We start from the raw sequence: 71,590 nt of genomic DNA on the forward strand, positions 1-71,590 counted from the left end.
CCTTTCTCCCCCAACACCCTGCAAAATGTTGTTAAATAAAATTTAAATAAGATGATTTGCTTTCAAAATAGTTAAGTAGTAAAGTCAGTTTTGACCTCGAAGACGAAACCTCCTCACAGGTCTCTGATTCTCATCCAGTCCAGAGAGCTGCGGCCGAGCGTCAGCTTTTATTTTATTTCCTGAAATGACAGATCTCTCAGTTTAGAATAAAGACTCCGTGGACCGTCGTGCTCGCAGCGTCTCCTCGTGACAGATGTAGTGTTGGCGAAGAGCGGACGTTTACAAAGCCTCGTGCTGTATGACTTAGCAGTAATTGGATCGCCGCTACCATTGTGCTTCAAGTGGCCATTGATTACAATACCAGTCGTTTATCTTGTGGCAGCATAAAGCGCGGTGAGCCTTCACCCTGCAGCCCCCTGCTCGGGCTCAAGAAAGGAGGAGAGAATATACCCACAGGATGCAGCGCGGGGATAAGCCCGGCCTGTATCCATCACACACACACACACACTGTCGTAACCCCGCGGCCGCTCGCTGTGTGTGTCAGCTTTACTTTCTGTGTAGTGTGGCTTTGCTGTGGCAGATGGTGGAGTATTGACTGACAGGTCACGAGGGCAGCAGTGAATCGCTGCCTCTCTCTCTCTGTCTGAGAAACTTAGAATCAGCCGTTTCATCGCAGCTGCACGTTGAATCATTCCTCTGAGTTGGGAGTAAAGTGTACCGTGCGTGTGTGTGTGTGTGTGTGTGTGTGTGTGTGCGTGTGCGTGTTCCTGTATCCAGGGCAGGAATCTAAACATCCATGGATGCTTGGAGATATTTCCAGCTGAGCTACGGTTTAATAAAGACGAATGGATGAAAATGTTTCATATAAAACATCAATATTAAATGTCAGTATGGACTGAAGGCTGGAGAGATGGAAAATATTGACATCAATTTATCACAGTTTATTTAAAATTTGTCTTTTCAAATAATTTTTATTGAAAAATGAAGAAAACGTGACATTCTGGTTCTTCAACAAACAGAAAACAGACTTCTGACCATGAACCTGTTTCACATTCTACCTCAACCTTGTTTATTTGTCATCTTTAATTATTTCTTTTGTGAACATCTTTTTCTAAATTTCTTTCTTTACTTTAAAAAACTGTGGAAAATCCTTATAATAAATTCAATAAAACATTTTAAGATAACTGTTGAGGCTCTGATGCATAACGAGCAGTTAATTTACATGTTGTTCCCATTGTTCTCCTCTCTTTATGTTTATGAAAAAAAATAATCTTTTGTATAATAAAGGGCTTTGAAAGGTGTCCTCTTGCAAATCAGTTTCCCTCCAGGGATCACGACGTTAATCAGTCGGTCCTCTTGACACCGAATTCATAAAGAAATCTGGGTGAAAATCTGTGAAAATTAATCTGCATCCTTTTAAAATTCATGAAGCGTAAAATCCCAAAACAAAGAGGCTCAGGAGCATCGACCACAGGAGCTGGGAAACGGGATGTTTGGGTTCTGCTGGTTATTTCTCTCCTGGACTCCGTCATTTACTTTTGTATCATCATCAAGTTCTTGCAGTTTAATTTAAACCGAACAGACAAGTTTAACAAGATGAAGGAGACTCACAGACACATTTTCATTTATTTAATCATCTTTTCATTTGGTTCTGTTGAGGTGTTCTTTATTATTGACGGATCGTTACCTAAGCAGGAGAAAGTGGAACATTTTTCTTTATTAGATAATAAAACATGTTAGTTGATGTTTGACACATTGTGCAGATTCCAGTGAAACAGAGAGAAGATGTTGTAACATTTGTTTTTCTTGCTCCGCCCTCAGACTGACCTTCCTCAGGAGCGGAAGCCCCGGGCCGTGCGTCCAGCGGGACGCCTCTGCACCGAGCTCCACCGCCACCTCACCACCGCCAAGGACGCGGAGGACGCGCCGGCCCCCGACACAGAGGAGGACGAAGAGGAAGAGGAGGACGAGGACAGTGAGTCGGAGGAGGATGAAGAGGAGGAAGGGGAGGAGGAGGAGGAGTCTTCCAGCAGCGAGGTGGAGGGCACGGCGGTTGCAGCCTCCGTCCCAGCCGAGCCCTTGAAGCCTCAGTTCAGCTCAGAGAAAGAACTGCGCTCGGTGGTGGAGCTGATCACGTACATGCACACCTACTGCCTGCCCACGCGGAAGCAGCAGGGCTGGGAGCGCAAGGACGTACCGAGGTCCCGGGCCCGACCCGAGGCCTCACGCCCGGCCGCCACAAACTCTGTCAGCAGAGTTGTCTTGGTGTCCGCTCCGGGGCCGAGTGGGGGCTTGGCTGGGACGGGCAGCGGCGCCCCCAGGAGGCTCCCCTTTGCGAGGAAGAGGGAGATGAAGGCTAACTCCCTTCTCCGTGAGCTCCTGCAGCAGAGCAGCTCTTACGATGTGAGCAAGCCTTACAGACTGCACAGCCCCCCCTACTCCCACTGCCCGATCCGACCCGCTCCCTTTGCCCCGGCTAAATCACACCCTGCCCCGTCCCAGAACTACACTGCCCCGAAACCAGAGCTACGTAAAGACTACTCCTCCCCCGAGAGGAGACACCGCTCGTGTGAGGCGCCTCAAACACCAGAGGAGGCCGCGGAGGACAGCGGCTCCTTCTCGGTGCGGCGTTCCCGGCGCCTGGCCTCTTTCCCCAGCCGCTTCGCCAAGAGGCTGCGGCCAGGACGAGCGCGGGAAGGAGAGGGGAGGGACAGGCATGAGAGGGAGGAGGAAGGAGCAGGGTTCAAACTCCTGCCGACCCAAGCAGGAGGTGGAACCACGACGGAGGCACGGCCAGAACCGCTCACGTCCAGCGTTGGTGCGATGGACCCGACCAATCCCTGTTTCCACAACGGTGAGTTGGACGGGGAAGATTAAGGCCTGGCTTTCATTGTCAATTTTTAAAAGCCGCTTAAGGCCGAATGTATTAGGATGACTGTATTTATAATCCATCTCTTTTATTATCAGGCCACAGTGTCAGAAAATTGATCCGTCTACTAAATCTGAGTCCCGGCCCATTGTTCATTTGTCGTCCTCTTTGTGAACAAGATGCAGGATTTACTTTGTGTCCTTGAGAATTTGAAATGTCGTAATTCAAGTCTCAGCATCATTAGATTTCAATCGTAATCCATATAAATCAGATCAGAAATGTGACTTCTGATTGTTAAGATCTGATCTGCGCCACACAGGACGTGAGCTGAGACATTCAGTTGTAGTGTGAATGTCGCCTGTGATGCCAAAAAAACACATCTTCTACACATTTATTTTATTTATTTACATCCATGGTTGTGAACTGGACTTTTATTCTGGTTTGCAGAAAAGCGAGCCTGTCTCTGTCTGCCTCTGAATCCCAAATCCACAGGGTGAGTATCTGTGTGCAGTTCTGTAGCAGAGAGAGTTTGGTTGAAGCACTTTGCATGAGCAGAATATTTCATGTTAACAAAGCAGGAGCAGTCGAAGCTGTTTTGCACAATAAAAGACCAGCAGTGTTTTTTGGGAAAATTGAAAGGAAACGCATGAGTTTACCGAGCTGACGCTTTCAGAGCTGCACGTGCAATCACGACAAAATGATCCAAGAGCAAAGGATTGTGAATGTGTGAATTGTTTATCTCTGGACACGGAGTGAGACACTGATTCCATTAAGGAGCAGAGGATTGGTTCAGTTTTTACTAATCTAATGTCTCTGAATATGCAAATGAGTGAGTTAATCACCTTTTAATGTAATGCCTCAAATTAAGCACAAATTGATTTCATCCTATTAGGTTATTTATGTCATTGTCTCAGTTATATAACCAAATGCTTCATAATCTGGTAGTCGTCCATAATTCATGAATCTTCACTTCAGTGTATGAAGGGGAATTAAATTGTTGGCAGGAGGTTGGAGGTCACTCTGAAATTAAGTCTCTTAAGATTATTATACTCTTATTATATTTGCAGTTTAAGATAAACCAGGATCCAATCCAATGTTTGGATCCAGAGATCCCTAATGAAGCGGGACCCCTGGCTGACCTCCTCCGATTTGTATCTGTACCAGACAGAACGCCCGTGCTGCTCTTTCTAAATTAACCTCCACACCCACCCACCCTCAGACCTCCAGCGCCAGCCAGTCACAAAGCTCAATTGTGATCGTGTACAAACTCCTGGCGTTCGTCCATCTTCTAAATGAATTTGTCTTTCGGAGCGCACACCAAAAAAAAAGAAAAAAAAAAAGTTGTTTTTAAGGGTAAGTGATATCCCGCCTGAAGCCAATCCGCTCGCCGCAGCTCCTGCTGCCTTCCATGGCGACTGCAGAGACAGAAACAGACAGAAATAGAAAGATAGAAGGAAGAATAGAGGAGAGGACGGCGGCGTACATATGGTTTCTGTGATAAGAAACCAGCAGCGCCGGGAAACGCCAGAGTTTACAGAGAGAAACATTCAAATTCAGCCGACATCAATAAAACTGCACAGTTTTCATTTCACGGAGGAACAAACGCCTTTACGGGATCTTATTGGATTAATGTTGATTTATTAACGTTGTAGTCTAATTCTTCTCCTTTCCTCTCCACTGACAGAGAGTCCCAGTTCAGCACCAAGCCTTTTGAGCAGACGCTCAGTGTGGATCTATGTGGAACGGCAGGTAAATACATATCTACTGTATTAGTTTTGTATATACGCTGATGTCACTGGTTTCACCTTCAATGTGTCGAGAACAGTGTGACTGAGTCGTATTTTGTTTGAGATTAGAAGCACAGATGCTTCAAGTGTCTTAAAGAAATAACTTGATATTTTAGGAAATATGCTCATTTTTCTGAAAGAAAACTCTCAGATCTGTGAATATGAGAGTAGCAGCCACTTAGCTGAGCATAAAGACTTAGAAGTTTATGGGGTAAACATTTCTGCAAAGCAAAATATCCATTTTCTGAATATTTGTAAAAGTAAAGTAACTGAATGACGACCATCGCAGCAAAAATACACAAAATCTGTATCATTATCAGGATCTGCATAAAGATCTCTGCATTATTTCTTTAGAAAGTTCTTCCTTGGCCCACATCCCGACCTTTCCCTTAGTTTCAAGAAAATCGGTTCAGTAGTTTTTGCGTAATTCTGCAAATCATGTTTTGGTCTAATAGGTTTTACGATGTGACTATTTCCTGGAAGGGTGTGGTTTATAACCTGCGAATGTGTGTTGCTTGTCCTCAGGTCTCACCCCTCCCACCACCCCGCCTCACAAACCAGTGGAGGACGAGCTCTTCAAGCCGGCAGAGGGAGGAAAGGTTAGCGTGGGATCGGGTGGCGGCAGCAGTGACGACGGTGGAGGCGGCGGCAGTGACTCTGTTCATCCGGCATCGAACGCCAACGTTGCCACGAAGGGCTCGTCTTGGCTGAGCCGCGCCCACCACCAGAGGAAGCTTCCGGAGCAGACGGAGCTGTACGCCCAGCTGCGGCGCATGGGCCAGGCGGGCGACAGCGACACCACCCGCGACTTTGGTGACCACGACTACTGCGCGCTGAGCCTCGGGGAGAGCCGCAAGCGCAGCGCCGCCATGCTCGGCACCATGTTGCAGGCACAGGGAGGGAGCGATGGACCCAAAGCAGCTGACGATCAGGTAGCGGCTGGGAAGGAGAAGGGGGAGGGGCTGGTGATGTCACAGGACGCAGAGCCGAAGGAGCAGCGGACGACCTTGGTTATATCGTGCTCGCCGCCGCCGGAGTCCCAGTCGGCGTCTCGCTCATCATCGCCCATCCCCCCGTGTCCTGACTCCCCCGCCAGCAAGACAGACTCCAGGTGAGACAGAGACGGGGACAGGTATGAAGGGGGGGGGTCAGACAGAAATGTCGAGAAGACGGAAAGAACGAATGTGAAAAGAGTAAGAGAGAGAACAACGTGACTGAAGAGACGTTCATACACTCTGTCCAAGTCTGAGTCCTTAGTTCTCAGCATATTGTGACACATATGGCAAACCAGCTGCTCCACTACTCCACAATCTGAATCCACTGCTCAGCTTCCAACGATATTACTAGAGTTTCTTAAACTATCTGTCATCAGATCCCCCAACGAGGCAAAGATACTGAGAGAGACGTAATTTCTCATTAACTGTGAGGGTCTGTAGCTTGGACTAAAATACGTGGACAGAAAAGTTTAGTAATGTTGAACGTATCACAAATCGCACAACAGTCACTGCACTTCCTTTGGCCTTTAACAACACAGATGACAAGTGTGAAGCTGATAAGTGAACGAATCTCAGAATATGCGAGCTACATACAGACAAACAGAGATTTCTGATAGATATATGGAGTTTTAGCACTTATGTTCCACACGTTGACAAATTTTTTAACTCGCCGACAAAAGCACCTGAACGGAGTCAAATCGAAAACTCGCCATCACTTTGTGTGGACTCTATAAAGACGTGATTCGAGAGGTTTTACCGACACGTTCCCTCCTCTGAGTCGACTTCTATCAGGCTAAGCATCGAGATGAATCTGCAACGGGAGCAGACACACGAGTCCTGGTCCTGGTGAAAGATCATGTAGTGTGTGACCCCCTGTCACCAGTCAGTCGTGTTATATGACCCACACAACAACTACAAGACTCCTGCAGGTCATGTAGTCTGAACCCAGAAGTCACAGATTTCAACAGTCACTGACTTCTAGAACCGTAAAGTTCAACATGAGTCTCTCAGAGAAAAAGGTCAGAGCTCGTATTATTTCTGCTCATGACAACGACCGACATGAAGGGAGTGAATGAAGGAGCGAGAACAGAGCGATGCTGCAGTCGCTTGGAGGAAGGTCTCCTTTTTCCTGCAGCAGTTCACCTGTTTCCACATGTCTGACATTTCAGTTTCACCTTGTGTTCGTCCTTATCTCACTCACCGTCCTCCCCCTCTCCCTCCTCCTCTCTTTCTCGTCCTCCTTCAGTGAGAACTCCGAGATCTGTCCCGACGACAAGCAGAGGAACAAAGCCAAGTCTGACGAGGTACATTGACACTGTGGTCTCCTCCTACTAGAACTGAAGAAATGTTTTGTCCCACGTCAAAAAGACAAACTTGACCTAAAGCACAAGTTTTATGTCCACAAAACATGAAATTCGAACGTACACAAACTGATGAGGCTTCAGCTGCAGCATCGCAGTGACAGCTTGTAAATGAACACAGGGGCGTCTGAAGTGTGTCAAGTGTTGAGCCTCAGGATGCTCCACACTTTCTGCTTCAGCTCTCACGTCGATCTGTATTCTGAATTGTCCTTTGTCCTGACTGTTGCCATGGTTTCCCTGTTGCCAGGACAACTGCCAGGTGTTTTACATCCACAACCTGCCAAGCAGCGTGACCCAGAACATTCTGAGGAAACGCTTCCAGGTTTTCGGCAAACCGGAGGACTGCAAAGTCATCATCTGCAACGAGTAAGTGACCTGAGCTAAAATCCTGCGATGTGAGCAGATGGAGGAACTTAGTTTTTTAGGTGGGGGCGTGCACCATGGGTCACAGTGTGTGTGTCTGTGCGTCCAAGTTGCACAGTTTAAAATATAACATTGTTCATCAAATGGAAGTATTGTTTTTGGACAATTCATTCTAGACTGAGATGCAATTGCGAGAAAAACTCAGTTGCACTGTTTGGAAAATGAAATTTTGTTAAAAGACGACTCCAAACTTTTTTAAGTCTTCAGAAACACTGGAAATCGCAAACGTTTGACAATTTGTTGGAACTGAACGTTTAAATGTGCTTTAGTGTCCATTCCGGACAACAAAAGTTTTTTTATAACGTCTGAATCTGGGATTTGTTTTGAGCACTGGACTTTTTTAACACTTAGAAGAACACTTGTTGATCTCTTCTGATGTACAGCATGTTTATTTGATTTTTTATTTTGTATCATTAAAGTAAAGCACGTCTCTGTCTCTGTCTGGTTCACAGGGAGCGCTGTGGGGTGATTAAGATTCGCCAAGGAGGGGGTCAAAGACACTGGAGAGAACAGGAAACAGTTTTCCAAAACGGACCTGCGGGCCTGAGGAGGCTGTCGAGGAAACGCTACATAGACCTTGGTAATAATACACACACACACACACGCACAACTAAACACCACAACTCAATACCTAAACCTAATTCAAACGCTAAAACCACTTGGTTTAAGCGTTTAAACCCTCAAAAGTAAAAACTAACTTACGACAATGAAGGATTACTTTACAAAACGTGAAGTAGCACAGCTCAATTCAATTTGTCTCACAAAACACTGAGCTGGAGGCTTCGCAAAGTTGCAATTAAATAATGACGCAGTTTTTCACGTCACAGTTCACTAGAGTTCAACTCTATGCAGAAGCACCTTGTAAATTTACTTTGCCTCCTTATTGGGTTGAAGCCGAGTCCATCTGAAATGTCTTGTGACGAGTGTTTTCTACTTTTGGACTCTTTATTTCTTGCCTTTGACGATGACCCTGTCTTGTCTCGCAGATGAGGCCGGTCCGGGCCCCGTCAAGAGCAAGTACGATGCACTGGACTTTGACACTCTGCTGAAGGAAGCCCAGAAGTCCCTCCACCGCTGACAGCACAGCGCCCTTGACTGGCCAGCCTTAGTAAAGCGCAGCAACATCCCTGCGACTACACTGCTCTGCCCTCAGAAAGGCCTCTGGGTACCTCCATGCAAGGCAACCTCGCAAAATGTTTACATTTTTACCATTGGAATAAAGTAAGGACCTTGTTGTTTTTTTAAGTTTCTTTCACCGGAGGATACTGCTTAAAAACGAGGACGCCACCGGGAGTCCGGACGGGTGAAGAGACAATGGAGGGAATAAGACTTTTAACAGCACTGGTACAACAACCACAAACAGTAACGATACAGTTGTCTGCTGAACAACAACAACAAAGCTGCTTCCTGTCTGTGTTGGTGACATCATCGCCCTGCCTTGGAAGCGCGGGTGTGAGAGACCTCTGTAGCAAATCCTTGCTAACCCTGCATTGCGTTGGTCGTCGTGGTGTGTGTGTTTCTGCGTGTGCGTGTTCTTTGTTCAGTTTGTTTTGTAAAAAAAAAGGAAAGTTAAAAAAACTCCCGTTTTCCAACCAGGGGTGTGGTGAATCCGCCGCGTTCACCGTGAAGTCTAACACAAAAAAAAAAAAAATTTACCCTGCTTTGTTTTAGCGAAAAATTGTGGATGTTATAAATTTTAAAGATCTATTGTGTGTGTGTTTATGACAAAGAATATAACAAAAAACATTTAACGTAATCATTTGATGACTGATAAAAGTTTACAAATCTAAAAGTGAAGAAGAAAAAAAATCACCTTTTTTTCTTTTTTGTAACTGTAGTGCTTCCTTGATTTGATCTATGCACTGTAAGGAGGGAACTGTCTCCGCTGGCCTCCACTTCCCCTGGGACTCGAATCTCCAGCTCTGTCATGCTCAATATGTTCCGGCGTCTGCTACTGGCTGCTGCAGGTTCCGTGGGATTGGCGCTTCGGTTATTAAGACCCTGACTTGGGTTGTGGGGGGGGGATTTACCTTGTGAGCGTCTCCGGCCAATTGAAACCACAACTGTTCCTTGGAAAGTTCTTACCTTTAAACGTGATATGTTAAAATAGGCTGATTTGACATCATAACTATTATAAAGTTTAGTCATTTTTAAAAAAAAGCTTATAAAAGATAATTCTCAGGCTATTGCAGAAAAAATTCGTAGGTTTTAGGCGAGTTTACGAGATTCAGGGTTAGGTTTGGAGTCAGTTGAGTTAATGGATAACATCAGTAAACACCAACGCATTTCCTTAAAACGTTGGTGTTTTCTTGTTTTGGTCCAGTGACGGTCACACATCCATCCTAGAAGTTAAATCGTTGTTGTCGCCATTCCTCGATTGCTTCGAAAATACAGTAAAGTGACCAGAAGCAAATTTGTCCATGTCTCCAGAGAAGATTTGACAAAACAATAGTTTGTGCTTCAGCGGCCGACACCGGGTAAATCTCTTCCCCACCTCGACGGGTCTTGATGCGTCTCTGATGTGGTCCCACTGAACATATGTCCCCCCCCCCCCAACCAATGCAACAGTTACTGTTTACATTTGGACTGCAGCAAGCAGAACGACAATGGGGAAACAGGGTTGGTAGCCATCTGCGCTTTCATACCACACCCGATATGAATTCATCGCATCCGCACTTTGACCAGAACCAGTCCGGGTTTTTCCGTCGCATAGGGAAACCATCAGTCGTTACAAGACCTGTAAATAGATGTTCTATTTGGATTGTCCAGGATTCCCCTGGTTTCTCTGCGACATTGGCACTTGTAACGACATTTCAAACAGCACAGACCAATTTGCTGCATTTAATCCAAATGGAATGTATTTAACAATCTGAATGTATTCATCGCGTTTTCCCCCATTTCTGCTTGCCCAAAGATTGTGGAGCTTTTTGGTGCTTTACAAAAAAGGGTTAGCCTCGCTCGCTCGTCCGGTCGGTCGACCGCATGCGACCCGATTCCAGCTGGTAGTGCAGTCTGGGTACAGCGCTTACTTTACAGTCCTCGTGCAGCCAGTAGCAGCCATCGTCCAAAAGCGAGATAAAGCCTCCGAGCCTGCCAATCCGGTGGCACCGAACCGCCACATCTGCAACACAGCCAGGGAACGAGTGAGGTGTGGGCTAGAAAGTAACAAAAAGAGCAATCGGACAATGCGATGTCTCGTCCGGGAGGTACTGTATCAGCTGAGCATCTCTACCTCACATCCATCCATCCCTGTCTTCGTATTTCTAGATGCTCTTCCTCCTCCTCCTCCTCCTCCTCCTCTTTTTATAGGTCTGTCCCTCTCTGTTTTGTTTTACGTCCGGTGTGTTCTCTGTGTGAGGTTTTCCCCAGCGATGGGCGGTTATAGGTAGTGTGGGGGTTTGTGTTTTTGGTTCTTTTTATATATACTTTACGACTCCCTCTACCACTGAGTCCGTTGTAAGAGGAATAATCTCTTGTCTTTCTACTACTCTATCCTTCGCTTGCCTCATAACGGTTTTAAGCGTGTCCGTTTCTTGGAGTCTCAATAGTGTGTCCTTGTGAGTGTTGTCTTTGTCTCGTGTTTTGAGTCGGACACTGCTGACGCTTGCGGGTTGGTGAGGAAGGGTCGGGAGGGGGTTGAACGGCGGCTCGGTGGTCGGTGGTGCACCATCCATCCCGACTTTCCCCCGTTCCTCCTCTCCTCGGCTGAGGATTTCAATAAGACTCAGCCCCGACTCTTCCTCCGTCTCTATCTCTAACTCTGTCGCTTTCTGACCCCGTGGGTTCAACTCCTCGCTTCGAGGTCGACTCCAAACCCTGGTGAACTCCTCCTTTTTAACAAATAACCGTTCTCTCCCCCCCCCCCCGTCCTCCTACCTTGTTCTTTCTCTATCTAATCAACTCCTCGGTAACACACACAAAAAATTGAATGTTTACATCACTCGATTCTCCTTTGACTTTATTAGGAACGCACACTAAGTACAAAGGCGCCTTATTCAGTGTTTTTAAAAGATATATATATATATATATATATATATAACAGCAAGTGAAGTGGCCTAGAAGGATGGACCCTCTCCAGGCTCACAGATGTCCCAAACTACAAAAAACAATTTAGTGCTATACATACTGATTAAGAAACAAGGTTCTGGAAAAAAAAAAAAGAGGAAAAGAAATATTTAATTCTAACAAAACTAATCGCAAACAACTGAATGAGTATTTGTGCTTAGTATGTATACTACTAAAAAGTGAGAGAATGTGCTGGTTTACATGTTAAAAAAAATATATTATGAATATATAATGTGTATATAGCACTATGCCTCATTGTAAACATGAAATATATTGTGTGTTTTTTTGTTTTAAAGGTGGCGGGTCACAGTTTATTGCTAATCAGTCGGGAGGCGGTCGGGTCGCTGAGTTTATGTTGCAGGGAGGAAATGAAGGGAAAAATAAATTGACATTGACTTCACCCAAAGTCCGACACTGTTGTAAAACGAAAGACAAAAAAATACGAGAATCCCTTTAGACTATCACACTAGAAGGTTCTGTTTCTTTGCTGTTATGAACTGACGGAATATTTTTTGATTAATTTTTTTCTGTTTTGTTTTTTTGAAAAAAAAAAAAGAAGCAATTTGAGATGCAATACATAATAATCTTATCTTTAAGACAGCCTTTCTGAAACACTGAGGTAATAATGTACAGTGTGTGGTCGGCTGTTGAGCCACAACATGGGCAATCTTTTAGCTGCAGATTCAGTAGGTTACTGTGCTGGATGTTGACTGCTGTGAAACTAGAAAAATCATGAAAACAAATCGCAGGAAGAATGTGGTCGGTCGTCTCGTAAACACGTAACACGTATACAAAACAAGCCGTAATAATATACTCTTGCACAAATAATGTCCCAAGTAGTAAAACATTGCCACAATATTTTCTTCGTATTGAAAGGAAGCTGTTGTAACTATGTTATTACCACGTTTTGATGGTGCACAGGTTTGTTAGAATCTGAGTTGCATTGGACACTTGTATTACCGTTAATAATTATACATGTATAACTCTGGTAGAGGAATGTGGGAGGGAAGGAAAAAAAGAAAGCTGTCGCTGGTTTGACCCCGTTTTTAAAATGGGTTGATGCAGACGAGGTCGACACTGTAGAAATCCCAATGTCACTGCCGAACTTTGACCCCATCGCAAAACAGAGGAAGCATTTGGTTTAGACACAGAATCGTATAACGGTCCAGTTCGCAGAGAGGGACACTAAAGTGAAACCAGACAATTGTCTTTGAAACTGAAATGTAAGTAGAGAGCTTACTCTCACCAAAGCCCTTTCAAGATCTGTGAATGATTCCCAATTATTGCAATGTAGAAGAATTTGAAAAAGAAAAACCCTACCACCAAGTTTCGTGGAAATGTGATCAGTAGATTTTGCGTAATCCTGCTTCCAAATCACAACAAACCAACCAACAGGGACAGAAACACGACCTCCTTAGAGAAAGTTAAAGGGTTTGAACAAGAGGGGAAATGGACGTTCTGCTGTATTACGTTTCTCACTGAAGACCAAAAACGTTACTTTGAAATACCGTTTACGAACCTTTTCACATTACGAGAGTTTTATGTCGCAAAGCTAGTTTCCGTTGAACCTGTTGCGTCGTAGGAGAAACGTAAAGTGTCTCCATCTAATCCAAAAGTCAGACTTCCGTGTATGTGAGGAACCTTGAGCCATGAGCACGTTGTGGGATTTCTACAGTGGCCGCCCGCCGCTGTGCCTGTGACGAGTTGTTAGAGGTGAACAACATCACATCGACTCCATTTCTCATCATGGCGAGCCTTAAATATCAATCGGGGGGGAAACAAAGCTACAACTAGCTCTTACTATTTCTGTTTCAACTCCTTTCCAATCCAATGTGGTTTATTATTAAATAATTACTGACGTAATTAAAACTTTTTTCAATAGCCATATTATAAAAAGGTATATACATATATATGAATATATATATTTGTGTGTTTGTGTAGATATCTAGAAGATTATATACTTTCTTATAGAAAACTTTGATGTTGACCATTCTCCTCAGTGTTTTGAGAACACGTTGACACATTTCAACATAATGCCGCTGGGTCTCGGTCACAGGTCGACGGGCAACGAATCCAAATAGAAAAATAAAAACCTTATAAAAAAAAAAAAAACCTTCCAAAGGGAATTCCCCTCATCAGAATGCAATACCTTTCTTTCCACGATTCATTTGAGACAAATGGAAAAATGGCAAGAAAACCCATAAAACTTGACAGGCAAGTTGACCAAAAAAAAAAAAAAACAGAGAACACTTCAAGGATAAAGCTCGTGGCGGCTCGCGGGAAACGGGTCGTTTTCCGCGGCCGTGTCAGATTCAGTTTTATACACGTCATGTTTCCGACTCCATGGCCCCACTTCCTTGTTTTTTTTACGTCACTTAACGTTTCTTTTGAGTTCAGGAAAACAATGTATCTGTCAAGCTACGCCATCGAATCGGCCCCAACCAGGACAGGAGCGCTTGCAATACCGGCTCGAGCCCGGCCTCGTGTTTGATCTGCAAGTGGTTGTGTCGCATTTCAGCATCAACAGTTCATTAAAGGTTAATCTGTGAAAACTTGACGGCAACAGTGATGTCAAATAGGGACTTATAGTAGGGACTGTCAAAATCTGCTAAATGTGAGTGGGTGTTTTTTTTTTTGGGTGGAAGAAAATACTTTGACAAAAGGGCATACATTGTTTTTGTTATTACTATTGATTTCATTGTCTATTTACATCTAATGACTATCAAATTCACAAATGATTTTTTTTAACTTAGTTTTTGGTAAAAAACAAAAAGGTAAATACTGCTAGTGAGATTTTATATTTTTACATATGTTGGTTTTATTTTGCGTTTCTTCTTTTTTTATTTATACGCCACTTAGTTTGGATATCTTTAAATGGTGTTTTTGTTTCTTTTCTTTTCTTCATTTTGTGTGATTTCATGTGTCTTGAGAATGTGGAGACAAAGGCATTTCAGTATTTTTGAATTGTTAAAATCTAGTTTCATAGAAGCGGAAGTATCTGATGTTATAAATTATATTTTAATTCATGTAAATAGTTTAAAACAGAAGACTTTGGCTTCCTTTTAAACTGAATACATTTCTCTTCAGAGATTGTTTACATTATGAAACTGTAGAGATGTGCTCCTCATATACTGTAAAAAGTACATATATTCATTGATTTGCCTCCAAAAAATAAAATCCTAATGAACAGCACCTCGGAGCTCGTGTGATTTCTGACTTTACAAGAAAAGGATGAATGTTTGGATTTAGCTTTAGCTCGCTGTTGATCAATGATGTCTCAGAACATAAGAAATCTTACGTTACATGTTGGGGTTTGTTCCCAACTGGTTTTTAACTATTCTTCTCAGATTGCAAATGTTGTTTGGGTTCAGAGTATATATTCTTATGTCCCTTTAGGCCAGTGGCTGGTGGAATGTTTTCAGGTTGTCCATCCATCCGTACGTCCAGTATCTCAACAATGCCTTGAGGGAACAAATGTCAAAAGTCAAGGTCACGGTGGCCTCGCAAAGCAAATGATTTGCCTTGTGAACGCGATATATCTTTAACATCTTGAGGGAATCCTCTCAAATTTGGCACATTGATTCATTTGGACACAAGAATTACCCAAATTCATTGTGGTAGCCAAAGGTCAAAAGTTGAAGTCACAGTGGCCTCACAAAGCAAATTTGTTACCTTGTGAACGTGATATCTCTGTACCGTCTAAAGGGAATCCTTTCACATTTGGAACAATCATTCATTGGGATGCACGAATTAACCTACTTGATTTTTGCAGCCAAAGGTCAAAAGCCAAGGTCACGGTGGTTGGATGTGTTTCTTGAACATTATATGTTAAGATCAGCTTGAGTGAATGTCTTCAAATTTGGGACAAACGTCCACTTGGACAAACTGATTAGATGTTGGTGGTCGAATGTTAAAGGTCAAGGTCACTGTGACAGCAAGTTCTCGGCCTGTTGAACATATCTCCAGTCTGTCTTCAGACCAGTTGCCACGTGCACTCAAAGAACTGATTAGATTCCAGTGTTCAAAGGTCAAAGACCAACAATACTGGTTTTCTTCTTTCTCAGCCGCTTTTTTCTAGTGAAGACAAACCTTTCAAATAAGTTTCGTGTTTTTACTTTACTGAGTTTTTTCTGCATCATGACGTGTATGTGGGTCAAAATGAGCTGCGGTGGCTGTGAAGTGAAGAAGCAAAGAGGAGTGAGTTAATATCAGGCTTTGAATGATCAGACGATACTTGTGAGAAGAAGCAGTTGGTTTTCTGTGAGATGTAGAATATCACTAAAAACTAATCTGTAAAGACATTTTCTCTGCACAGGTTCTTCATACTCAGACAGAAATCTGTTCAGTACATCAAATCTAACTTTTCAGTTTTATTCTCGTCCATAGTCTGAAGGTTCTTACATGTTTTTCTTCTGAAGTTTTCAACCTAAAACATGTGGAGAATTTTTTTTTAACAACTGTTGACAGAAATGTATGATTTATGAAAGAATAAGAATATGAGATATCCAAAATCCCCTTTGTGAAAAGGTTTGACTCTAACATGTCAACAGCACAAAACCTGGCTTTATCTAAAAATCCTGTTTATGGAAATATTTGTGCACCATTTAAACACAATTTCTGCTTCAATTATTGCTTCAGTGTAATTAACTTACAGACGTTTCATGGTGATATCTGTAGTTTAATGCATCACTTCCCTGTCTTGAAATACTCGTGGGTCATGAGTTATTAGAATATCTGTCGGTAAGAAAAGAAATCTCATATCTATAATTATTAAGACATCATTGAAACATCTTCATGAAGACACCATTAACACATTGAAGAGCTGCTATGAATATGGCAGTAAAAACTGAATTCAGCTTGAAAATTAATGAATTGTAAAGGTTTGAGTTTGTTTCTCCTTCATGTTGTTGGTATTTTTGCTGCTGCAACAAATCATCCCACTCACTCAGAATAAACTGAATAAAAGTCTGTTTCAAGGACCAGTTCCTCATCTACCCCCCCCCACACACACACACACTTTGAGAGCTGTTATTTATGTGTTTGTATGAAGTGGGTGTCGGCCTGCTTACACAAGACGGAGCATATTGTACGACTGCTGCGATCAACTTATCAATGCTGTGGAGAGGGTTCAGCTTCACAAAGCAATATGCTCTGCTGCCGGTGCTCGCTCACACACACTCACACACACACAGACACACACACACACAGACACACACACAGACACACACTAATGGGCGCTCCCTCTCTCCAGTCTTCCCCTGGTTAAACAGAACCCTATTAACAGGCCGCTGGCAATTTTCCGCCTGGCTAGACCGTGATTCACATGTCAGTGACTGCACTGATGATGTCCATGCATGGGACATCACTACACCAGCAGCTCTGATGGTCTCTTGTCTCCTGTCACAAACACTATGGCAACACACACAAAAAAGAAACAGAAGAACACGAGAGCGTTTACATTTCACGAGAGCTCCGAGACAACGAGGATGAATGAAAATCTAAAATCCTCTGAGCCGTGGCCCTGTGCACTCTGTTGGTTTTACACGTCCAAAGTTCAACTAAATTGTTCTCTGACCCCCACGATGCAGCAAGTTCATTCATCCATTTAAAACTGCTCTGAACTCCCAGACTTCAGAAACTTTACCCTCTCGCTCTCTAATCAAGCACGGAGCGATGTATCAGCGAGGCTTCCAGGTTAGAGACTGAATGTGGGCCACTTTGTGCTGCTCCTCGTTCTGCACACAGCTTTGTTCAAACTCTCACACGCCTCGTCTGAAACCTGCATTTTGTTCAAACTATCAAACGTAAGTTATGACACATCCATAAGAAACTCAGCAGCATGAGCATCACACTGAAGTTATGTCAGGTTGTTACCAAGTTTGTGTTTGTGTCCTCACTTTGCTGCTGGACAGGTAATGTAAAGTACGTGTATGTAGACTTAGGTAAATTAGAAATCACAATGATCCAGAAACCAGTAAGAAACCAAAATAATTATCTGAAAGTAGCCAAAGCGTGTAGATCGTAGACTGTAAACAAAAACAGATGGAGTCCACTCTCTCCCAGTCGAGGTGCAAATCCAAATAAAAATCTGGATCAAGTGAATTCAAACAAAACGTTAAAGTTTCGTGCTCTACTGAGTTTTTAATAGCTTCCATGTCATGTGACTCACTGTCTACAAACCAATGCTGACTTTTATTATTCCCTGTCACAGAGAAGACACTTTATTATCTCCTCCCTATCAGGGTGTGTTTTCATTGACGTATGTTTGCTTTGTTTGTCTGTTCGCAGGATAACTCAACAACTAGTGAGCAACGATCCAAAGTAGAATCTATTCAAGTGGAACGGTTCCAGATAATTGGGCCGATCTAGGGTTTTAACTTTCTCTATCATGACGAGATGAGACGTCAGCCTCGGTGGATTCACTCTCCCAGTGACCTTTTCTTCCTGTTAAGCACTTTGTACCTTAAATGGACCAGTGGCTCACATTAACACACCCAACAATCTGTCAACCTGCAGTATGAAAATGAAATAAACACCTGTCCCATCCTGCAGCTCCTGAAACGACTGTGGAGCTGAATCACTGTGACCTTCATGGAGGGACGACACAGTTCTGTTGTGGCTGCAGTGCTTTTTATCTGCGTGTCCCTAATAAGCTCCCAACCCACACTGTGAACTTCTAATTACACTCAGATGACGACCACATTTATTTATGCAATTAAACTCTGCTTTGGTTGATACAGTTAATTTCTGAAGAATTAGCCGTCGCCTTTGTCTTCGGTGATTAATTTCACAGCCCACGGGCAGAGGAGAAAGGAGACAATTAGAAGTCACGCTGACGTTTCCTGTCCTACTGGCCTCTGCGTGGACGTTTCTGCCGGGCAGTCGTGACTGCAGCAAACAGAGCTCTGCACTGCAGCGTTATTACACACACACACACACACACACACACACTGTGTCACCCCCGTGAGGTTTCAGGACGTCACACTCTCAGACACTAATGGTTATTTCTCCTCAAACTTCTCCAACAGGGGAAACGCTTCATTACTTCAGACTCCGCATTTTATAATCAGCCCTGAACTTGGGATGTTTCTGTGAAGATCACTTGACGTGTGTGTTCACGTTGAACGTCGGCACGAAAACCCTCGGTTTGTTTTGTCCGCTGACAGTTCCAGTAAAGTTTATTCAAACAAGACGCCTGTGCGACGCTTCTCCGACTGGAAAACAGGAGGAAAGAAATAAAGTGTGGAGCCGCAGATGGCCGGTATAGATGCTGACATTATGTTCCGTCTGTTCGGCGCCGTAATTCAATTTTATATCACAGCGGTCTCACTCCAGACTTTTAGTGGCCCTAATATGAAATACAACTTCAATAACATAAAAAAAAGGCCCAGTACAGTTTATAATTGATCTTATGACAGCAGCCATGTGGGATATATTGGAGTTGGGAACCACTCAAGCTGCCAGCCAAAATCTATGATGTTCCAGAAATCCAGGCGATTGTCCGAGAGCCAAAAGATTGATCGTTCAAGCAATTAATCGGAGATCGAGACCCCCCCCCCCCCCCCCTCCCTCAAACTGCACGACAACCAGCAAGGCAGAAGTTCGGCCTGTTTCTATGAGTTGTGGGGAAGTTAGGGTTAAAAACTTGTTTGTAGTTTGGTAAGATGAGAAAGAAAATCAGTTTTTAGCTTCGTCTGATGTCGATGTTTGCGAAAGGGAAAGTAATTTTCTCCGGCAGGTATCACAGACCGATGAGATGTGTGGAGACGTAAGAACCAGGAAACGTCTTTTTAATCTCAGACGGTGATTATTAACATTTACTCTACCAGTCAAAACACGGTGAAATGTGATTAGAAAAGAAACGATCATGTTAATAAGTCTGCACACTTTGCCAGATGCAATATATTTTTTCTCCTTGTATTTGGACGGGTGAACTTTGACATCGTTTCAAAACCAATTAACTAGGCTTTGAATTGCATAGTAATTAGATAATCTTAGAAATTATGTTTTAAATATCCGGGAAATCCAACTGAGCTCAGAGAGCCGTAACAGGTCAAAGGTCAAGTTGTGCAACGCGCTGATAATTGTTTCATTCGCTGGATTCTGACCCACACACACAAACTAATGACTCACTGAAATCTGTTGTTCAAACTAAGAGCTTGAACATATTCGTTTTCTGACTCGGTCTTGGATCATATTTATATTTATTATATTGTTCTAAATCTACTGTTGGATTTTAGATTGTAAATAAAGACGATGTGTCTCCTCTTCCTCCCACCATCCAGAAAGGAATTTATAATATCTCTGATATCAACACTATCATCTATCAATCAGATGATGCGGTACCGAGGTCGTGACGATACCTGAACTCGACCAATCATGAGTCAATCTCAGCTGTCAATCATGAAATTTCATCCTGTTTTAAAATCTTCAAATAACTTATTAAAACCGAATTTACCCGAAAAATAAAACATACTTGATTCTTCATCAGTGTGATAAGAACTATCAGAAATGATAGAAACTATCTTAGAGAATATTTGACAAGTATTTATTATTGTTTTATTTGGTCCTTGTCCCATCTGCCAACATAGAGGAGGTGGGGTTTATGAAATATGCTGCAGCCTGCCACCAGGGGGCGGTCAAGATGCCTTGGTTTCACTTATGGGAGCCATATGGGAGTGTTGGTTTCTGCACAGATCCTTGAGTTCCTGTCGCAGCCTGTTCGTCGTCCTCCTGAGACGTTTGAATCCGGACGGACACAAACACCACTGAGATGATCTGCTTTGGTTTTCTGTCATGTTTTAAAAAGAAAGGTGAGAAAAGACGTGACGGAGAAAGGTCACGTCATCGTGTTCTCTCGAGGTCACATCTCCTCGCGTGACCTTTATATCATTGGGTCTTTGACAAAGGTCGAAATTCATCTCTGCAGCTATTTCACATTTTTCTCTTCATATTTTACAGTCAGAAGGAAAAAATTGTTCAGTCTCCGAGAAACAATTTGTCAAATTGTGGATCTGGAGCTTTTTAATGGACAAGAATTTATCTTTTTTATTTGCCATGTAGAAATATCACAGCTTCAGAAGTGTTTAGCTCGTCTTTCTAGTTTTTTTTCGAGGTATTGGTGTAAGTTGTCTCTTTGTAAGATATATGTGTTTATTTATACGTATATGTAATAAGTAACTTCGGCCACTAGGGTTAGACTACGTCGTAAAGCAGCGTGGGATCATGGGAGTTGTTGTCTTCATGAAAATCTGTGAAATTTGTGCAAAACTGGCAAATCTCGCATTGTTAAAGGAAGTGACCAAAACATTCCTGGATCCCCCCCCTGATCCAGATCTGCACCGAACATGAATTGGTTCTTTCCTGACCGCATCCTTCCTCCAAGTTTCATAATAATCTGTCTGGTAGTTTTTGTGTAATTCTGCTAAATAACAAGACAGACAGACAAACCAACGCTGACATAAACAAAACTACCTTAAGTGGAGGTAATAAAATGATGCACAATACATTTAGAGCATTCTGGGTAAAGTCATGGGTATAAATATTTAATTCAGTGTGAACTCTTTAATGATAAAGTCCTCATATGTTATCTATATGATGTATGAACGTCTGACGGTGAGAAATGAGAGGAACCTAAAGAGACAAACCGGAGGTCAAGTTTACCACGATGGTGTAAATCAGCCTGTGAGCTGCAGGTCTGACTCTTGCCGACTCATCAGCACCTGAGTCGATGTAAAGCCGTCGTGTGACTCCAGCCTCAGACGAACACTCGGCGTCTACGACAGCACTCCAGTGATGCTGATGAGAATTTGCTGGGACAAGAAAAGCCTGAGCGAACCAGTCAAGTGACTTCCTCTGCTTGGAGACTGCAGCCGACCCTTTTGCACAGTCGTCCTATAAATATCCCACATCCCTCTCTCTCTCTCTCTCTCTCTCTCTCTCTCTCTCTCTCTCTCTCTCTCTCTCTCTCTCTGTGCTGTGGCTCGCAGGCTGGCAGCTCTGCAGTCACGACTGCCCCCGATCCCCTGCTGGAATGAGGCTGGAGCTGCCTCCCTGCTGCAGGCTCCCTGGGTGTACTGCAGCTGCTGCCCCCCCCGCCCCTCTCTCTCTATCTGCAGTCACGGGTTGTCTCTGCGTCAGAGCTTCACACACTCTGCTGAGCATCACAACCGTATACGGCAATCCTTTAAGCTCCCATCATGCACTTACATCACGGGCGCTGACGTCACGGGGGCCTACGTCTCTCACACACACCGGTGACGTCACACTCAGATTATGTATCCATGCTATTCTTATTTCAGCGTTGGGAGGGAGGGAGGCGGGGGGGTGGGGGGGTGTTGGGCTCCTGCTGCAGCTCCAGTGGTGATCGCTGTTCATTATCCTGCTCTGGCATCACGCTGGGTTTTGTAACAGTGTTATGTATCGTTCTGGGTGGGAGAGTTAACTCATGCGCACACGCACACAAGCACATTCAAATGCAAAGTGCAGCTATTTATACATCGTCAGCTGTTGTGGAAGTCGCTGTTTATGCAGCGGATCCTGCAGAAGACTCGCATATTTACATCGTACAGTGAAAACAGGAGGATGTTTTTCCTCCTGTTTAGAAAAGAGGACGAATGTTTCTCTGGTTTTAAAACGAAACCTTCACTTAGGTTTGTTTGATTTTATTTGCTCCTGTTTTATCTTGTGCTGCAGATTGAGTCGTAGTTTCTCCTCAGGATGAGCTGCTCCCACACAGATCTGGTTAATGGCAAAACACATATTATACATACATACAAATATTAAAACAAACAATGAAAACATTATTATACATGTACATGTTTTAGCCTTGAGCACTTTTGACCTGTGCTTTCTGGGATTTTGGGAGAAAGGTATTTATGAATGCAGAGTCTGACAAACTCTGTAAACATCTGTCACGTGGGAGAAGAAGATTGTAATTTATTTTTTTCCCCCTGGTTTTAAACCGATGTATATCAGTTGCGAAATTTCAGGGAAATATATTTTTGACAGCACTTCGAGTTCTGCTCCTCTTCATCACTGTCAGTCACATTGTTGCAGAGTCATAAATCCTCATGGTGGAAAACTTTTCCCAGATTCTCTCGAAAGTTGAATTCAAGCACGATGAGAGATGAGCAAACATAAGAGAAGTGACTGCAAAGGTGCATTCAAACACTTCAATAACATAGTGAAAGACTATATATCATGTTTAAGATTTAACAGCAGACAATCTAACATACAACACAAACTACACACACACACACACAGCTCAGTAAAAACATGGACGCCAGCGTTACAGTATAAAATAGCGTTTCTTTACTCAACTCTGCAAATTACTTGTAAACAATTACAGATTACAGATTACTAACTAGAAAGAAAGTAAGGACATAAATTTATCTCTGCTAATCTGCATTAGTTTCGTGCATTTGCAAACTTTTTACAAACAAATCTTTAACCAAACAATGCAGCTATTTTGCAAACGATTTATGAATGTATTCAATCTGCATTTGCATCATAATGGTGTTGATTCTGAATATTTAAAAAGCAAGTAGATGAAACAAGCTGAAACATGTGAACACAGCTAATGTCCCGAGAGCCAGAAATACACAAGACGTGATTCACCAACACTATTAAAATGTCTGGTGCCTCCTAAAATAACCACATCTACAAAATACAATTGAATAAAGCTTGACCAATTTACAATAGAGTTTATTTCTCTGATATGATAACTTTTATTTTACAGAAGAAACCATGAAGAAAAGATTTATGTTAATATCTTACGTTAGAATATGTTTATGTTCAACATTATTTTTCAAGTTGTATGATTGTGTTTAGTGAAGGTTTTTTGGTTTATGGTTTAACTGTAAACCATCAAGCCTTAATTGCAGTTCTTTGTTATTATGGTTTGACAACGATATCCAAGGAATCATGAAAGCCATTATTTTTAAGATACGTATATCAGGAATTTTTTATTCCATAATATTGATATCTGTCCCCTGACTGGCCCTGAAAGCAAATACTGAATATTGTGCAAATATCTCAATACCAAAAATACCCTCAAGGTCAAACTGCAGCTAGTCTGATTGTCTTGGATCTTTTTGTGATTCTCATCATTGTTAATGTTCAGTATTAATGTGATTCAGTCACGTTGGAAACTGTCTGAAATCCTCAGACTGAAGCTGTGACTCAGACGTATTAAATATTATCTTAAAGCATGAGCTCCAGACCAAATATCCATGTTTTACACGGAGACACTGATTTAAACATTCGCTGATTAAACACAGATTAGAAAGTTGCAGATGATTCTCAGCAGCGACTGTCACAGACACTTAAAACTGACGGTTTGCATGTTTGCGCCCATTCGCTGCTGCTGTAACAGTTTCTACAGTTTCTGCTGCGGAGCTTTTCAGGCAGCTGCTGGTTTCAGTTTATGCCAGAGCAGCATTATAATGGCTTTAAAGAGACGTGCATGGGGTTGCTGTGTAAGCAGGGACTGTTTTTAGAAGCTTCTCTGGTTGGTGGATTGAAAACGCTTGTAAGGAGCTGACACTAGAAGCACTCGAGTTGCCAACGGGAACATTTTCAATGCAAGATTTCTCATTTTCAAGCAGCTGCCTGCATGTAATGCATTTCAAATGACGGAGCTTCGTACAAACAGCCGAACACACCGTGAAGCCCGGTGCATCTAATGAGTGACACGGTGTCAGAGCAGGAGGAAGCACAGGCAGATTTCAGTAGAAGCAGCTGAGACGACTTTAGCGAGTTCTCAGAAGTTAGAGGTGTCCTCTCGGTGAACTGTACATTTCAAACATCCCACAATAACATCGAGGAAATCCAAAACCACGGAGAGAGCGATGCGGTGCTGTCGGAGCATCTTTAGCTGAGAATACAAGTCTTTGATTGTGACTGGGCTGCACTCGCTGCAGGAGGCAAGGAAAGAAAGAGGAGAAGGGGGAAAAAAGGAAGTTATTTCATTATCAGTCAAAGCGATAAAAGGAAAATGCATTCAAAGCATTTAATAATTTCTACAACTGTGCATTTATGTGTGTGTCTCTGCAGGTTTGGAATAAATTTCCCGCTCTGTATGGCTCAGAACTGGCACGTGGAGCGTTTCGGCTCTGAGGCATTTACCTCCCACATGAAAACAGAGACTAATGCATTGTTTCTGAGGGTCCACGCGTCTGAGAGCCTCCCACCTTGTTTGGCTCCGGCTGCATTCTGCGCCCCCTCCTCCTTGGCCTTCTTGGCTGCATCGATGGCGGCCACTTTGGCCTCGTGCACCTCCTTCAGGGCGTTCCACTCCTTCCTGTTGTTCAGCAGGCGGTCCAGCATCGGCGTGATCTCCACGTGGAAGCGGCTGAACTCCTGAGGAACGACGAGTCGACACCGATTCATGTCACGGACAATAATAAATATAAAAGAAGTGCAGCTTGTTTTTATTAAATAATGGATATGACACAGACAAATGAGTCTCACACGGTGCGAACAAGACAATTATGGTAATTCCATTGAAAGTAGAAATAGACACCCCCCCTAAAAAAAGTTGGGTTAGATCAATAACTGTAAATAAAGATGGATGACGCGTCTCTCTTCCTCTTTCTTCTTCCTCCTGTTGTACAAAGCTGAGGCTAAACTACCCTGGATACAGATGCTGCCATCTTGTGCTTTGATGATCTAACATCTGCACAGTAATGCAGATGTTAGATCATCTGTTAGACAGACTAACATCGTCAAATAACTAATTAAAACCAAATGTATCAACATCAGTGTGATGAGAACTAACTTAAATGACAGAAAACATCTCTATGTTCTGTTGTTTGGCTTCAGCGTCTTTATTCACAGTCTGTGGGTCAGATACAGAACTTTTAAAAGGTTTAGACTCAAATAACCCACAGTTTAGCTGTGATCTTTAGAATTACAGGGTCTCAGCAGTGTGTGTGTGTTTGTGTGTCTTTGTGTGTGTGTGTGTGTCTGACCTTGTACACAAACGCGCAGACAAAGTCGATGAAACCACACTGGAGCTTCGGCAGGTCCTCTGATTTGTTTCTGTCCATCATCGGCTGGAGAGGAGAGAGAGAAGTGTTTGAATGAAAAACAATCACTCGTCTGATCATCAGCTCCACAGCCAGACCCTTCACTTTCAATATCTTTATCTTGTATTGTCCAGTTTAATGAAAATCCTGTTTGAGCTCAGGTAAACTTCATAAACTTACTACAGGACTCAGATACGTGATAGAAGTGCAGTAACGTAGCTGTTATACATTCCTGTCGTCCTGTAATGTGTCAGATACTTGATCAGTACATCTTTGTTGTGAAAATATCAAGTTTAAATTAAATACCAATATAACGGCAGACATATGTAAATAAAGAAATTGTCACTAACGTTGATATTTTTAACTTTATTATAAATAACTATGAATAGAAAACACCAATACGATCACAATATATAGAAACTGAATAAAGGGAATGAACAATATTCATGATCAATAATATAAACTGTATTTTGTTCAGGAGCTAGCATGTGTGTGATAAATATTTTCAAGTTATTTTGTGTTATTTGTCCTTCCTGGATATATCAAAGTAATTTAATTGTGATATTTTTCCTTTTATTTTGTAAGTTAGTGTCAGTAAACTCAAGTTTGACAGTGGGTGGGCACTGGAGTCGTGGGGATTATGGGAATCAAGACAAGACGGGGTTTTCCATCGGGTTTCAATTTAGGATGGAGACGAGACGCGAAGGAGAACAAGAGACAAACTCAAGAGACAAAAGGAAAAGACAGATTCAGTTCCCCGTGGCCGCAGTGTTGGACCATTATCTGGAGCAGTGAAACGGAGAGAGCGGTCAGTGTGGCCCTCACCCGGCCGACCGCTCCCTCCCCCGGCTCCCTCTCGTCCCTCTGTTTCAGTCCCTCACGTCCTCCGGACACAGAAGAGCGAGGAGCTCCGTGAAACACTCCCTCGCCTTCCACTGCTCGGAGCTCAGCAGCGTCTGTGTCAGCAGGGAGAACTTTCTCTTTTTGGTCAGTTTGTGTTTTGCCAGCAGTCGACTCGGAGACGAAAGGAAAGAAAAGACTTCGGCGAAGGCGTTAACGCTTAACTACGTTTCATCAGGAGATGAAGGTGGACAATTAAGACCTGAAAGAACTTTCTCACAGTTCTGACTCTGCTGCTGACACGGGCGTCTTTTTAAAGGGCGATGCTACACGTTCAAGTTCAATCTGAACCCAGCTGCTTATTTTCAAGATAAAGTAGATTTACAAGGTTCATTCAAAGTCTTATTTACACGTGAAACTAGGAGCGTGCAGATTGTTTTAAGGTTTTAAAGGAAACTCTTTGGCTTCCGGGTTCCGATTGGATGCTTCTGAACATTTGAATTTGTTTTGTACAAATTGGGTGAAAGTAGTTTTCTCAGTCCGTGAGGATGGATCAGGGGGAGTTTGTTGCATCTGATTAAACCGAACAGTCAGTACTGAACTCTGGAAAAATCCAGCATCTGTAGTTTCCTCACATTTTCTACTTAGATATGGAGAAATAAAAATAGAGCCTAAATTTTAATGAGTCGATAAATGTTATTCTAGTTTGTTCCTCGTTAATAAAACTAATAAAACTCTATTTATCGCTGCTAACTATATTTCTAGTTTGCAGCGAGACAGGATGGACAAAGTACGAGCTAATAATGTGTTAACAACCATTTTGTCTATTTCCATATTCAAATCTCATCTTTCAACTTATATCTAATGACCTCCCCTGAGGTCAGAGGTCACGGAGCAGCAGCACAACTGGAGCAGATGTGGAATTCAGCTACTACATTAAAACCCCATTTCCCCCCCCTCACTGTGTCCTTACAATGGGCTGTTGCTCCAGAACCGTCCTCTCCAGGTCTCCCTGCTCCCAGAACTCTGCAGCCACAGACAGCGCCACCTAGAGGGGGGGGTCAAAGTAAGAAGAAAGAAGTCAAATTAAAATATCATCCAGTCGACTTTGTCTAATGCTGCAGAGTAATTTTGGTAAATAAAATGAAAGAGTTCATGGTCCTTGGTGGTTTGGAAATATTACGGCTCAGCTGCATTTACGTAAGAAAAGATTCGTCCATGCATTATTTATCCACTAGTGGGCAGCGCAGAGTGGAGCATTTCTGACAACAACAAATATGGCGACAGTGGACGAGGTTGTGATAATTGTGCGTTTTTATGAAAACTGTTTGTTTCTTAGCAGCTGACAAAGTCTATCTTCAAAAAATTAAGCAATTGTGATATTGTCTTATTATTATTATTCATTCTGATTATTCACTCTTGTTATTGTTATCATTATAATTGTTGTTGTCATTATTATTAAAAGTATATTTTTGAAGGGGGAACCCGATATCTGAGGTTAAGGTTCATACCACAAAGGCAAACACATGTCCTCAATCAGCAGGTTGTTGGTTCGACTCCCATTAATGCAAAGGGCCGGCGAAAAATATAAATTATTGATGATATGATTAGTTTTGATTTAATATTAATTATATAGTTTATGATCATTTTCAGAGGTTCTTTATCTTTCAATTTCGTGTTTGTTTGATCAGAATTCATGGAGTAAAATTATATAAAACAGAAAAAGCAAAAAGACTTCCAGTAATGTTGTGTTAGTCGCAGGCAGTTATGAAAGATGCGGTTGAAGCACGATTCCTCTCTGGTGCTCAGGAGCCTTTTATTGAGCAGGAAAAGCTCCCGTACATGTTGTTAAAATCTCCTTGTAAAGATTTCAGTGTCCCATAAATGAGAATCTTATTCACTGCTCACCAGGCAGTTTTAGGGCTTTTTGTGCCTTGATGGGATGAAGCTCGTTTTGTCTGCCCTCACAAACCAGAAATGGAGCAAACGCGGGATCCGATGAATAATATGAGAAATTCTGCTTTCACTATAGAAAACCTCATTTTAGAAAAGGGGTTAGTCATCAAGCCAGTTAGAGGGAGAACAATCACCGCGAGGCTGTGGCAGCAGAGATTCTCTGTGTGTAGGAAGTGGAACTGAGTGAAAAATAAAACATCAGCTGTAAAAATGTCAGCGCAACACTTCATCAGGTTCGGAGCAGCTGAAGCTTTCGTCTCTCCAGAGCATCTCAGGGAGGTCCGTCCATCATCCATATAAATCTGAATTTATCTGATTTTTATACAAGAATCCAATCGTCTAATCAGTTTAAATCACAAACCAGAGATATAATAGAGGCTCGTTTTAAACTAGCTGCTTATTTTAGGTTCTAGCGTCAAGTATCTGCAAGTGTCTGATCTAGATCGTCGCAGAAGGTGGAAATCGGACGGCTTCATTCGGCAGCTGCGATATCCAGCCGCTGTGTTCAGGGAGGAATTCATCTCAGAGGAGAGGAGTTTGGTTATCAAACTACTTTTAGAAGAGAATTCACAGGAGGGCGGCCGCTGCTGCTGCTGCTGCTGCTGCTGCAGGTTTCCTGTCAGTGTGTGTGGGATGAAGAGCTGACTCACCAGGAGCAGACCAAGGTGAAGTCGAAGTGAAAGAACACCCACACATGTCCAGCAAATATAAAGGTGGAATAATCCAACAGCTGCTGTTCAGGGTTTGATAAATAAAGGATCAATTGGTTATAATAAATGATACGGTCACAATTAGAGGTTATGTTGTATATCACACTACACATGATCGTAGTGTAGTACAGAGATTTACAGTCTGACATACTTCTGTGATAGACTAATGCTGGGAGCCTGGTGGTGAGGAAATGGTTGGTAGTTTGAATCCCTCAGCTCTACGCAGCTGACGGCCTGGTCGTCTCATTGCATCACCAGCTTGCCCCACCCCCTTACAGTCGTCGCCTAGCAACAGAGCGAAGGCTGAAAAAGTTCTTTGGTTGAATAAAAAAAACTTGAAATGATGTTTGTCAGCTGTTCGGTTTGGTACTAACACTTGAAAATAACATTCTTCTGATGTTTTTCGCCTCTCGGTTCGTCACTGAAGCGCAATGAATCATGGGATATGTTGGGCCGGAGGTGGAGGGACGCATTTATCGGAGCGTTCGAATTGGGAAGCAATTAGTCTTCAAATGCTGCCTCTGAAGGTTGAAGCACCTGATTTGAGAAACAGCTGACTGAAGGTAAAGATGGATGACGTGTCTCCACCTCTCTGCCACTATCCAGAAGTGAAGCCGGAATATCCCAGATACGAAAGCTGCCATCTTGTGCCGGAGATGTCGAGAGACGCCCTCGATGTCAGACGCAGTGCAGGAGAGATTCGAGGATTGAGGTCCCCGCCGACATGTTAGTCTGAGCTGTCAATCGTGACATTTTACCTTGTTTTTATATCATCAAATAAGGAATTAAAACTAACTGGACATGTACTTTGACTTTTTAATTCCATGTCCCATCCACTAACATGGAGAAGGCTGTGTTACTGCCGCCAGCAAAACCCAAAAGGCGACTGATTAGAGCTGAGGTAAAGAATCTTGCTTCTGTTCCAAACTGGTTTGACTGATGATATCTTTACTCTAAAAAGGTTGTAGCCAAAAAGTATTTTGGTCCCGAGCAGTGAACCAAACCAACCTCCGACGTAATGAGGCTGTTTGAGGTCCATTAATTTAACAACAATATTAACGAGCCACTCTTTTAATTGGCCGATGATGCTGCAGGGCTCCCTTCACATATTATCTGAAGGCCACAGCAGAACGTTAACATCATTCTGACCCCAATTCAGATAAATACATACCAGAATTTATTAGGTGTTTATTATACTACGTGAAAATGTTGTGTAGCAGGATCGTGATTCTTGAACTGAACTGTTAACTTAACTTTCACTGCACAGCGACGTGACGAGTGTGTCACTCAACTGAGGCAGGAAGAGACTCACAATAGGAAAAACACAAATCATGCAAAGTAGGATCAGGCCTCAGGAAGCTGCATTTTACATGAGACACAACAAACAACACAATATTTTGAAGGGGTTCAAACTTGAATCATTGTGTTTTCTTTTAAAGGCTGAAAGTGATTGAGCGAGAAGGAGAAATTACGAAAAACACAAGACAACAGCTTCTTCAGTGATGCATGTTGAAACAGCACAGTGCTCCTGCTCATTTACTGAATTAGACGTTCAAGCATTTTCAGGTTGAGACTCTTTAGAACGAAGCCGCGTCTCCTCGTGCTCCTTCATTACACGTGGAGCATAATAAACACGGAGTCTGAATAATCCGTCAAGGCCTGAGGTGATCACATTATATATGTTTTTTGCCAAATGGAAGAAGGGATGTGATTTAAATTACCATTCCTGCTTTTTATTATGGATACAATGCGATTGAGTTTCCAGCTTATGTTTGCATAAAAGAATGTGAAGCGGGCGCAGCTGAAAAATGGCTCCTGCTCTCGGTGGATTGCAGAGAAATAAAAAGGTAAAGAAATTACTCTGCAGCAGCGTTTGGAACACGACGCTTCCTGATCACAGTGATTCGCCCGTTTGCAGCCTCGATGGCGACGTGTAGATTATCCTTCCCTGAAATAATATGCTGAGCCTCGTAACGGACGGGAATAAACAGCAGCAGGTTGCTGTTGATGCATGAGGCCATCAGGCTTCGCCGCTGAGAGGAACGGCGGCGCTGACAGGATGTCATTCTGTCGCCGAGCCGCTCCTGGAGCCTGTGTACGTGGGTGTGTCTTATTTCAACAAACAGCTGGACAACAGCTGTGCAGCGGCTTTACAAATACAACTGTGACTTATGAGGGAAACCTGGAGATCACACAGGCGTGTACCTTGCTCTGGATCTCCCACGGCTTGGCGATCGCAGACAGGTCACAGGCCGTCATCATCATGGCCCTGTGGGAACACAACGCACGTGCTGACATGAAGTGACTGTTTGTGTACGTGTGTGTACGTGTGTGTGCTCCTCCCTGTGTTCAGTGCTTGTACCTACATGACAATCTCTTTACGCGTGGTCTCCAGCATCATGTACTTGGTCCAGTCGTTCCAGTTCTCGTAGGTCTTGGACTGGTCCACGATCTTCTGGAACATCGTCCTCTTCCTGAGACACAACACACGCGTCTCGTTGGTCCTTTTTAAAATTTGCTTTACGAGACATTACAGTTATTGAAATGTCTCATTATCAAATTTTCCATTCAGTAATGAAGTGTTAACAATATGTCCTTTAATAATAATAACGGAGAGAGCTGCTCTTCGTACTGACTTGAAGTAGAGCGCCAGGTCAGTGGCGATGATGGCGATGTCCATGAGGTGGATGACGGTGTCGTGCTGACGTCGGTTCAGGTTCTGATAAATGTTCAATGACTGAAACACAAGAGACACGGTCACTTTGAAGACATTAAGAGAAAGATATAGATAGATAGATAGAGAGAGAGAGAGAGAGAGAGAGAGAGAGAGAGAGAGAGAGAGAGAGAGAGAGAGAGATAGATAGAGAGAGAGAGAGAGAGAGAGAGAGAGAGAGAGAGATAGATAGATAGATACAAGAGATGACAAAATAAATAAGTTGTTTGCAAAGGTAAAGGTAGAATATGACTAAAATAAATATGAATAATGAATTATGGGAAATAAAAACATAATTTCCTTTGCCAAAGGAGGGAAACGATTCTAACTGAAGCCTTCATCTCTTTCCCAGTGAGCGCTGCATAAAAGCAACAGATACATTTACGTTGCACGTTGACTTTCTACTGCACTGGACAGAGATTCAAGGCTTTTGGGGAAATCATTTTTTATTTCATATTACGTCATCTCTTCATATTTCCTGCCAGACAGTTGTACTACATTGCGTTCCAGTGTTCAGGTGCTCAGGTGTTCATGTGTTTGTGCTGCCACCTACTTCATCTCTCAGCAGAGTCTTTCCAAACTCCAGATGGTGTCTTTCCATGATGGAGGAGCCATGAAGCTTCGCCAGAGGATTAGCAGACCTGGACACACACACACACACACAGAGACACACACACAACCAGAGAGCATGATGGGAGGTTACACTGTGATGAATCATGCGTGGGGAACCCAGGGTGGGCCTGCCCCGCTGCGTCCGCGGCTAATAGCGGCGCTCATTAGCTCATCCATCAGCAGGTGGAGCAGAGCAGCTGGAGGCGTATCTGGTCAATATCTGCTCATTGATGTTCCCGGTGTTTGACGCGAGCTTCACCCAAAGAGCTGAGGTCGGCTCGTCTGCACCCGAGAGGAGTGGCTGCTGTCACTGTGAGTCAATTACACAGCGTCACCCCCCCCCCCACCCACACACACACACCCACACCCACACACACACACACACACACACACACACACACACACACACACACACACAACCGTCTGATTCCCAAAACGACAGGAAGCTTCTGAATGAACGCAACTGTAAACTGGAGGAAATTGGGTCATAATGGCAGTAATACCTCCGTTTATTATAGTTCATATAGTTTGAACTCTGACAGGCAGCAGCACTTTGTCCTCCGACTGTAGGAGACGTCTGCTGGAGACATGAGGACAGGCCGAAGACAAATCACTGAGAGGAACTTGTCTTCACTCTGCAGGTGACTTCAAACCACTGGTTGCTCAGCAGGTCTCACGTCGCTTCAGCTTCCCTGACGCTCTTTTCTTTAACGAACCCTGAAGCTAATTATCACGACTGACTCACGTTTCCTCTGTTGGTGTCTCAGAGAGGTACAGCGGGTTGCCCACGAGCTTGAATGTCAGTGGTTCAATGCTCAGATCCTCAAGTTAAAGATCAATACCTACAGTAAGAAACTTTTCAATAACTTTTCAATAATACTAATTAAATTCTATTTCAGTTTGGCTTTTCAGGAATCAAACCTGTCACCTCCCAGTTTATTAACAGACTCCTCCCCCCCACACGCAGCTCTTACTTCAGCTGGTAGAGGTTGTTGGTTCCTCTGTGGTCGATGTCGTGGCAGAGGCCGGCGGTGACCATGGCCATACACTCCAGGTCCGTGAAGTAACGCTTCAGATCACCTGTCTGAGAACACACACACACACACACACACACACACACAGACACACACGCACACATGCACATGCACACACACATGTTAAGGGTTCAGTGAGTTCTACACACACAAACCAGTGCAGATATGTTCACTGGTTACAACAATAACAGGCTGCACACACAAAAACAATAACAACACTCGCTGGTTTTCTTATTAACGACCAGTTCATGCAACACTGACTCATTTCATCGTTTGCAGACACACTTCATCATCTCTCGGTTACTCCTCCTTCCTCCCTCTCGCTAACACACAATCACACACAATCACACACAATCACACACAATCACACATAACAACACGGCGCAGGCTCAAATGACCACATGTACAGAACATATGAAGGAGGAAAGAGGAAGATGAAAGATGAGGTGAAGAGGATTTACTGGAGGAGAGGAGGAGGAAGAGGAGCTGGAGAGCAGGAGGTGAAGGATTGATGATTCATTAAGAGGAGGAAGAGGAGGAGGAAGAAGAGGAGGGAGGACAGAGTTTCCCTGACCATCAGCAGAGTGAACATCGTCTGTCCCACGTTGAATCCGTGTCTCCAGTTGTGGTAAGTGATTCTCCTGTAGCCTTTGCTGAGCGAGTATATGAACCTCACCAGCACCTGCAGGTCACAGTTCACTGTTCAATCAGATGTTCACGGGACGAGAACCATGAAGTCATGATGCAGCAGAACGTGTTCAAACTGCTTGTTTGTCTACAACAGTTGAAATTACAGATACATGTAGTTGCATATGTTCAAATATTCAACGAGTGATGCACAGACACACAACTACACACAGACGCACTCAGGTGTGACCTCATTTAATTCTGCTCATTTCCTGGCTGTGCAATTTTCATTTTCTTTTTCTTTCACTTTCTATTCACACTGTGTATGTTTACACATTTTTGCTAATTTAATTATTTACTATTGTTTTACTTTCCCCTTCGCTGCTGTAAAAGCAAAGTTTATCTTTACTGTGTAATACCAGGATCATGTTTTTGATTTCTCTCATGTTTACATTTCATTTTCATAAAATGTCCTCTTTATTGACTTCAGTACAATCACATCCTGATACTATGATCTATATTGGTAATGATTTAATTCTAATATTCTACACCTGATTCACAACAGAAGCTCTTCTAGCTCCTTTCTTTCTTTGCCCTCGTGATATTGCTGTAGTCGGACTTCCTGGAAGTAGACTCTGTATTCTGAGACTATTTCAGGAAGCTCTTCCTCCCTTTCTACTTCCTGCCTGTCAACAACCTCCGAGCTGCAACCTACACACAGAATAAATCCACGTTTCATGAAGATTTGAATGTGTTTTCTCTGCAGGGAATGTTTTTTTAATGATTTTTGAATCTTTAAATGTTTCACCAAAACACGTCAGACTTCATGAATTTCATTTTGACATCGCAGCTGTTTTGAAAAGATGAAACGAGGGAACATTGTGCAGCCAAACTACAGATGGACCCAGCACCCACCTCTCTGGGAATATGAAACTTGTCCACCACCTTCAGCTCGTAGTACATCTGGATGCCGCACTTCACCAGCTCCAGTTCGCTGTGCTCAAAGTCGCAGAAGTGAAACTCTAAGATCTCCGATTTCTTAGCGTTCGGCAAAACCTCCGTCTGTGGACAGAAGACGACGGAAATAAAATCTTAATGTAGATTTCTGGAGTCGGTCATTTTGTCTGAATCATCACGAACTCCGTCCACCAGTAATGTGAAAAATGAGAAACCTTAAAACAAAATTGGTGGAATCGATGAAACAATTTCACAAACTCTTTTCTTTCTGTTTCTTTCCTCCGACACAGAATCATGTTGCTTCAGGGGAAATGTCCTGATTCCAGAAATGTTCAATTTACAGAAGTTACTTTAGATTTCACTTCATCTGCTGATTTCATGGAATTAGTGAAAGACATTCTGCGGTTTACCAGAATCTCCTGCAGCTCCTCTTCCTCGCACTCGTCGGGCTCCTTCCCCCATCTCTCCCTGGTGTTCTGGGGAAACACAAACCATCAACACTTCACCTTGAGGAAAACGCCTTTAACATCCATCACCCGGCTCCTGATGTGAGGTCACAGCAGGTCGTCGCTCTCCGCTCTTCTTCTCCCTGTCTGTCGCTCTGTATGCTGATAAATCACCTCGTACAAAAGCTGACAGCTTATTTCACTTTATAAATGATTCTCACCTCCTGTTTATATCGCATCAAGCAGCGGGATGAAGCAAGGCACTCACCCTGCAGGGGTTGAGGGTTCCATTCCCCTTATCGCTAGTGTCTGCTGCTTCCCTCTTTTTTGTGTTTATTTAAAAATAACATCATGGTTCCACAGAGTTTTTTATTTAAGCCTCTAATTTCAAAGGTGCTGGAAAAATGTTTTAAAATCTATTTCATTAAATAACAAGGTAAATATACAATGGATGCTAAATGATTTTGTCATTTACAACAATTTAGAAACAGAATAAGACTTGGTCTCTGTCAAAATGTCTTATTGTAGTCGATCATCAACATTTTCTTTTGCCTCTTTCATTCATGCACTTGAACAACTAGTTTTGCATCAATAGATTCATTATTTCATGACTTAGATTCATATGAGACGTGAAATATGCTCCTTGTTCCTCTGTGAATCACTGAAGACACGTTTTCAAACTAAGAAACTCAAGAAAACAACATTGAAGAGTTAAATTGGTCTTTTCATGAAGTTATTATAATGTCTGATCATATTTGAAATAAGCTTCAGCAAACAGTCACGCACTCAGCAGGGTGTAAAATACTAAAATCCCTTATTTTCTGACAAATATTATCTATAAGGAAGCTTCAATTCAAAAGTTTATCTCCATATTATCATTAAAACCACAATTCTGGTAAAACCATATTGATATCTGTGTTTACCAGGAGAAACCAGGTGTCTCTCTTCCACGTGTTCACTCACCAGAACGTTCTGGATTTCGTCCTTGCGACACTTGACGTGGTACATCACCATGTCCTGGAAGATGTCCTTCCTGTTCTCCAGCTTGTTCATCCGGTCGTAGGTGTCGGGGTTCAGCACCGACCAGCCCAGGAACTGGGTCAGCGACTGGACACAGCAGCGTGTGTGTGTGTGGGTGTGTGTGTGTGTGTGTGTGTGTGTGTGTGTGTGTGTGTGTGTGTGTGAGAGAGAGAGAGTATTAATATCTTGTTACTGGAAACGTGTCCGAAAGAAATGTAATATTACTGTTAACAGAAATGTTCCAGCTTCAAAGAGGTTTCAACTTCTACTTAACTGGTTCAACTGGGACCTGGAAACTTATCATACACGTCAAGTTATATCTGAATTTTCAACTAGTTTGAAAAAGTTAAGTTTACCAATCCTAGTCACGTTCACACCCACGGACAACGCCACACAGAATCGAACACCATCTCCATTTAGATAATGTCAGGACTGTAAAAACACTTTTAATTCTTTATGGAGCCTCCGGAGCTGAATAATGTTAAACTATAACATTTTAAACTCTTCCTCCACCGACACGTGTTGTAATGCGTCTGTAATAATCCCAATGTGCAGAGGAACCTACTGGTTCTGAAATCTAGTGGTGTTGCGTGAAATGTTTCTAATTTGCTTCAAGCAGAAAAGTTCAAGTGAAGAACAAGAACATTTTTGAACTAACGAGCTCAGAACTGTCGGGACTTTTCGCTCGACTGCACAGAATGTCTTAATAAGCGTGAGCAGCAAACTGAGCACATCTGATGGTGTGATCCTCAACTGAGAGGAAAATGTGCTCTGCAAGTTTCCATGCTTGTTCGCTGCCTGAAGTACAAGTACCTCAAAAATTCTACTCAAGTACTTTACTGGAGTTACTATCCACCACAGTCACCACATGCTGTTTTGAGACAGCAAGTCAAAACGCTTCCTGCGGTGAATCTTTGACAAATAACACATCGCATTCATAAGGAAATGTCAGAAAAGAAAATGGTTCGTGAAACTACTTTGATTTTGAAAACTGTCATGTTGTGTTTTTAACTGGATTCTGAGAGGAGAGGCAGAGAGAGGGTAAAAAAAAAAAAAAAAAGCCTCCAGGCCCCGTGATAAATAATGCAGATGCTCTGAATGGCCTGAGTGTATTTATAAACCAATGACTCACACACACACACACACACACACACACACACACACACACACACACACACACACACACACACACACGGAGAGCCTGTACCTCCATCAGCGTTTCGTCCATTTCATCAAAGGGTTTCCCATCCTTCCTGTTATAGAACGTGGCCACGCCCACTATCTCCTCCTTCTTGTTGACGATTGGCAGAGACAGGACGTTCTTGATGGTCCACCCAGAATCATCCAGAGGTTCTTTCTGTGCACACACGGCTCAACATCAGCATCAATCCACAACATGACTCACTGACGTTGCCGCTGCTTCAGTTAAGACAACACTGGTGTGTGTGTTTTTTAAAATCCATGTCCTCTGGTGCAGAAGCAGAAACGTGACAGAAATGTAACGTGAACTCAAGAATCAATAATTCACCTGCTTCTAAAATCTGCTGCAGCGGATGTTGACGCCTCACTTATTTAAAATAGATGCTCGCTGGTGTGATGCTGCACTTTAGCTTCATCACGGAGCGGAAAGGGTTTTTTAAAAAGGTAAAAATAAAACGAGGATGTGTTTGGATTAGAAGTCAATACCTTTAATTTAGATGAACTATATATAGTAGTTTACTGTCTGAATGGAAATCTGCCAAAACTTAATGCAGGGAAATGTTTTCAGTCTAATGGAGTTTGAGATTAATTGTTTCATTCAAAGATCTGTGCAGGTTATTAAAGAAGAAGAAGAACATAATGAAGCTGGAGAAGAAAACATAGAAGAGAAGAACGATATATAACCTTTCTTTTTAATGCACGATGGAATGAGCGTAAAATAAACATGACCATGATTAAAACTTATCTAAACATATTTAAAACCTATAACGAGATATCTTAATGTAATGTAAGGCCTACATTTCAGATTATTAATTGTTGATGAAGACGTTTGGAATCTGGCAGCAGGTTGAAATAATAATAAGTAAATAACAAGACATCACAAAATAAGTCCTGGACACAAAGAAGCTGAGATTAGGATCAAACTGCATCAGAGCATAAAACAGGGTTTTGTCCTCGTTAACGTTTCGGACACTAACTGTCACCAGCGCTCGGTCACTGGCTATAACCACTTTTATTAGGAGCATGTATAATAAAGATAAGACACTGGGACAACCTTCAGGAAACCAGTTTAAACTAAGCAGAGCGGAGAACGTGGGACGTGTCACATGTTCACTTACATGTTATTATGGTTCCTCCTGATCGGCCTCTGGTTTTTCTCTTATGGTGCGAAAAGGTCATTTTTCCATTCATTATCCTCGGCTCTATTTTACTCACATCACTCGAGAGCAATGCAATTACTGTAATCTGACTGCAACATGTTAATGTCATTTATTTTTTTAACATAAAAATCTGATTAGAGTTAATAGGAAAAAGCTGCTCTAAGTCCATCGAGGTAACAAGGAACATCAATTTATAAACGTGGAGCCGCAGCGAATTTATCATTTTCCTGAATAAATAAATGTGTGAGAACAAATAATGTGAATGAAACGAATGGGATTCTCTCTGTGGATCATCACATTCGTACAAACGCGTCTGCAAAGTGAACAAATGTGAGTGTGACCTGCAACTACTCATCATTAGTGCATTTCTCATTTACCTCCTTGATGATATTTTAATACCATTCATCAGTACAGTTTTATTAATGTAATAAACTGCAGCATCAAGCCACTAATTTGCAAAACAATGTTTTATATCCCTGTGTACAGAGGACGGAGGAATAAGTTTTACCGGTAGAAATAAAACTCTTTCTTTACTCGACCTTTGTTTCACGAATCAATTATCCAGTGTTTTCCTCTTTAAACACAATCAACTATGGAGCCTTTGATATTAATTTGACACAGAAGACACTTTAATTTATAAAGTTCTCGTGTGGAAAATGCACAAAGAACCGAGGACAGTTGTTTACAAGCAGAAAACAAATTAAGCTGATGGATGGTTTTAAATTCATTCTGCTGAAAAACACATGATTCATGTTGTACTGGGTAATAAAAGTGTTGACTTATTGATTTTAATTTGGTAGTTTGGTAATTTTTGCTGTGTGATTTATCTCTTAAGCGGAGCTTCCCTGGAAATAAACGAGAACATCTCACCTGGAAGTTGAAGAAATCGTCTTGTCCTGCATTCATTATGTTACAGATCTGTCAGAAAGAGAGTAAAGTTCAGGAGGAGAGTTTTTACAATGTGAGTTTGGTTGATTCTGGTTTTGTGGTTTAAGAAAAATGAATTGTTGGTGTTGAGAAAGTGGGGATTAGAGAAATAGGAGTATTTTCTTCAGGTCTGGAAGCAACGAGATGCTGAAAATAGCTCAAATAAATAAGCTTTCATCAGGGTCGATGATTTTATTCATTGAGAAATTTACAAAAATGGCAAAAAAACGTCATATCTCACAAAGTTAAAGAGAGTGAACAATAAATTTCGGGTTTCGCCCCTTCATTGAATCTGATCCAAAAGTTCAGGGGTTATTTGTTGGCCCACGTTGCATCTTTCCACCAAGTTTCAATCAAATCAATTCAGTCGTTTTTGCATAATCCTGCTGAGACGAACAGGAACAAAACACTAACCAGAGCAACCGGTTAATAAACAGCTTGAAAATCTCTCTGAAGCTTTCTATGACTCGAGGGGCAGAACGTTCATATTTCAGACCCTGACAAAGTTTTCATGCTCGACAGCTCCACAGATCGATTTGCATCTGAAAGCATCAGTGTCACTCTGACGTGTCTCACTCAGCTCGCGCCAAAGAGAAATCCTCTGTGGAGAAATTAGGTTTTTCACCTTTAACGGGATAAAGGAGAAGACGAGGGAGGGACAGATGATGTGAAGATGAAAAATGAGGATGAAAGGACGGAGCAGGAGGAGGAGAGGAGGGATGCGCAGGAGGAGGATGAGGAGAGGAGGGATGGAGCAGGAGGAGGACGAGGAGAGGAGGGATGGAGCAGGAGGAGGACGAGGAGAGGAGGGATGAAGCAGGAGGAGGACGAGGAGAGGAGAGATGAAGCAGGAGGAGGACGAGGAGAGGAGGGATGGAGCAGGAGGAGGACGAGGAGAGGAGGGATGAAGCAGGAGGAGGACGAGGAGAGGAGAGATGAAGCAGGAGGAGGACGAGGAGAGGGGGGATGGAGCAGGAGGAGGACGAGGAGAGGAGGGATGGAGCAGGAGGAGGACGAGGAGAGGAGGGATGGAGCAGGAGGAGGACGAGGAGAGGAGGGATGGAGCAGGAGGAGGAGAGGAGGGATGAGCAGGAGGAGGACGAGGAGAGGAGGGATGGAGCAGGAGGAGGACGAGGAGAGGAGGGATGGAGCAGGAGGAGGACGAGGAGAGGAGGGATGGAGGAGGACGAGGAGAGGAGGGATGGAGGAGGACGAGGAGAGGAGGGATGGAGCAGGAGGAGGACGAGGAGAGGAGGGATGAAGCAGGAGGAGGACGAGGAGAGGAGAGATGAAGCAGGAGGAGGACGAGGAGAGGAGGGATGGAGCAGGAGGAGGACGAGGAGAGGAGGGATGGAGCAGGAGGAGGACGAGGAGAGGAGGGATGGAGCAGGAGGAGGACGAGGACAGGAGGGATGGAGCAGGAGGAGGACGAGGAGAGGAGGGATGGAGCGGGAGGAGGACGAGGAGAGGAGGGATGGAGCAGGAGGAGGACGAGGAGAGGGAGGGATGGAGCAGGAGGAGGACGAGGAGAGGAGGGATGGAGCAGGAGGAGGACGAGGAGAGGAGGGATGGAGCAGGAGGAGGATGAGGAGAGGAGAGATGAAGCAGGAGGAGGACGAGGAGAGGAGGGATGGAGCAGGAGGAGGACGAGGACAGGAGGGATGGAGCAGGAGGAGGACGAGGAGAGGGAGGGATGGAGCAGGAGGAGGACGAGGAGAGGAGGGATGGAGCAGGAGGAGGACGAGGAGAGGGAGGGATGGAGCGGGAGGAGGACGAGGAGAGGAGGGATGGAGCAGGAGGAGGACGAGGAGAGGGAGGGATGGAGCAGGAGGAGGACGAGGAGAGGAGGGATGGAGCAGGAGGAGGACGAGGAGAGGAGGGATGGAGCAGGAGGAGGACGAGGAGAGGGAGGGATGGAGCGGGAGGAGGACGAGGAGAGGAGGGATGGAGCAGGAGGAGGACGAGGAGAGGGAGGGATGGAGCAGGAGGAGGACGAGGAGAGGAGGGATGGAGCAGGAGGAGGACGAGGAGAGGAGGGATGGAGCAGGAGGAGGACGAGGAGAGGAGGGATGGAGCAGGAGGAGGACGAGGAGAGGAGGGATGGAGCAGGAGGAGGACGAGGAGAGGAGGGATGGAGCAGGAGGAGGATGGATCGACGAGCGACGGCAGAATCAGTGGTTTGGGAAAAAGCACAATGTGATTAATTGCAACGGTCACAAAGATTACAATTATACATCATGGCAGCGAGTGGCTGAGCACTTTTCATTTCCACAGCGTCGTGCACACTGACGACTGCGTAAAGGCCTGATGGCATTCTGCTTATCTTACCTTACCTTATCTTATCTTATCTTATCTTATCTTATCTTATCTTATCTTATCTTCATCGTCCTATCTGCTGCTGTTTGGCTGTTGGGGATCTGAACACTAAACGATGTTGTCGAACTCTCTGCAGGTTGTAAGTCTCAGCGTGTTGGAGATGACGGGAGCAACACAGCTCCGAGTTTTAGATTAAAATCCATAAATTCTTCCCTCTGACGTCTAAAGTCCCAAACAGAGCCAGTGTCTGGATTTCTGCTCCACTCGCTCCATCAAATCTCCAGAAAACGAACAGAAAGGAAAGTGATGAATCTTCTGGTTTTAGAAGCGGACATGTTGTTGTTGTTGTTGTTGTTGTTGTCGTCGTACATCCACGTTAATCTGCTGAACGGAGGTGTCACTGTTTGTATTCTGCAAACCGGCCATTCATTCATTATTCATCTGCTGTCTAGTTCAAACATGTTTGGGCTCGGGGGCGGCCGAGCACTTGCAGAAAGGTCACATGTTCGAATCCCTCCGTGTTTCCCGGTGACCCTCCTAAGTGTCCTTCAGTAAATCACTGTAACTTAAGGATGCTACTGTGACGCCGAGATGCTTTAAATTTAAATCTGATTATACTTCCTGCCCTCATTGTGTTTGATTTAAAGCCCGAGAGAGTTAACGTTCCTCAGAAAACGTTTCAGCCGGAGAAGTGAAACTGAGGAGGGAGAGTGATGAAGGTTATATCTTCATTTTGTCTCCTACTGACAAACTACTGGATGTATTAACTGGAAACTTGGTGGAAGGAAGCGACATGGGTCAGAGAAGAACATATTAAAGTTCTCTGTGGGTGAGGATCAGGGGGCGGATACAATAAAAATCTTTAATATTAGGAGATAGGGTGTTTATGGACGTACTGACCAGTGCGTTCTCTGCCACGTAGGTTGGTAAACCACTGGCCAGAGCCCAGTGATCTGCTGCAGGACCCCTGAGGATTTACACAACATAACAATCAGTGCGTCATCGTTATCATCAGCATCGTTAAAGGAGACATATTCCTCTCATATTCAAACTGATCATTTTAATTGTAAAGGTTTTCATGGTCTAATGTTCAGAAAACACTTTCCTCAGACTGTCCATCGCTGCAGCTCCTCTTTTCAGCCTCTGTCTCCAACTCTTGGTTTGAGCTCCTGTCTCTTTAAGGCCCCCACCCCCCCACTCCATCAAGCCCAGTCTGCTCTGATTGGCCAGCCGAACATCTTGTAACAACAACAACACCCACTGTGCAAACTCCTCAAAGAGACTCACGGTATAACTTTGATGTCTTCCTTTCCGTGGAGGATGTAGTCGATCACTTTGTAGAAGATGACTTCCTTCAGAGGACGAGAGGCAACATCAACGTGAGGGACAAATTATTTTAATGTGACAACACTGGACTGTATACAAAGATGAGCGAGATAGCAGCTCCCCAAAAGTGAATTCTTTGTTTTTCCCCCTGGTGGCTGACTGTAGTATAGGTCATAAACCACGCCTCCGCCATGTTAGCAGATGGGACATTGGCCAAAATAGAAATGATATTGCGGGGTGAAGGTCAAAGTATCACTTAAGAAATAAGATTACTCCTCTGTATGGCCAAAAATATTCACACAAGCATGCCATCAATATGGGGCATTTGACCTGATGGTGGCGCCAGAGTAGATATCAGGGTATGACAGAGTAGCAGGAGAAGAATCAGCTGTACAGTTCGTAGTTAAGGTGAAATGTCCTCACCCTGCCATCAGGAGTTTTGGGTCCATCGTACGGGGGAACTTCTCCCATCAGAACAGGCCACAGGTCAAAGAACTCCTGCAGACACACACACAGAAACATCCAGATTTACAACAGGAACAACAGATCAGAGCTTCTGCTCTTTCATTATTTAGATTCACTTTCCTCATCAAACAGCATCGTTCTGTCTGGAAGTGATAAATACAACCGCCTCTAAAGAGCGTGTGATATCTCTCCTCCTCTGAGGTTCCAGAGAGATGGGCTCAGAGCTACTGAGCGACTAGTTGAGTTTATTCTCAGGAGCGATGTTCATTAAACCCAGTGTTGTTACCAGACGACCATCTGTGCAGACACACAACACGTGTCTGTTCTCACGAAGCAGGTGTTGGGAATCAAGCGGCAGCTGCTTGGAGTTGTCTGACAGCCGCGGCCGAGGAGAAGCGTTCAAGACAATTTGTAAGTTAGCACAAATATATGGGGATGAGACGATGATGATCAGAAGGTGTTTAAGTGTCGTTTCTTTCACAGACACATAAAAAAAAGCAACGGAAAAATAAACCCAGAGAAAGAAAGTGTGCAGATCAGACGAAGAAACCTCAGAGGAGTTTCTGAAAATATGTTTTCTCAAAGGACGAGAAGAAAAACACAGAAACGACTCATCAAAATTCATTTGGCGTGGGAATGGCTCCAGAAGCAGAAGTACATCACTGATGAGCAATATGGTGAAGTGAGTGTAACATTACTTCAGGTTTATTGTTATGTACAGTTTTTAATGTTTACTGCAGTATGTCAGGTTTATTTGTGCATTAAATATGATGTAGTTTGAGCATTTTGTGAAATCAACCACAGTTTTAAAGATAAATCTAAACCTCAAAATGTTGCTTAACCTCCTCCAATCTATATTATTTCATTTTACTCACTATTACTCACTGATGTCTACTTTTCACTCTTGCTTCTGTAATATTGCACATTTCCCCATTAGGACTAGAATAAGGATTATTATCTTATCTTACTTACACATCCACATTTATAAACATGGAAATATTGGAGTGTAAACCCGAGGCATCACATTTCTTTGGGGCGATGCAGCCGTGTGATGTGTGACCTGACATCAGTGGAGCACAGGCAGGATTGCGGTGCCACTCGTTGACCCCTGTATTTGTTATGTGTTATATGTTTTGTTGGTTTTCCTGCTGCTGCCTGACCCCGTGTGTCCCGGTGCTGACCCACCTTGGTCTTGGTCATGTCCAGCAGACCCACGGAGTAGCGGTCACAGTTGAGGAAAGCTCGGACCGTGTACAAGGCTTTGTGGAACTGCCTCTCGATGTCCGTCAGCTCCTCGAACACCTTGCTGGCCGACCACAGCAGCACCTGCTCCACAGGACAGAGGACGACACAACACAGCAGTTTGAGAGCTGCACTTGTTTCCAAGAAGACTTGATTTAAAGTTTGTGCTTCTACAGATTTACTGCTTTCTTTGCTATTTCACTTTTGTCTTCTTTAATATCACATTCTCATATCAGTCATATTGAAGAATGCAGCTAAAGGACATTATTATCACACAGATTCTGAAAGCATCAGGTCTCAGGAGGTAAAACGTCAGATTCCACAACAGTTTGAGCAAAGTTTTAAAACTAGCACCTAAGTTTTTAAACTAGGACTCAGTAGAACTCATCCTGGATCCACCAGTTTGTTCATATTCCTCCTAAAATATGAATATTCCTTCCTTGGCCCATGTCCCATCCTTCCTCCAGGTTTCATGGGAATCTGTTTGGTAGTTTTTTGTGTAATCGTGTTTACAATCAAACAAATCAACCAACAACAAAACAAAAGGGACGGAAAGGAAAACAAAACGTCCTCCACAGACGTAATAACTCCAGTGAGAGGAACAAGGCTGATGAAGGGTTACATGAAGGGTTATATGAATGGTGATATGAATGGTTATATGAATGGTTATATGAAGGGTTACATGTATATGAAGGGTTACATGAAGCCCTGTGCGCTCTGTGGACTCACCTGTCCCCTCCTGGTCTCACAGTTGTGCAGGTAACTCAGGTGGAAAACTCTCAGCACCAGGTTGACAAAGTTCAGATACTTGTTCAGGATCTGAAAGGAAACGAGCGGTCGAGTGTTACATCTTCAGAACGTTACTCATTTTATTACAATATCCAGTTTTATATAATGTGTAAGTAACATTTTCTGCATCAGTCAAAGCAGATGATAAACTTTTCAAATAATTGCTTGTGTCAAACTGTCACATTTGACAAGTGATGTTAACATCTGTGTTGATGAAGAGAATGTAAACTTTATGAGATCCAACATTTCACTGGGTTCTTTCGTGTCTCATACGTCTGTTCAGTAGTTTCTGCTGACAAACAAATAGACGAGTGAACATAACCTCCTCTGCAGTAAAACCTTCATTTAGTTTTATTAGACAGACTTTTATTTAGGTGGAGCTAATAAACTCTGTGGCTCATAATCCTTGAGGAATGAAACCAAAATTCTTTTCAGATGGATTACTTGAGTTAACACAAATCGATCAGTTCACTCCGACAGATTTTTCATAATTTTTTAATCGTTTCAATCAAATTAATTTAGTTTGGATGTGGCCAAATTAAATGTAATGACAGTTTTTGAAACTAATTCAGTCTGAGTGGTTTTGTAGTTTAACATTTGTCGTCAGGTGAAATTATAAGATATTAGCTGATATGATGACAGGGTTCAAAGATGCAGGGAACATAAACACCAGAGTCTGCATCTGTAGTTTATAGTTTTTACAGTTTGTGGCTTTTCTAACACACCTCATTGACAACGATCATTCTTAAGTTCAGAGAGTTAAAATAAGTTCTGGAGAAAACACATGAAAACCGATGGAGAATGTGTTGATAGTTTCTTCACTTTGGTTTTGAAACCTGCTCTAAACATTTTCACTGAATGCTTCAGATGTTACCTCCTCGTCTTTGGCGGTGAAGTGCGGCCCGTCCAGCTTGTTGATGGCCATCATGACGGCCACCATGTCTTTACCGTTCATGATGGGGACGGCGAGGAGGTTCTTGGTCTTGTACTCGGTCAGCTCGTCCACAAACTCACTGTAATGGGGGCTCTGTGAGCAGAGAGGGACAGGGGGGGGGGGATTGTTATTCAGTATCTGTGGCCCCTGCACCCCTCTCAGCTTCCAGGGGCCGCTCTGATGAACGCACCCCTTCTATTCATGAATGCTGTTAGCAGAGGCTTTTCCATTATCCATAAACTCAAGGTCCTCGCCGCGCTCCACCTACTGCTCCTCCTGCTGCTCCTCCTGTACAGGTTATCAATTCTGTTCCTCTGGGGGTGAAACAGAGGAGGAGCGGCTCATTAACCGGCAAACAAGGAGCAGAAAGTTGCAGGGAGCTACCCTCGGGGGGGCAGAGCCGGTGACAGAACCCTGATCTGGGGAAAGGGAGGTTTTAGTTTCTGTGCAGATCTTATTTCCTGCTTTGGATCAGGCAGAAAACAAAAGTTAGGTTGAGGTTAAACATCAATAAGTAACGATTATATCCTGAATGATTTATTGATCACAGACGCATCGGTATCTGTATGTTTACTGAAATGAAAACTTGTATTTTACAGAATAAACAATGCAAAAATAATTAGATTTACCTTCTTAATTCAAGCTATTTGGTTGTATTTGTGTTTTCTTTTTACTTATAGTTATAATACAGTTTGTAAAATATCAAGAATCAATTACATTTCTTTATCATATTGGTTTTAGAAATCACTGCCAACTTTTTAAAATAAATACGTATTAACAGTATAAGAAGTCTTTTTTCAGTTATCATCAGTATCTGCATTGGTACCAAACCTCCAGATCATTTGCGCTCGAGTAATAATCATTTTTTAAATATAGATTTCATCATGCAGAGCAGCGTAGAGGGAACATTTATTATATATTATATTGCTTTAAGATCTCATCTGCCTCTTTTCCGACCTCTCGCTCATTCACCTGAGAAAACACAGAATCTGTTTGCCTCCTCCAGCCTCAGAGACTCTGACGCTGCAGCTGGAGCAAGAAAAACCTGAACATCAACTCAAATAAAGAGCTTTTTGTGAGCAGAATGTCCTTCGGTGCAAAACAAATTGTAAGAAACATTAAGTTCTGGACCCACTGACGTTCTTAGTCACCACTGACTGAATCAGAACATCCTTATTTCTTCTTATTCATCTCTAAACTCGTGCTTTTCTCTCGACATAGTCTAAAGTTTGGTATAAGTGCATGAGCGTGGGCTGATTCTGGATCAGCTCCATTCAGAAGCCTGACAAAGCTTTAATATAAACCAGTTCCACAGATCTGGGCAGTTTGACAGCTTGTTATCAGGTGACCTTTGACCCCCTGACGCCCAAACAGGTCTTCATCCCACTTGTTATCCTCGACTGAAGCTTTGGCTTCACCTTCACCCAGCAGCTCTGCTTTTAATCATCCAACAACAAGTTGTATTTCGGATATAAAACTAAATGAAAATACTTTTTAATATCCAAGTCTTCCAGTTGGGGTTTTCTGGGGAAAGGTCAAATGACCTATATAACATTTATTCCTTTATAGTCCTGAATAAGAGATTCATCAGTCAAATTTATACTTTTTAAACTATAAATTAACTTGTTGAATGGGCAAAGAGAAGACAACCGTATTATCTCACTTACACAATGAACGTTTAATCTGTAATTAAATTATGCATGCAAATAAATCCATAAATAAATCCAAAATAAAAGCCCATTTGTACATAATAAACACAAGAATTCAATACGTAACCTCCTCGGCTAATGCAGCCGGCAGGATTATTCCACGTTAACTGGCTAAGTGGATTTCAGGGTGTTTCTGCTCCACTGAAAATAAAAAAAAATTAAAGCGACACAACTATGTAACAGGATAGATTAAAGATGTGTTATCGTGCTGAGTCTGTAGAAAAGGCTCAGCAGGGCCTGCGTGACCTCTGCCGGTAATCTGGGATCGCTCTAATTCAGGACAGATTAACCGGCTTCATCTGCAACCTCCTCCCGCTGACACTCTGCACCTCCGTCACGTGCACACGCGTCCAGAGCGACCACACCTCAATAACCACCGAGTCACTACCGTGCAGCCGGGAGTGTGTGATTATTAAATTCACTTTGAAGGAGGAACGGCTGGATGAAGTGGGAGAAATGAGGCCAGCTGTTGCTCAGTGCATAATCCCAGTGAAACATAATCCCTGCCGTATACCTACAAGGATCCTGACTGGATGAGCGGCCTGCACTGGATTGGACTGGGATGGAAATAGAGCGCAGAGACACAGCGAGTCCCAGTGGCTGCTTTTACTGCAAAGAGGCCATCCACAGTGCATTGGCATCAAAAAGTCAATTATAAGGGAACATTAGCTGCTGCATGGCCGGGACTGTGCAGATTTAAGCTTGGAGGCTTTGATATCGTTCCAGTCGCCACATTTCCCATCGTGCTTTCATGCATTTGTGTGAGACGGCGGCGTGACGGACGAAGGTTGGAAACAGCACAATGATGTTTGCTCGGCGGCGGCGGCGGCGGCAGGAGGACAGTGAAGGCGCAGCGGGCCCCGACCTGGCAGCAGAACCAAAGACAAACTGGAACAATGTGTTTGGTTGGTACATCGGGAGCTGCAGCTTTCTAATCTCCCATGAAAAGACGGGATTGAAGTGATACAGACGACGAGGCCTCGTGATCCATCAGTTATGTGGAGGGGCCCTTTGCCTTGTTAGGGTTTGAATGTCACAATAAGAGCTGCTGCAGGTGTGTGTGTGTGTGTGGGGGGGGGTGTCTGCAGGAGAGAGAGACACACTTGAAGTAGTGCAGTGTTTTCAAATGTCACAGATATTTGGCTGTAATGGGATTGAGCTGCTTTGGTCGAAGGGAATTAGGAGCAGCCGCACTGTGGTGTGACGTCGCCCCCTGGTGGTCAAACAGAGCGAGAGAGGGCAGCAGTGGACTGTGGGATTAAAATGTTTACGGAGCAATAATCCAACTTTATTTAGAAATGTGTTTTTTCTGCAGAGAGGATTTGCTTCCTGCTGAGTTGGAGATTTACAAACTGTTTTTTCTGATTCTATTCATATCCACAGATCTGAGCTGGATCTGGTTCACGACTACATTTACAGTGATTGGGTCTATAGGTTGATTTCTCTTTATATTTTTAATTATTTGTATATTTTGTGTATTTGTTCATATTTTGTTTTTTCTTCTTCAATGAATCAAAAAGGTTGATCACCTAAAAGCAGGATATTTCTCAAGGTCATACCATCACTGAATTTTATTATTTTACACACTTCTATATATTTCATTTGTATTATTTTTCTCTTTCTCTTTCAACTTAATAAATTTTTCTATGTAGATTTATCCTTTTAATTTATTTCATCTCTTTTATTCTCCTCTTTAATTTTGTCTCTATGTTGTTTTTAATGTCCCTGTAAATCACCTTGAATCTAACTCTGTGTATGAAACCTGCTTAATAAATAAAACTGCCTTGCTGACCTCTTTATATGTTAATTAAATGTATTAAAGAGATGTTTTTATACATATTTTAAGTAAGTTAATACAAAAACACAAGAATAACTGTGTTTACCTCGGACACGTCAGGAATGTTGACCATCTTCTTGGTGGAGGCCACGTGACCCACGATGCCGATGTCCAGCGGGTAAACGATCTCACTGTCCGGCTGCACCAGACAGTCCTCGAACACTGAATCTTTATTGACGTTAAATAACCTGGAAGCAAAGATGAGGACAGTAAAATTATTACGTGCTTTTGGGATTTTAATAAGTACAACAGGTCATCTGGCTGTCGGGCATCAGGTGATCTGTTCGTAACTAAATATGGTTCTTAACAGTTAGTCTGAAAATGCACAGCAGTGTCCTCCATGATGCCGAAGTTACAGAAACGTTCGAGGAAACTCAAACAGGAAGAGGAAGCAGTGCGGCTTTAAAGGTTCAGTGTGTAGAATTTAGTGACATCTAGTGGTGAAGTGTCATGTTGCAGCTGAACACCCCCCCCCCCCCCCCTCACCTCACCCTCCCCTTCCAAACATGAAAGAGAACCTGTGGTAGCTTCAGTTGTCATAGTAACTCGACCTTCATGGTATATTTTACACCGGTGCATAATCCCTGTTTTCCGTGTTTCAGATGCTACTTTTTGAATTAGAATAATCCCAGTGACCTTGTTGCCAGCTCGGCCACGCCGTTCCTCTGCCGGTACATGAAGAGGCTCATGCGGTCGGCCCTCATCATGAAGCTCAGGTGTTTCATGAGGTTGAAGACGGACTTCTCCATCTGCAGGTTGTCCTGGATGTCCCTCACCAGATCGAAGACGATTTCGCTCTCCTCCACCATCGTCAGGTCGTGGAACGTGCTGATGTTCACCGCCGTCTTGCGGCTGTTGTCCAGCAGGTCTGAGATGACCTTCGGCCGGAAGTTGACGTCATAGTACTGCTTGGCGAACTGCGGGTTGGCGTCCAGGAACTGCTCGGCGGCTGCTGCATCCACCATGGCTGCTGCCGACAGGGGAAACACTCCAGCTGTTTAAATCTGTAAAGCTTTGGGCCGGAACTCCAATAGAGTTAAACTCCCAATTAAAGCTGTAATAATAGTTTTTTTTTATTAATTGTCCAATATCCACTCTTCTTTTAGCTCTGATTTGGTCTCCACCAGCTCCTCATCTTAGTTCACAGTGGTTTCTTTAATCCTTTAATAATGAGAATAACTGTGTTCTGTTTGCTCATTGTGGAAACGGTTAGGTTTCTCTATAATTTTTTTAATCTTGACATTACTTTATAAAAATGCCTTGAGATTATGTTATGATTTGATGCTGTACGAATAAAACTGATGCAGATACCGATATTACTGAGTAAAACATTTCCTGATACTGATCAGCATATATTTACCAATGAAAAAAAATATTCCTACATTGTTTTTATCAAAGGGATCTGACAAACTTGATCACAAATAAATAAACATTAAAAGAAAACACAACTACTGATACAGAGCTTGAATTAGGAATATAAACAAAATGGAAACATTAACGCTGATTATGAAAAATAAAAGTTTACATGCTGGCAAAAATAAACACTGATAAAGATCTGTCTGTATAAAGCTTGTATTGGCATTTTATCGGTAAACCAATATATCGGTCGGGCTCTAGTAATGATGATAACAATAATAATAATATGCGACTGACTCACAGATCTAATAGATTGATTTAAACATTAATAAATAAATACAGAAGCGCTGGTACCTGTCGAAGTCCTTGTGTTGTCTCCAGTAAAGTGTCTGATCCCTTTGTCCTGGTGACAACTCTGCAGGTGTCGGAGAAAAGAAAAGGGATTAGCAGGCCGGTTTTAAATGCTCCTGTGTGGACGTAAGCCTGCATCCAATTACTACACATGGGATTACGATACCTTCCAATGTTTATTGATTCCTCTGTGTCTCATACTACCTGTAGAGTAATGAAAACAGATACTCATGGGACGGTTGGACTGAAACGTTCTGTTCATTAGCCGCTTGTTTGTCTCCAGTGAAAACACAGCAGATTAGACACTTTTAACATGGGTGAAGTTTTTGTTGTGTACTTTGTAGAAGCAGAAATACACAAACCATGGTATTTCTGTATCTATACAAGTTTTCATATGACACAATTGTCTTAGATTCCCTTTTATAACTTCACAGTCTGTATTTATTCCTTAAATGTTTATTCCTCAATAATCAAACGAGGCCTGAAGAGGATAAAAACAGTTTTTATTACTTCAACAACACTTCACCTTTTCTGCTGTTTGTTACTTTGAAGATTTACGATATACATTGATGTTGTCGTTCAACCTTATTCAGTGAATCTGTTGCTGTTGTTCTGTTACCGACACTCCTTCACTCCCTGACACTCCCTGTGTGACCTGTTACACACTCACACACCTTCAGTGTTGTTGTATTATATTAAGTCATGTTGAGAACATTGTTTAACACTCAGGTCTCCTGTGGCTCAGACTGGATCATATGTCACAGAGAATAACAGAGAGAAAGAGGAGAAGTCACATCAGTGGGGAGAAGAAAATAAACTACCTGTTTAAACATGAAACACAAACAGAAGATAATAAAAATATGCTTTGTGCCAGTTCTGTTTCCCTTTTCCTCAACAAACCTCTGTCACTTCTGTAAACCTTTAAAAAGCAAATTTGCTAAATGAATAAAAGTTAGCGATTTCAAAGAAAAACCTAATCACGTCTTTCATACTATTTATATAATCTTCTTTTGTTTTTAATTGTGTGTTTTTATTCCTGAGGCACTTTGTTGCTTTGCGTTGAGATGTAAAGATGTTTACTAATATTAATTATGAAAAACACTTATGTATACGGAAGCGTATTGTATTCACTTGAAATTCTGCTCTTTTTTTCTGAATTAGGGACTTAATTATCTAGTTAATTCAGAAAAACCCTAAAACAAAAATCTATTAAAAAGATGTATTCAAATAAAATAAAAGTCCTTTATTTGTCTGTTTTTCTTCTTGAAAGGAGTGAGTCATCTTCTCTCCCACACCATCTTTGTCGCGGGGTCACGTGACGCAGCAGCACGTCGTCCGGCCCACGTCATGACGCAGCAGCAACAGGAGCGTGAAGCCGGATCCCAGTGAAGCAGCAGCTTCTCGTCAACTCTCTGGAAAGTGATCGATCCGATCTCAGGTCAGTGAATCCACTCTCTGATCAACAGGTTGGAACTTTCACTTCTTTAAGCGACTCGTGAAGTTTCGTCAGTTTCGTGAAACTTTGCGTCTCCGGCCACGTTGACACGTTGTTTACAAAGGATCCATTCATAAGTGCGGCCCGAGTCCGAGTCCGAGTCTGAGTCCGAGTCCGAGTCCGAGTCTGAGTCTGAGTCTGAGTCTGATACTGGGGTCATTCAGTCCCTCGTTCACATGAACTGGGAGAGGGACTGGGAATTTACTCATTAATCAATTAACTGACTCACAACGAGACACTTCCAGGATCAACTGTCTTCACGAGTCTGTAGAACAACACACAACTTAAACTATAAACACTCAAAGGTGCAAGTGAAGTAACAACTTTAACTGTACGGAGTGTGTGTGGATAGTTATTACACACGTGTATGTGCAGTTATTACACATGTGTAAGTATAGTTTTCCACATGTGTATAAAGTGCAAACAGGCAGGAAAGCAGATGTGCAGATGGTTGTTAGTGATGAGTTGGTGCCTGCAGCTCAGCTCCTGATGGTAACACAGTGACCAGTCTGTGTGCTCGTCAACTTTACCTCATAAATATTTAACACCAATGAAGAGTAGTGAAGTGTAAACATTTTTTTTTTAAATTTCAAAAATGTCCTTGGGGGTTTCCGGCTCTGCCTGTTCACAAGCGGCGCCTCTGCCTGGAGGCAGCAGTTTAATTCAGTCTCACACACTTCACCACACATTCACACTCACGGGAAACAGAGAAGAGTAACTTTAACAGTAATCGTGTTTTATTCTGACAAACAGTTAAATACCACTGATTTGTCTACAGTCGCTAACAATGGCTCCAGGGCCGTAGAACAGATTAAATACCAGCTCAATGTAAACTTCTTACAAAAAGACAAACTTAATAAACCAACTTTTCAACCATGAGCCTTGTTTTAACTTAAATTTATAGATTTGACTTCTTAAAAATGAGCAAATGCGAATTAAATTAAACTCAATAGTGGGTTTTGATAAACTCATTGTTCACTGAAGTAAAGCTGCTGTGTGGCGTTTAGCTCAATACATCATGACCTTAATCAGTCAAGGCTCCACAGAGGTAATAATGTAAATATCATTAAGTTGTAAATGTCATTTTCCTTCACATCTCTGCTCTATTTGCTTGGTAAATATCACTAGTTGTCAGGGGGATATTCGTCTGTATACGTGTCACTAGGAGCTGAACTGTATGAATAAGGGGAAGTGAACTGTTTGTATTGTGAAACATTTTTCGCAGCTTCAGCAAAATGTCATAAATATGTAACTGGAGCCACAGACACTGACCTGATAACGTCCTCACACCTCCACACGGCTTCTCACGTGCTCTTCACCTCATGCATCAGAGCAGATGAGTTCCTGTGTTCTAAGCTACACTGTGAATGCTGCGATAAGATGATTGACATAAGTGTAGTTAACTGAACTCCCCCCCCCCCCATGCAGGGTCCGGATCATGGCCGGGGACAGTGGCTGCTGCCCGACGGAGGAAGATGGAGCAGAGAGTGACCAGCAGCAGCCTCTCGTTCTGCAGCGAGTGGAGAAACAAGCGGGGAGAAGCTGTCAAACCGTCGCGAGACATCGTCTGAAGAAACTCTGCTCGTGCTCCTCAGAGAAGCTGAAATCCAAAGCACTGGACTTCTTCCCGATCCTGAGATGGATGCCACGCTACAAGCTCAGGGACTGGCTTCTGGGTGACGCCATGTCGGGACTCATCGTCGGGATCCTGCTGGTTCCCCAGTCCATAGCTTACTCCTTATTGGCCAGTCAGGACCCTATTTATGGTCTGTACACTTCCTTCTTCTCCTCCATCATCTACGCCCTCTTGGGCACCTCCAGACACATCTCGGTGGGGATATTCGGCGTGCTGTGCCTGCTCGTGGGCCAGGTGGTGGACAGGGAGCTGGCTCTGGCCGGATACCTCCCAGAAGGCAGCGGCATCGGTAGTAACGGCAGCGTCCTCCTGCTGGCCGGCCAGGGGAATGGCAGCGTGGGGCTGGAATGTGACAGGAGCTGCTATGCGATCACAGTCGGAGCCACGCTTACCTTTACTGCCGGGATTTACCAGGTGAGTGAGCGAGGGCGATCACATGGTAGACTGATGTAATCTAACCTTTAAGTTTGGAATCTGCCCTCTAACTCCTGCTCAACTCTTTTCTCCCAGGTGCTCATGGGTATTTTCCAGGTGGGCTTCGTCTCCGTCTTCCTCTCGGACTCTCTCCTCAGCGGCTTCGCTACGGGAGCCTCCCTGACCATCCTCACCTCGCAGGTCAAGTACCTGCTGGGGCTGAAGATCCCCCGGCCCCAGGGCTGGTTCACTCTGTGCAAGACCTGGTTCAGCATCTTCACCTGCCTGGGGAACACAAACTTCTGTGACCTGGTGACCAGTCTGGTGTGTTTGCTGTTACTGATTCCAACCAAGGAACTCAATGATCGCTTCAAAGCCAAGTTGAAGGTACAGAGCGACTGCAGATGTGGTTATTGTTGTAGTTTTCTTGTGTAAATACTTTTATTAAAATCCCTATCAATCGGAAGTAGAAAGAGGTTCAAAGGTAAAGACCCAGTGACATCACATTATATAACCTGTACAGCTGTGGAGGTGTTGAGATGTTCCAATATCATTTTCTCCTTCCTGGTTTCAATACCAAGTACGGATCTGATTCAGTGCATTTAAGGATCCAGTTTCCAAACTTTGCTGCCGAGCTCCGTGAGATGATGGTTCTTCAAATGTTAGAACTAGAAACCGAAGTCTTGCATATGTTAAATGTCACAGATTTATTTGTCGGACTTTCCAGTCTGAAAGTTTGCTGAATATTATCAAGCTTTGGCAAACGCCTCACTACCGGAAAGCCCTCAGAAGCCGAACATGGGATTTAAGCCCCTCCTTCTTTTGTGTGTCTTCTCACCAGGCCCCGATCCCCTTCGAGCTCTTCGTGGTGATAATTGCGACCCTGGCGTCTCACTTCGGCCACTTCAACACCGAGTACGGGTCGAGCGTGGCCGGTGACATCCCCACTGGCTTCCTTCCCCCCCAGTTGCCCTTATGGTCTCTGATCCCCAACGTGGCTGTCGACGCCTTCTCCATCGCCATCGTGGGCTTCGCCATCACCGTCTCTCTGTCGGAAATGTTCGCCAAGAAGCACGGCTACACAGTGGACGCCAACCAGGAGATGTTCGCCATCGGCTTCTGCAACATCCTGCCGTCGTTTTTCCGCTGCTTCACCACCAGCGCTGCTCTGACCAAGACCCTCGTCAAGGAGTCGACGGGCTGCCAGACGCAGGTGTCGGGGCTCGTCAGCGCCCTCGTCCTGTTGCTGGTGCTTCTGGTTATTGCACCGCTCTTCTATTCCCTCCAGAAGTAAGTACATCGAAATCCTAATGAGTCATCAGTCGAAGGGTTTCCTCGATTATCCCCTCGCAAAGTTATCTCACAATTTATAGGCAAACAACCTTATTATGAACTAAATAACCTTGATAGTGCATTTCCCCTTATTGTGTTGTAGCTGAAACAACATGTAAAACATAACATTTCAGAATGTGAGTGTGAGAAGAAGAACAATCAGCTTTAGAAAAAGCAGATTAGCAATTTGGGGAGGAAATGCCTTGAATAATTTGGGCCTGCAGACGTTTCTCCTTCCTGAAAATAGTTTATTAACTTCTGAAAAGGCGGCTCACAGCTGTCACTCCGGTTTGACTCACACCTGTAATTTCCCACAGATTCTTATCTAATATCTGGTCAGTGCATACCAGTTGAAAGTACCATTTAAATGAATACAAAAACAGTTATTGTATTATATAACAACATATAAGTCAACACATCACCATGTCAATCTTATTTTATTTAAAGTAAATCCTAATTCATGTGTCACACGTTGCAATGATCCTGTTTGCTTTAGGATTTAAAGGTTTATGTTCTGGTTTAGTTTGTTTGCAGCTCTTATCTTTTTCTGTTGTTTACCATAAAAGGGGGTTTCAAGCGTAGACCAGGACAAAGACCTGCTGATAACCTCTCAGCCTCAGAGTTCCTGCTGATGCTGCTGGTTCCTGCTCTGCAGGTTGTCCAAGTTTCACATATCTTCAGGCGCTTTTGAAACAAAACTCAAACATTAGAAGGAAGTATAAAGAATGTGTAGAAGCAAGAAAGAAACTCAGGAATTAATAAAACAAATGATTGAATAAATAAAAGGTAGGAAGATAGAAATGATTTCTCTCACTGGGAAAGTGATTGTGACTGAAGCTGATGATTGATAAGGATTTGTGTCTTTACTGTGTGTTACACACGTACACGCCCAGAAACAAACACACCCTCAGACACACACTGGTTCTCTGATTATATGGAATGTGTTCATGAATAATGAGAAACATCAGATCAGCTTCTTTCCATGACTCTGAACTTTGACTCTCGGCCTCCTAAATAATCGTAGATGAAAAAGTGATTGACAAAAAGATTGAAGCATCAAATGAAACTTTAAAAAGCTGAAATTGAAGTTATGTGTGTTGTGTCTGTTCATAAAGATGGACAACATGTCTCATCTGACCTCTGTTAACGTGGAGCAGGTGCCCTATACTGCAGCCAGCCACCAGGGGGCGATCACCATGATTTGGCTTCACCCCAGGCAGCCATCATTTCATCAGTCTTTATTTTATGGAAATAATCGACATTATTTAAACACTACGACATGTCCCTCCTAACCTTGTCTCTGTCCTTCCTCTGCTCAGATGTGTCCTCGCCGTGATCATTGTGGTCAACCTCCGCGGTGCTCTACGAAAGTTCACCGACATTCCCCGCATGTGGCGCAGCAATCGTGTGGACGCCTCCATCTGGCTGGTCACCATGGCGACGTCGTCGCTGGTCAACACAGAGCTGGGGCTCCTCGTCGGGGTTCTGGTGTCGGCGTTCTGCGTCCTCGGCCGGACTCAGCAGGTCCAGGTCCTGGAGCTGGGCCAGGCCTCGTCCAGGGAGCACTACGAGGACCTGTCGTCTTACCGCGGCCTTCACACTCATCCGGGAGTGGCGGTCTTCAGGTACGAGGCTCCCATCTATTACGCCAACCAGAGCCTGTTCAAGAAATCTCTCTACAACCGCGTGGGGCTCGATCCTGTGAAGGAGAAAGCACGACGGTTAAAGTTCATCAAGCAGCAGAAGAAGAAGAAGAGCAAACAGGAGGAGGCGGCAAACGTGAAGTCAGAAAAACAGGATGAAGCTGAAGGGACTGTGACCCTGATGCTCGACGAGGAGTCGCGTAAGAACTTGCGGAGCATAGTGATCGACTGTAGCGCCATCTTGTTCCTGGACACCGCCGGAGTGAATGCTCTGAAAGAGGTTCGCAAAGATTATGAAGAACTTGGGGTCCGGGTGGTGCTGGCCCAGTGTAACACCTCGGTGCTGGACACTCTGGAAACAGGGGGGTACTACCCCGACACAGGAGGAGATGATGGGGGGCAGAAGAAAAGGATCTTCTTCACTATCGCAGACGCCGTCCGCTCCGTCCAGAGCCTCTCAGCTCCCAACGGGGACTGTGACACCAGGTGCTGAAAAACTATCTGTCCAAATATCTACGTTTACATGTATGATGCAGTTACATGTATGATGCAGTTACATGTATGATGCAGTTACATGTATGATGCAGTTACATGCATGTTGTAGTTACATGTATGTTGTAGTTACATGTATGTTGTAGTTTACATGTATGTTGTAGTTTACATGTATGTTGCAGTGACCATCTCACATGATGCAAATCAAACATGCATTGTTGCCTTTGTGCCTTGTAAAGCTACCGTGGTAGCAGCAGTTCTGTAGAATTGATGCAGGATAATTTAACTTAGGTTTTTTTATTTAAATACTGCAAGTTAAAATGCTAAAAACATTTTAAAGTCCTCCTTGTAAAAAAGTGCTTTACACATGGTACTTAAAGGTACAATTTTAAATTTTATTTTGAAGCATCAGTTTCTCCCGTTTGCACAGAGACACAAAACAACATAGACGGAGTCATATCCTGATTCATTTCAGAATAATGATCTTGAAACTGAAAGTCTTGATATTTTTACTATTTATTTATAAGATACTATGAGTTCAAACCAAACTCAACCAAATCTATGGAACTTGAATTAAGTAAATAAACGTATATGTCTACAAGGTTCATATCAGTCGGGCTCTAATCCAGAATTTAACAGGACGACAGTTAAAAAACCTCTTCACTGAGAAATGATGCTTCAAGGGGACATTTAAAAAATCAGTTTTTAGTTGGTAATGATTTTAACGATATTGCTGGTGGATTAAATCTGTACAATCTTTCTATTGTAGTTTCACTTGATGATATTTTTTTAAACTTAGAAAGAGCCCGACTGTACCTGAACATGTGCCGTTACAGTTACCCATAATGCATTTCTCTCTTGTACCAATGATAATCAATTATTTCTATGGGAAAGACATGTTTACAAAGCCATGAAGAGATAAATTAACACTTATCTCTAAAGAGTTAATGAGATAATAAGATAATAAGATAATAAGAGCTAAGTTTGTCTTGAACAGACGAAAACCTGCAGATTCTCTGTTACTGTCCGTTTTGCACCTTGTGTCTATGCACTAAACTTCAGTGCCTTTACTGACGCTCTGCAGAGCAGAAACTGTACGAACTGTGAATGTTTTCAAATCAGGGCCTTTCACACACGAATGTCAGCGTTTCCTTTTTCTTCCAGATCTACAATCTGAAAACCTGTCACCAAAACGTATTTGTTTATTAAGAGCAAAGTGCACTTGTGTGTTTTGGTGTAAATGACCTTGTGAACTGAATGTGCCGCGTGGACACACTACTCTCTGATGTTTGTCTGCGTGTTCGCTGAGAGAGATGACTGAAGTCGTTACTGACGCAGCTTTAGTTTGTGTTGTTATATCTCGGTCGACACAGTCGTCGCCTGCAAAACTGTTGGGTTCTGAAAACTCTGTGACAGTTACATGGAAATCTAATCTTGTTGAACCTCGTGATTGTTTTCTTTGTGTGGAAAACGATCAGACAAGTTCATGAATCGGCTGCAACATTGATTTGTTAAGCACTCGTGGCTCTAAAGTTAAGCTTCTGGGTCCATTACTTTGTATTTTGTGACACCAGAAATAGCTCAGGGCTGTTTTCATGTGTGTGTGTGTGTGAGAGCTAAAGTCCTTATGATGATCCAAACACGGCAGAAAGGACGAAATGTCCTGAAAACAGAAAATCCTTCTGGAGACAGAGGGACTGTTTTCTGAAGCAGGTCATCTGAGTGAAGGACAGTTCACATTTCTCTTCATTCACTCAACACTTATATTAAACATGAGTGGAAACCAAATAAAGAGTGAACTTTAATCCAGAAAACTGTCAAATGCTGTTTGTTAGAAAAGACTTGGATCCAGTTTGACCTTGAGTGTGACCTTGTTGTTGACATGAGTGTTTATATTTGTAGTTGTTTCTGAAACCAAACATATCTGTATACTACTTAGACACGGTTATGTTATCTCATACAGTGTTTAGATGACTTTGCAGTATATTGTAGTGTTTTATTTATTTAAATTTTTGCCAAAAATGTTACCGTGACAAAATCAGTGTGTCTGAGGTTTCGTGGCTGCACCAGCTTTGATCTGCTTTGATCCTGAAACCAAACAGAACACGTGTGTAAACTCTAGATTCAGGTCTATCTGTTGAACATGTTACTGACACTGCTGTTTACTCCAAAGTTCAATTATTCCATTATCAAAAATATTATATTGTTATATATATATTTACACATATTAAAGACATTTTAAAGATACGTTTTCTTTTCTCTTTACTGTTCAAAGACATTTCTTACATTTAGAAACAGTTCCTGTTGAACTGGGGCTCGATCTTCTATGATTTAAATAGTGAAATGTATTTTAGAATCAATGGAGAAATCTGTCAATCTTCTCGATCATCCAAATCAAAATGAAAACATTTCAGCGGGTCCTCGTTGGTCGGATTAGTGGACAGAGGTTTGACATTAGACCAACAGCACCGGGTCGATACCTTCATGTGTATCAGCAGAACTCCTCAGGCAGGAATGTTGAAACTGAAATGTTGGGACTTGCAGTTTATTTACTTTAGATTTACGCCTCCCGAGCTCCACCCTGTTAAATTACTGTGTCCACAGAGCGGCTGAAAGTGAAGCTCAGGGAAACGGCCACAACCCAACAACACATCCCACGATAACCTGTCATCGCAGGTCGCGTTTACTTTAGATTAGCATGTCAACTGGAGTTCAAATGAGTAAAGTAAAACCTCTTTGATACTCAAAGATAGGATGGTCCAGACCAGCAGGAATGAGAACACAGCTTATGTAACTTTTATTACTTCATATCTTGGTGGATTAAACCTAAACCTACTTTGATATAAGATGATTGTTTTCAATATTTAAGTGTTGACAGTATAGAAATCTTCAATAACAACGACTAATCAATCACAAACTTAGAGATTTAACTTGGACCCACACAGTTTCTCTGTGGAAACTTTTTGCTGCTCAGTAAAACTTCCTGGATGACAAATTACAAAGAGGCTGAAAGAATCACGGACTCCAGATAAAAGTCCAGGTGGTGTTTGGAGGTGAAGGAGAATCCTTGAACAGTCGATAGTTGAGTCTGAGTCCAAACAGGAAGTTACTGAGATTAAATAACCAGGACGTCTGAGTGTGGAGCGAATTAATAAAGTGTCTGTGACACGAACATGATCCTGAGAACCTCATTATCTACTGTGCTGTATTTGACTTGTTCAATCAAAGATGCATTTTATTCATGAAAGGTCCAAAATAAAGTTTCTAATTATTATATTATTTAAATTTCCTGTTTATGTTTTATCATGTGTCTCCTCTTATTAAACACTGATGCGAGTTCTTACCAGAGAATTGTCCTCCAGGGACAAATCAAGTTGTTTTGAATCAGTAGCTGAGCTGAGTTTCCTGAAGAAGGTCAAGCGTCATCACTCAGAATTGTTAAGCTTGTTTTGTACGTTCACACTTTTGTTCAGACAAAATAATTCACAGATAACAGGACGTAAACAAGGCCAAATAATAGTGAAGATGATTTTTAACACAAGGTTTATAGACTTTTCCCTGAATTAGATTCTCATCACCAAGGAAATCAAGACATTTCTCGGAGACACTGAAACAAACAAGAAACTCTGATATAAGTTCACAGGAATATTCACAGTTTGAGATTTAATTGCAAATGGATAAAAGTGCAAATGACTCTTTACTGTATAATCTGTGTAATTCTGCTCTGTGTATTTCACTGACTTCATGTTACCATCAGGGGGCAGCATTGACTAGGGAAACTGGGAGGAAGTCTGATTCCTGTTTAAATAAAAACTTCTGAATTCTTCCTATATACAAGTAGAAATACACAGGTAGAGTTTTCTTTCAATATTGAACATAAATGATATGATATTTCTATTAATTTTGTCCAACTCCAAATACCTTTTGATTTTAGATGTGTGGAGACTTTTAAACCTTTAAAATGCTTTTAATCTGATCTGTCGCTTGGTTTGACTTTTTAATATATATTCTGTCCAGATATTGTTACCATGAACTTTATTTTAACATAAATATAAATATATGTGAGGGGTATTCAGCTGCAACATGACACTTCACCACTAGATGTCACTAAGTCCTACACGCTGAACCTTTAATGCTGAAAAGGTACAAGTCTCATTTAGGACCAGACACCGACAAAGAGAGAAATCAATTTATTCGTTGAAGCTGTGTTGCATGTTTTATCGTTCGTGGGATAATAAAGACATAACTTAACGGAAATAAATAAATAAAGGACCAAATCAATTGGATCTGTTTTGCTCAGACACCTGGAGTCACCTCTGTGTCCTCTGTGTCCTCTGTGTCCACGCAGCCTGCAAATGTAATCAGGTAAAAAGACAGACTGAGGTGAACGGAGCCAATTGTCTGCAGAGAGGTGACAAAGCAGAGGAGATTATCGTCTCTTTCACGGCTTGTTGCTTCTCCCAAATTACATCTAGTGGGTACGGCAGCCGGGTTTGATTGGAACATGACGTAGAACTCGCTCGTCGGACGAGAGGCAGCAGATCTGCTCTCACTTATTATTCTCATCTCATCCACTCCCCGAGCTCACTTCCGTAATTCAAAAACGGGAAAAAAAACAACTTGTTCCACTAAAAATAGAGATGAGGGCGAATGTCTCTGGCTCCGGAGGCGACGCTGAACCTTCAACCTTCCCCACAGCTTCCCTACATTTCCAAAACTTCTCTAATGAATTACATTTGTTTCTGTATTTTTGTTTGTAGTATTGTTTCAGAGGGATTTTTCTTCACTGGTTCATTAAAGCTCGTGAGGCCTGTGTGTGCGTTTCCAATTTAGTTATTTGCGATGTGGACAAAAGTTGCTTCATGTGGTAAATGCCAGGAGTTCACCTCCTCGTCTCTCTTTGCCACAGACAGACAGATGGAGGGAGCGGGGGGGGGGGTGCAGGAGGCTGCAGAGAAGAAGAAGAGCTCACAGATCAACCTCTTGTCTTCCAGGGGAATATTGTTCCAAGTTGTCAGAGCCCCAATGTTCCGTGAAGGGACGTTTCTGTCTTTCACCGAGGGTTCCACCGTTTTATGTTTGCTGTCAAAACCAGGTTTTATCACCGATCTGCGGCATCAGCTCGACTTTCCCTCACAGATTCCTCCTCTGATGCAGCTGACACATCTGCAATGTCTCTATCTTTCGTTCCATTAATAAATAACAAGGCCGATCAATGTCTGTTTGACATCGGTTAAACATTTATAGATACATGAAGTCAATTCTGTCTCTTTTATGAGGACAGAGGATGGACCACTGGGAGGAGACACAGTCGTCCCCGGTGATGTGAGGCCTGGACCAGGGGGGGAGATCATCCAGGAGAAGGATGGATCACCTCCCGTATCCTCTCTAAAGGAAACTGGCTCAGTCCCTTTATTCTAACCTAATTCTCTAACCCTTAAAAACAAGTCTCTTTGAAAAACGAGGAGCAGAATGTCCCAATTTCCCCTAAATGAGTTCACTCTGTAACGATAAGTCTCCAAACGGTCCTCACGAAGATACAAACCCACACACACACATCTGCTCATTTCAGTCATCGGGTCGCACACATATTTAATAAGTGATATTAAATGTGTGTAATAAAGTGGTTGAAGTTAAGGACTCATAAAAACCCAAATTAAAATTCATGAGGACCGCTGCTACAATACAGTAGAAAGGAAAACGAGAACATGTGATATTAATATAAAGACTTTTATATTAATATTGATGTTTCTGACATTAGTCTCACATGAAGAGTGGATGTTCCACAGCCTCCATGTTTTTATCACATCACCGAATGAACCAACAAGACTTCATCACTTCTTGTCGAGTAAATACAATTAACACAATAAACCAGTGAGTGTCCGTTGTGCACGGTATTAATTCTGAGCCATGACTGGACTCACTACAGTGGCCTACAGGGAGCCGGGGGGGACACACTGTTCTGCAGCGAGCAGATGGCGTGGAGGAGGCCGCAGGCAGCGACACACACACACACACACAGACACACACACACACAGACACACACACACATGATGACCCCTCTGAGCTCGCCACCACGATGCCAAACACCCTGCTTCATCCACTGACTGAAAATTAACGGATCATTGGATCAGCGAGGGATCACACACACACACACACACACACACACACACACACACACACACACACACACACACACACACACACACACACACACACACACACTCTCAGTCCACCACCAGAGGCTCTGATCACACATCAGCCAAACTCTGAGCGTCAGATGAGCAGAGTGATCTCGAGCTTCATTCACCTCCAGAGAACTTGTTGTGTAACTTCATTAGACTCTTTAGGAGTCCTGCAGGTTTCCATGGAGACGGGACTCATTTGGACACCATGTGAACGCGAAGACGCCCACATTTGTTCCTCTGGTCTTTCTTCTGCTTTATTGTTCCTGTCGTCTCCAGGAGATCAGGCGTCATGTTCTCTGAGATATCAATTAGTTTCATTAGGATCAGAACGTTTAAATTAAAGCCAGATAGATTCATTGCTCGGTTAATAAAATCAGCTGATATGATTTGTGTGGTTTGGTTTACGATAGTTCATGTGAGAGAGGATACTGGTGTGTGTGTATTAATGATCTCTCATAAGAGAAGATGAGTCGTTTTATAAAAGAAACTTGTTCCACAGATAAAACCACACATTCTGGTGTTTGTTGCATCTTTGACCGAGAACAACGACCAGTAGGGATCCAGGAGATTCATTTTAGAATCTGACAAACATACAGACATCGACTCGCTACGTTTTCCAGCAACAGGAAAATCAATGGTTTTCATAAATGCTTTTGTTTCATGTTTAACATCATTAAAATCGCTGCTTCTGTCATTCTAACAACGCTCCTGTTGAAAATAGTGGTTTCACTCTAGAGACCGCTGTGAGCAATGTGCTGGGATAAATGGAACCAACAGGTCTTCTCATACTCCACCAGTAGCTGAGTGAACCGAACATTTCTCTCTTGCTCTTCTTCATCGGCAGGAAATTTACATGACGTCACATTTCAGACCAAGAAAGTGAAATATAGTGTTTTTTTACGAGGGGGAGCCGACTGATTCCAAACTTCTGAGCTCATCTCTTTTTCTTTTCCTGGTAAAAGTAATGAAAGCTCATCCAGTGTGGACAGATTAACAGGGAGGACGGACGCCTGCAGGACGAGTTAAGGGTTTCACAACATGTTTCACTCTGGGAGTCTGAACCAGCGACTGTCGGCCATGTTGACACCTGTTAAAAATATAAATGTATTCAATATGAAACCTAAAGAAGCTGATTGTGCTGCAGGAATACAAGAAAACAACATCATCTCATGAATAAAATCAGAGAATTAACTAAACTCTCTCACAAACAGACGCACACTCGAACATGAACACACACACACACACACACACACACACACACACACACACACACACACACACACACACACACACACACACATACACTCTTGTCAACAGGAATGACGAGGCAGTCGACTGTCAGGGTGAAAACAATGACAGCTGGACTCTGCAATTACCTGGAACATCAACAAAAGCCCATTTACCCACAAATGCCAGTGGGATGACCCTTTATTCCCTCGGCTCCCAGTGACTGTCGTACTTCACAGAAACTCGTCTGCTCGCTGAAAACAAGAGGAGGCAAGAGGAGGCATTAACGATTTATACAAAACTGTTGGAGTCAGTATCGCCCCTCTGCTCTCTGACCTTTATATGTCAGACTTGTTTTTGTTAAAAGAGTAAAAAGTGACTACTCATGATTTGTGAGTTTACAAATACGAAGCAGATAAATCCACTTCACCGTCTCCTCTCCAAAAGGTTAAAGGAGACAAATCCAGCAGAGGATCAAAAGACAGATAACAGCTAAATATTATAAATAAGAAAAACTTTCAGAGAATTAAGTAAATATTAAACTTTAAGCTCAGTTTACTTTCCAAACAAAACAAACCTCTGACTGATTTCAACTTGTCCACATTACAGAAACTCTTCAAAGTGTCCGTCTTATCAAATAATCACATGATTCTTCTTCACTTTTTTGGCATCAACAAAATCACATCTGTTACTTCTATTAAAGGCAAAAATACAAATATTACTTGTCTCGATGAAATACAAAGAATAAAGTGTGAACATGAATTCCTGCTGAGACGAAACCAGGATGAAGCTCCTGATAATGAACAACAGTGATTTGTCAAAGTAAAGCTATAAAAGGAGTTTGGGATTTGATCAACATGGGGGGGGGGGGAGACATTGTGGTGATTTATAGCGGCTGCTGATGCTGTGTTTAAGTTTTCAACATGAACACACAAGCACACACACAGACACACACACACAGACACACAGAGACATATGGATGAAGAAACCCCTCGTGCACTTTAAGATACGCACACTAAACTGCTCACTCAGCCCCCCCCCCCCCCCCCCCCCCCCCCCCCCCAGTCTCCTGGAAACTAAAGAGAAAATCATTTGGCTCTAAAACATCTGGTTAAAAACACACTGAACCTAAATGAAGATCCAGAGCTTTGTTCCATCAAAGAGAAACAACGGAGATTTGAAGGTTTGTGATTCGTTCTCCGACTGTGACTAAGCTGCAGGTTGAGTCATCCAGGTTCTGCAGCCGATCACGACGTGACTCATTCCTCCACCTTAGGTCTATTTTCTGCTCAATAAAAAGTCAGGATCAAAGCACCAGTCTAATCAGAGAAACCAGGTACACAGATAAAAACGTCCACTCTGGAAATAACCTGTTGCGAGCGCAGAAGTAAAATGGAGTTTATTCTTCTTGCGTCACGGCCTTAACGAGGGGGAGCCGGATGTTTCTCTAATTAACTCTGTGCTGACTCGCTGCCAAAGTTTAGTTTGTGCCTCGTACTTTAATAATGTATTTTTACTTGTTCTGTGCCGATTCACCTACGACTCACATTCACCGAGTTAACTGCTGGATTCCTTTTTTAATCAGTGATTCTGTTTTTACCCTGATGTCTTTGAGTCATCGCTCGTTTTCTCTCCTCAGAGTCTGAAGCTTCACGTGTTTGTTCCATGTTTCATTAGATCTGGTTTAATTTGGTTCCACATTGGAATTTAGGGACTAAAGAATTTGTGTCTGACATACGTCTGACATACGTACGTCCTGTTGTCATGACCTACGTGGGCGGAGTCTACCTGTACGCTCCATCTGGTTGCCATGGTAACATCCTGATGGCATCACTTCCCAGCAGAAGGAACGTCCCCAGACCTCCTCTCTCCTGGTCGGACAAACCGTTCCCTCAGTTTCAGACACTTTCTGTTTTCCACACCAGCAGCAGGAGGCTGAAGGTGAAGTGCTGGTGTCAGGTGGTTCCACAGACTCAGAGTGTGTGTGTGTGTGTGTGTGTGTGTGTGTGTGTGGGGGGGGGGGGGGTGAAGGAGGACAACTCGAGAAAAGAGCCACAGATTCAAAATAAAAACCTCACGAGCTTCACACGATGGGAGTTCTCCTTTTGTCAAAATGAAAAATGACTGCTGCTGCTGCTGCTGCTGGTGGGAGAGGAAACCCCCCCCCCCCCCCCCCCACGCTGACAGGAAACGACCTGAGAGGCAGAATCTTATTTCTCTTTATTCTCAGGGACACAGGAGGTGAAGGAGAAGGAGGGAAATTAAATATATATTCAAGCTGGACTGTGTTTCAGTGGATTTCTCATGTTCCATGTTGAGCTGGTGTTGTATTGTGTTTTCAGACTGTAGCTCCACGTGAGGATCTGCAGAGACTTCTGCAAACTGTTGTGACGATGCAGACCCCCCCCCCCCCCCCCCCCCCCCCCCCCCCCGACAGAAAAGTGTGTGACTTCTTTCCTCCGTTTCATTTACCTTCTATTAGTCGGTGATCACAGGGAGGCTGGGCCTTTGTTCTCCTCGTCCGCCTGTCTCAGCGACCACACTTTAAACGTTGGACAGGGAACAATGGTGCAACCCTCTGACTCTTTAAAACTTCTGAATGCCCCCCCCCCTGCCTCCTCGAACCAGGACAATTACAGGAGCGGCTGCAAATGGACATCGTGACTGAAAATCCATTTAACGTTTCGGGGCTTGAAATGAAAAGTCCTCATGCAGGATGAAGGGATAATGGCTCAGTGTCATGAGCGCAGATGAAGATCTGCTTTTAGCTCTGGTGTGAAGCTGAGGAGACGTTTCATTACGGGGATCGAACCTGTGACTCGAGGGATATTTACATCGTGTCTATAGAGCATCCAGGGGCATCTTTGGTCAAATTAAACTTTCATATTCAATTTAAAGTCAAATACTTTAAAAAGAACCAACAGATGCTGCAAATCGTTCATTCCTTCTGATATCAGGCTACTAAACTCAACCTTTCTACATGATAACACATGATGATTTATTATATGATTATCGTCTTGTTATTGCTTTTTATTTTCCTCCTTACTCTTTATCTCGATGTCCTTCACTGACTCTGTTTGTTTGTTGACCTGAGCTTTTTCACACGTTTCCTATCGGATGTTGTTTGTGTGACCGTGGACGAGATAAGCTGCTAATGAATCGTCCTCCTTGGGATCAATAAGTCTGAGTCTGAGTCCGAGTCTGAGTCTGAGTCTGAGTCTGAGTCTGAGTCTGAGTCTGAATCTGAGTCTGAGTCTGAGTCTGAGTCTGAGTCTGAGTCTGAGTCTGAGTCTGAATCTGAGTCTGAGTCTGAGTCTGAGTCTGAGTCTGAGTCTGAATCTGAATCTGAGTCTGAATCTGAAATGCATGCAGGAAATAGAAAAGTGTCTCTTTGCAGCTCTGTCTCTTTCCAGAGTTCAATCAAACATCATAAAGAATAAAGACTTTGACAGTAATAGTCTCTTTACTCTTAAATAGGCTGATGATGACGACTGAACACAGACAGATGTGGACACAGCACAACAGGAGCTCATATATATATGTTCAGATTAGATATATCATCTACAAAGAAATGTTCTACAAACTGCTAATACAGATAGATCTATATATAGATATAAATACTCTACACATGCATAATGTTTCTCATAAAGACAAACGCCCAATCTTGCAATTTTAAAGAAAGTGAAAATCAAAGTTCCTGGATCCGCCTCCTTAGTCAAATCCATACCTTTTACCAAGTTTCAAGAAAATCGAATCAGTTGTTTTTGTGCAATCTTGCAAAAGAATTGCAAACTTTTCAGCTTTATTCAAGATATTAAAAGACGTATTAGGTCACATGACAGAATCTGTCGTCCAGGCTCGTCTGATGAAAACAGTTTTCCACCAAGTGAACCCCGATGAAGAGGCTCAGCCCACTCAGCAGATCATCATCCTCTCGGTGTCTCACCACCGAGCAGCTAAAGACGGACGTCAGTGTGAATCCAGACTGTGACTCCGACACTCGGCCGAACGTGTCCCTCTGACCCACGTCACTGCTCCTCCTCACCGGCATCTCCCCCACTGGCTGTTCTGCCTCCTGCCAAAATCTAATCAGACGCATCTTCAGCGGTTTAATGAATCACTGCAGGTTGTGTCTGTGTGAATCCACATCCAACACCAAGTCTCCACATGTGTAATTGATTTCATCCTCCACGAACCTGTTGAGAATAAACATCACGTTGATCCACACGGAGACGACGATCTGCTCCTGAAACTCATTTACTGCAGTTTACACAGGAACTAATCTGATGCTGTGTCTGTCTGCATCAGTCTGTTGTCTCAACGTCTTTCCCACTGCAAAACACAAGGAGCTCTACCTTTACTTCCTTCCTTCCTTCTTTCCTTCCTTCCTTCCTTCCTTCCTTCCTTCCTTCCTTCCTTCCACGTTTAAGTACATTTACTTTGTTGCTCTACTTAAGTAGATTTTTTCTCAGTTGTATATTTTAGACGCAGATTAATTTCCATACATAAGAAAATATCTGTATTTCTTGTTTCTTTTTATTTTAAAAGTCATCAATACCAGGAAGGGAACTGATCCACTGATCCAATCAGAACAGGCAGGTAACATTAGACCCCGCCTCCTTCAGGCTGCAGCTGAGACTCAGCCATCATCATAGTACTTTTAGTTTCCATACTTGAAGTATATTTAAAAGCAAGTACTTACTTACTCAAGTAGAAAAGTTATCGTGCCACACATTTATACTTCGTCCACAACAGCATAATGTTGAGTTATCCCCTAAATAAACTCATATATATATATAAACTATAACTACAGTTAAAGACGATGATGGAAACATCACTCACTGATTCTACAGGAAAAACACACAACCAGAGAAATGAGTTTTTCACCTTTATGTCGATACGTGTTGTTATTTAACACATTTCTGTTTGGTAAAGTTTGGCTGCAGATGTGTTAGTTGGTGAAAACAGATTCAGCTTCACTTCCTCTCTGCTCACTCCTCTGACTCTGTCGTGTCCTTTGGGGTGGGGGGGTGGGGGGGGAACTGTCTTCACTGCTGCTCTGGACCAACTCATCTCCACGACTCGGAGTTAAAGGTCAATAAACTC

General features: G+C 43.0%; 3 protein-coding genes across 6 annotated transcripts in view; 2 read left to right on the plus strand and 1 right to left on the minus strand.

The window, feature by feature from the left end:
* ppargc1b (peroxisome proliferator-activated receptor gamma, coactivator 1 beta) overlaps positions 1–9,828 on the plus strand; it is an 80,996-nt gene extending 71,168 nt beyond the window's left edge. The window contains exons 5-12 of the mRNA XM_034597639.1: positions 1,822–2,854; positions 3,317–3,362; positions 4,554–4,618; positions 5,182–5,767; positions 6,898–6,955; positions 7,260–7,378; positions 7,888–8,015; positions 8,422–9,828. Coding sequence (XP_034453530.1) covers positions 1,822–2,854; positions 3,317–3,362; positions 4,554–4,618; positions 5,182–5,767; positions 6,898–6,955; positions 7,260–7,378; positions 7,888–8,015; positions 8,422–8,513 — 2,127 coding nt within the window. The 3' untranslated portion in view covers positions 8,514–9,828. The remainder of the gene's footprint in view (positions 1–1,821; positions 2,855–3,316; positions 3,363–4,553; positions 4,619–5,181; positions 5,768–6,897; positions 6,956–7,259; positions 7,379–7,887; positions 8,016–8,421) is intronic.
* A 13,813-nt stretch (positions 9,829–23,641) lies between these two features.
* Positions 23,642–53,396, minus strand: pde6a (phosphodiesterase 6A, cGMP-specific, rod, alpha). The gene is made up of 25 exons (XM_034598299.1): positions 53,353–53,396; positions 52,061–52,121; positions 50,987–51,320; positions 50,397–50,538; positions 46,745–46,897; positions 45,811–45,900; positions 45,025–45,165; positions 43,798–43,872; positions 43,336–43,400; positions 42,949–43,015; positions 39,676–39,723; positions 37,653–37,802; positions 36,389–36,532; positions 35,390–35,455; positions 34,938–35,084; positions 33,970–34,077; positions 33,336–33,445; positions 32,303–32,390; positions 31,673–31,773; positions 31,403–31,510; positions 31,242–31,305; positions 27,344–27,418; positions 25,474–25,557; positions 24,694–24,862; positions 23,642–24,417 (listed from the first exon to the last, which is right to left on the minus strand). Exons 1-25 carry the CDS (start codon positions 53,353–53,355, stop codon positions 24,374–24,376), a joined length of 2,637 nt encoding a protein of 878 aa, XP_034454190.1. The 5' UTR covers positions 53,356–53,396; the 3' UTR covers positions 23,642–24,373.
* Positions 53,397–53,420: 24 nt separating this feature from the next.
* Positions 53,421–59,320, plus strand: slc26a2 (solute carrier family 26 member 2). Of its 4 annotated transcripts, none has more exons than XR_004615217.1 (6): positions 53,421–53,495; positions 54,981–55,602; positions 55,699–55,989; positions 56,444–56,892; positions 58,254–59,131; positions 59,182–59,282. XR_004615217.1 is itself a non-coding variant. In XM_034598296.1 (6 exons), the coding sequence occupies exons 2-5, from the start codon at positions 54,991–54,993 to the stop codon at positions 59,068–59,070; spliced, it is 2,169 nt and encodes a 722-aa protein (XP_034454187.1). In that variant the 5' UTR covers positions 53,421–53,495; positions 54,981–54,990; the 3' UTR covers positions 59,071–59,105; positions 59,189–59,320. The 4 variants fall into 4 exon arrangements, 3 of the variants coding, with proteins under 3 accessions (XP_034454187.1, XP_034454186.1, XP_034454185.1); XM_034598296.1 differs by having other exon boundaries at positions 58,254–59,105; positions 59,189–59,320; XM_034598295.1 differs by having other exon boundaries at positions 58,254–59,114; positions 59,199–59,310.
* Positions 59,321–71,590: the final 12,270 nt, after the last annotated feature.

Source organism: Hippoglossus hippoglossus, chromosome 10, assembly GCF_009819705.1.
Source record: "Hippoglossus hippoglossus isolate fHipHip1 chromosome 10, fHipHip1.pri, whole genome shotgun sequence".
Lineage (NCBI taxonomy): Eukaryota > Metazoa > Chordata > Actinopteri > Pleuronectiformes > Pleuronectidae > Hippoglossus > Hippoglossus hippoglossus.

Excerpts from the sequence above, each read along its gene's own strand:
- pde6a (XM_034598299.1), bottom strand. Across the intron at positions 46,898-50,396 it reads ACATTCCTGACGTGTCCGAG|AGCCCCCATTACAGTGAGTT; the intron begins GTAAACACAGTT and ends CTCTGCTCACAG. Across the intron at positions 39,724-42,948 it reads ACGTGGCAGAGAACGCACTG|ATCTGTAACATAATGAATGC; the intron begins GTCAGTACGTCC and ends TCTTTCTGACAG.
- slc26a2 (XM_034598296.1), top strand. The coding sequence starts at position 54,991 with ATGGCCGGGGACAGTGGCTGCTGCCCGACGGAGGAAGATGGAGCAGAG. Across the intron at positions 55,990-56,443 it reads GCTTCAAAGCCAAGTTGAAG|GCCCCGATCCCCTTCGAGCT; the intron begins GTACAGAGCGAC and ends TCTTCTCACCAG. Across the intron at positions 56,893-58,253 it reads CTCTTCTATTCCCTCCAGAA|ATGTGTCCTCGCCGTGATCA; the intron begins GTAAGTACATCG and ends TCCTCTGCTCAG.